The sequence below is a fragment of the Elaeis guineensis genome, chromosome 4 (assembly GCF_000442705.2).
Source record: "Elaeis guineensis isolate ETL-2024a chromosome 4, EG11, whole genome shotgun sequence".
In the NCBI taxonomy this organism is placed as follows: domain Eukaryota; kingdom Viridiplantae; phylum Streptophyta; class Magnoliopsida; order Arecales; family Arecaceae; genus Elaeis; species Elaeis guineensis.
Window position 1 is genome coordinate 42,987,116 of NC_025996.2, and position 69,461 is coordinate 43,056,576.

General features: G+C 35.9%; 1 protein-coding gene across 1 annotated transcript; it reads left to right on the top strand.

The window, feature by feature from the left end:
* The first annotated feature begins 18,961 nt into the window (after window positions 1–18,961).
* On the top strand, window positions 18,962–59,561 carry LOC105032355 (uncharacterized). The gene is made up of 15 exons (XM_073256464.1): window positions 18,962–19,292; window positions 19,384–19,518; window positions 19,851–19,937; window positions 21,195–21,266; window positions 21,922–22,132; window positions 32,657–32,775; window positions 33,019–33,423; window positions 33,539–33,673; window positions 39,627–39,764; window positions 52,875–53,030; window positions 53,175–53,408; window positions 53,762–53,925; window positions 54,021–54,135; window positions 54,404–54,484; window positions 58,574–59,561. The coding sequence occupies exons 1-15, from the start codon at window positions 19,164–19,166 to the stop codon at window positions 58,802–58,804; spliced, it is 2,412 nt and encodes an 803-aa protein (XP_073112565.1). The 5' UTR covers window positions 18,962–19,163; the 3' UTR covers window positions 58,805–59,561.
* Window positions 59,562–69,461: the final 9,900 nt, after the last annotated feature.

A 69,461-nucleotide genomic window follows, 5' to 3' on the forward strand; every position in this document is an offset into this window, starting at 1 on the left:
GAATATCTTTTAAGGATGAAAATAAGACTTCTTTTTAACTTTAGAAGGATAAAACTTGTAGATTAGATTATCTAAAAATGTAGGGCTGCTTAGCTAAGATAGGTATACCTAAACCCAACAAAACAAAAATTGGTCTTAAAATTGTAGATGCAATTTTTGTAGGATATTTCTTAGATAATAGCACTAATAGATTTTTAATAATAAATTATGAAATAACAGATATCTTTAATAACACTCTAATTGAGGCTAGAGATGCTACTTATTTTAAAAATATCTTTTCTTTTAGAAATCAAGTCCCAAATTCAATTCAATCTAATCTATCATCTAATCCTAACCTTGTTGAATTAGAGGTTCCATGTGATTCAAAAAAGAAAAAAGGTCTAATTCTGATCATGGACATTCTGAATCTAGAAGAAGCATAAGAGCTAGAAAAGAAAAAGATCTTGGTGAAGGCTTTTTTACCTTTCTAGTTGAAGGTGAACCATCCATTTTTGTAGAGGTAATGTCTTCACCCGATGTTCCTTTTTGGATGAAAACCATTAACCCTAAATTCAACATCAATAATCTAAAATCAAATCTGGATTCTTACTAATCTTCCTCCAGATAGTAAACTATTAGATTATAAGTAGGCATTTTATAGGAAGCTTAGATTGAATGGATCAATAGAAAAATATAAGGTTAGATTAGTAGCTAAGAGATATAATCAGAAAAATGATTTAGATTATTTTGATACCCATTCTTCTGTAGTTAGAATCTCTATCCTTGGAGCTCTTCTTGCCATTGCATCCATCTATAAGTTAATCATTCATCAAATGGATGTGAAGATATCTTTTCATTTGATTTTTCAATTAATGATCATGATAAGTGTGTCTATTTCAAAATCATCAACAATAATTGTGTGATCCTTTGTTTATATGTCGATGATATTTTAATCTTTGAAACTTCTCTTAAAATCATAACTATAATCAAATAATTTCTTTCAAATCACTTTGACATGAAAAATTTAAGTGAAGCTAATGTTATCCTAATAATAAAGCTAATCAAATCCCTTGAAGAGATAGCTTTCTTTCTTTCTCATTCTATCCAGAAAATGATTGAAAAATTTGAATATTCTATAGAAACCTATATCTACCCTTTATGATCCAAGTACCCATCTTAAAAAGAATTTAGGTGAATCGATTAATCAACTTAAATACTCCTAGAGTATAGATTCTCTTCTTTATGTGGCAAATAGAGCATGACCTGATATTGCCTATGCTGTAGGAAGATTAAGTAGATATATCCAAAATCCAAATCAATCTCATTGGTCTGTTGTTGAAAGGATATTCTAATATCTTAAGAAAATTCTTGATCTATCTCTTTTGTACCTGGATATCCTAAAATGGTTGAGGGTTACAGTGATGCAAATTGGATTATTGATTCTCTTAATCTTAAATCAACCATTGGATATCTTTTTCTTCTTAACGGTGTTGCCGTAGCTTGAGGATCTTCTAAGCAAACCATTATATCTTGGAGCACCATGGAGGCTGAGTTGATTACTCTAGATACCACCTGTATTGAGACAAAGTGGATTAAAAATCTTATCTCAAAGCTCCCTTTAATACCTAACCAGTTCCGGCTATATCAATTCATTGTGATAATACGGCCATAATTAAACTGACTAATCAAAAGAGTACTAATAAAAGGATTAATGACATATCCAAATTCATCATAAATTTATAAGATAACTTAAAAAGAGTAATGTCATTTTCTTGAAATTTGTAAGGTCAGAGAAAAATTTGACACATCAATTAATCAAGGGTTTATCTAGGAATGAAATCCTAGAATCATCGAGGGGATAGGACTTAAGCCCACTATGTGGTCACCGATAGTGGATACCCAACCTCTGTGATTGAAGATCCCGTGCATGAGGTTGAATGTGATAGAAATGAAGCTGATTAAGTGATCATGTCAGAGCATATAATTAGAGTGTATCTCCTTCTATCCCTATAATGAGTGCTCTTTTCAGTAATAAAGTAAATTAGAAAGATGAGCGAAGCTCTTAATGAGTTCAATATAGAAAATCTATAGGGTATTAGGTCACAACTACCCTTGGAGGACTTACCTATATGATAATTATCATATAGGCCATGGTTAGGTGTTTGGCCTAACTCTAACAAAATTCTCATAAAAATCAAGATATTAAGTGCAAGGTTTTTAAATGGCGTTGACCACATAAAGATCCACTTGATCCGTATTGTGTGTGTGATAAATTGAAGTTTGAGTTAAAAGTTCTAATTCAAGGTCTAATCCACTATAGCTCCTTTAGATGGATATTATCAACACTAAGTGAGGTTCAAGTCCAGAGGACACCTCACCTATTACCTAATATAAGATGTCCAAATATTTATTTTTATATTTTTCAAAATTTAAATTTTTATGGGGGATTGTTAGAGTTTATTTTAAAAAATAAATAAATTAAAAAGATTTAAATTTTTTATCTCATAAATTTTAGCTATTTAAAATTATCAAAAGTCTATTTTAAACTTAACATTTCTTTCTGAAAAGATACGACCTTGAAAAGAGCATTGATTTCTGAAGCAATACGATGTTTCTAAAACATCGTATCTCTTCTGAACCATGATACCTCCTCGGTAATCCAGATAGAGTCTATAAATAGGCTATGGATATGACTATTTGAAAGGCAATAAAAATTCTCAATCTCTTCTTATGTTACTATTTCTCTCAATTTCTTTTGAAGACAGAGACTATCTTTTCCTTCTATTTTTTTTGAGCATCTAAAGAAAATCTTTTTGGTCAGCCTTCTCAACAATCATGCTCGTGAGAGGAGGATCGGACTGAGTCGGATCTTGTACCTTGGGTACGAGATTGCTGAAAACCCGCATGTAGAGGGCAAATCACGTTCTTAGGGCAATATTTCATATGCCTCGATTCAGACAAATCATTTTAATTTTTTGTTTCTTTTAGTATTTTATTTTTTAATTTAAAAATTATATGAACAACAATAGCAATTTTTAGATATTTTTCATTGATTTTATCCAACAAAATGGGCTCCCAATAGTCGATGGGGGCGATTGTTGGGGAAGAGAGGAGAAGGAGCCAATGACAGATGGGGCCAGCAGGTGGGGTTTAGGGGTTGGGCAAGAGAAAAGAAGGAGCTGACGGTGGGTGGGGGCAGTAGTCCGAGAAGAGAGGAGTCAATGGAGCATGGGTTTGGGGGTTGGGAAAGATAGGAGAAAGAGCCAGCATCGGGATTTGAAATGGAGGGGGCAGAGAGAGAGGAGAAGTGGGTTCTAAAAGGGAGAGAGAGGAGGAGTGGGTTTTGTATTTTAAGAGAGAGGAGAAGAAGAAGGCGACGGGAGAGAGAGGAGAAGAAGATGGATTGGGGGGGAGTCAGCTATGGTTTTCAAAGGGAGAGAGAGGAGAAGAGAGTTTTGTTTTTTGAGAGAGAGGAGAAGAAGAAGGTGATGGGAGAGAGAGGAGGTAGGTTTTGAATGGGAGAAAGCTATGGTTTTCAAAGGGAGAGAGAGGAGAAGAGAGTTTTGTGTTTTGAGAGAGAGGAGAAGAAGAAGGTGATGGGAGAGAGAAGAGGTAGTTTTTGAAAGGGAGAGAGAAGACAAGAGATGGGAGAGAGACGAGGTGGGTTTTGAAAGGATGGAAGGGGGCGCACGTGGCCTTCTGTACATGTCTGATTGAATGCCATCTTCTTTTTTTTTTTTGCTTTAACGCACCATATCAGCCAAATGATAAAGAAATGATCTCTATTGGTTAGAAATGGATGCATCGAGATGCGCATCGATCAGACGGATGCACATGTGATTTGATTTAGATTGGGATCTGATCGATCAGAGCCCAATCTATCTCTCTCTCTGTATATGTGGGTGTGTGCGTGTGTCTATGTATACATATATACATATATATACATATATGTATACACATATAACATACTTACACACATATGCATATATATACATATATATACATACATACGTATACACACACACATATGCATGTATGTGTGTATGTATACACACACACACATATATGTATATATGCATATATGTATATAGACTACACACACATATGTATAGTCCATGTAACCTCTATAAATTCTGGACTATTCTATTTAATCTAGACAGTCTTGATTTATCTATTGGTAATTGGTTATATTCATAGCTAGTGTGATAATTTTTTTGAACTTCAAGAGAATTTTGGAAATTGCTTTTTCCTTAGCCCTAATGTCTTGTGGTGGGCTACGGTGTTAACGACTTTAGCCTTGATGACCTATGATCGATGGCAGCATCAATAGTAGAAGCTACTTCTCCCCTCTAGCCCCAATGCCTTATGCTGTGCAGCAGTGACAACAGCATTAGAGAAGGAGTGGAGGTGGTGAAGGAAAAGGGAGAGAGGAGGAATATGTATGTGTGTGTGTGTGTACACACACACATATATAGTCCTTTTAACCTCTATAAATTCCTGACTATTCTATTTAATCTGGACAGTTTTGATTTATCTGTCGGTAATTGGTATATGCATAGCTAATGTGATAATTTTTTGAACTTCAAGGAAATTTTAGAAGTCACTTTTCCCCTAGTCCTGGTGCCTTGTGGTGGGATATGGTGTTAATGACCTTTAGCCATGATGACCTATGATTATACATGGGCACTGGGCCGTGCCTGGCATGGCCCAGGCCCAGGCTCATTAGGCTAGGGTCCAAACAAGCCATGCCAGGCACGGCCCATGTAGTAAACAGATCGTGTCACACACGGCCTATTTACCCTAAACCCTGGCCTGGCACAGCCCTAAGCTCAGGTTTGGTGGGTCATGTCTGGCACGGCCCATGGCTCATAAGGCTCACGGGCTTGATGGGTGGCCCTTTTTTTTTTTTTTTTAAAATTAGTCCAAACGGATCATCTCAGGCAATCATCAATCTATTGACGGTTGTGCTCAGTTTGTAATTATATATGAATTATTCAATTATCAAAGTTATTTGACTTATTCATCACAAAGTTATCTACATCTTCTTCAATGAACTCATGTGTTGTGATGAAGTCCTTAAGATTATTTTAAATTGATAAAGGAGGATTTATCATTTACTCCTTAAACTTATTTACGACCAAATGATATGCTATTACCAGGATGATAGCTATATCAAGTGTAAATCATGGTGTATAGTATGAGTTGGTTGTTCTCTTAACTAAAGAATATGGAGATACTGATATGGCATACAGGTGAGATATAGGAGTACATCTCACTAAACGTGACCAACTGCAGAGCATTCTGCTATCAAGAGTAGCTCGCGAAGGATATGGGTATAAATATCCCTCCAATCTAAGATCATCACGGTGACTCGCAAGCAACTCACTGTGCTTTAGTACTGAACTATCTGAATTTTTAATTTAGTGATGAAAGATTTTTGGATATAGTTAAATACTTGTTAAGTCGGTGTGTGAGTCAAGATGAGATTGACTTCTCCAGATTACAGAAGTTAATACATTACTATATTTTAATTTAGTAAAATTTTGACTAGGATAATCTATGTGATGGATTTGAAAGGTTAAAATATAATATGATTGACTATTCAGGATTGATAATTAAACCCTAGATCTCCTTAAGCATTAGGGTCAAAGGGATAAATTATATGATAACCATATGCTAGTAGATTCTTGAATATTATTTTGTAATCATTCAACCTATTCGAACGTTAGGTCCTATTGCTAGATGGTTACATCAATTAGTTTAAAAATTTATTTCTGTGCTATCGGTTTAGGTTCGAACCTATGGGGTCATACTCAAAAAAAATTTCTGTCTGATCAAGTGGTTGATCGACGATTGAGAATTATTCAAAGGTATAATCATCAATACGATTGATGATTAACTTGATGCAAAAGTTGTAATGAATTAATTCGCTAATGATTAGTGAATTAAAGAAGGATTGATAAACAATTAGATTGCTAATTTAGCTCAATTTGATTGAGCAATATAAGTTGATTCAAGTTTAATTGAATTAGATTCAATTTAGTTTGATCCAATTAAGTTATGAGATGACTCAATTGCTAAGGGTGATTGATTTCTGATTTGATCAAGAATTGGTCTAGACTAAATTCTGATTTGATTAGGATTTAATCTAGTTGGTTTGATACCTAATTAGATTGGATCCAAATTATTTAATTAGGATCTAACCTAATTTGATTGGGATGGAGACCTAAGCATCCAAAGCAAGTTGGACTTCTCCCTCCCACCGACCACCCTTGTGCATGCCAATATTCCCATTGCAAATTCTGATTTGTGTGAGAAACTCCATGCCAAAAGAAAGCTCTCAACCCTTTTACACATCCTACTGGATAAGATTAGGATTGGTTCAAATTTTATTTGAATTTGAGTTCAAAGGATCTTTGATTTTGAATCAAACTAACCTATCTCCTATCCTTATCTATCCTTGCCACCAACTCTATAAAAAGGGCTGATTTTTGTGTGATAGAGATCAGGTCATTGAAAGATCATAGAGTGCATGAGTTAGGGTTTCATAAGGGGGTGTGAGGTATTGGGGTGGGAGCCCTAGTTAGCGTGTGAGATTAGAGGAGATTTTCCTCCCCTTGGGTGAGTGAAAACCTAGATATGATCTAAGATTTTGGATGAAGGAAAAATAAAAGAGAGAAGAGCATCTTTCTCCTTCCTTTTATCATTAGTTCCTCCTTATCCATCATCGCATTTCAGAGGAGTTCGTGAGATCCAAAGAAGGACATAAATCAGCCATCAAAAATCGTTGCGTGAGCTAGTACTCTCGGGGTGATCGATCAGTGCAGAACTTTGAGTAGACCAACTATAAAGATCGGACACCCTGTGCGGCTGTGAGCAACCAGTGAGACCTCAAGTCTTCGTGACACAGATGTGGTGATCTACTATCTGCACTAAGATATTGAGTTCTGAACTCAATATTTATATAGATATGATCTATATAATAGATGTGATCTATAGATGCATGTTTGATATGATCATACATATATACAGATTTAATTTTCAGATCTTATGCATGCATTATATCATATTATAGATCCTAAGATAGGATTTTTAGATATGATCTAAATTATGTTTATTAGATTCAATCATTTAATCTGATGTTTTTTGCTACTAAAATGTTTGAAATTACATGCTAGAACCCTTTCGATTTTCCAATAGTGGTATTAGAGCCTAGATTCATTATAACATGATCATATGTGCATGTTATATCTGATTTTTCTTAATTTAGATTAGATCTAAATTTTCTCATATGTGATATAATTAGATTAGATGCCTAATAGCTTAGTAATCGGATTGAACTTTCTTCGCCATCCGGTCATAAGAGAAAGTAGGGTTTAATGATCCTTTTCTCCCATTCCAGGGGGTCTCTTATGGTATGTTGGGGTGCGGTTTGTTCATGAAGATGAACTGTGAAAGAAAAAAAAATTATTTTTTCATAAAATTCTAGATCTTAAAATCCTAGATTTGTTGTATGTGATACAAAATAAAATTTGTATGAAAAGTAAAATCATCTAATCTTTTGATTAAAATTATTTTAATCATAAAAAATAAAATCATAAATCATAAAAAATGTAGATATGATCTAAAAGTTAGTTTATGATTGATTTTATTTTGAATTATACAGAATTTTTCAGATCTGAAACTCTTTGGCACGCTGACTAAGCGAACTCAGTTTTGAACTGAGCTGACTCAGTCCCCTGATTTAGTTGGCCCAGAGCTAACTGAGCCGATCCAATTATCTCAAACCAAATAGTAATAGTTACTATTCATTATCAGTTGATCGATCAAATAGCAGACTTAATCGATCTACTGAAGTGAGCCGGCTCAGTCTAGAGATGAGCCAACCTAGTTTCAGAACAAAAATTTTTGCCTAAATCGGTTGTAAATTATTTACAAAATTAAAAATTGAAATTGTTTCAAATCTAAACAGTAAACCCATGTTAATCATACGCTTAATTGGAAATTAAGGGTGAAATCAATTAGATCTAGAAGTATGAATTAAAGATCTAATAATATTCACATAAAATATGGGATTATGGGTTAGCTTGATCAAATCCTCTTAATTGGATTAGACTTAAGGTTAGAATTAAATAGACTAAATAGAAAAATTGGTTAAATCTAATCAAAAATTGAATTAGATTAAATCATAATTTTTTTAGAGCCAATACAATAATTATAGTTGGTTAAAGTCTATGTCTTTGATTAGATCAAGATGGACCTCGATCGTGGCTCAGTAGTCGAGCCCTAGTCTTTAGGCAAACTAAATTGAAACTGATGAACCAATTAGTATCTAAGATAAGTTTGACAGTTTTGATCGGTGGTTATTAATTGAGAGCTACTCACATAGATTGAGTCTTAATGATATATCCCTCCCACCGATCTCACTTATATGGCCAATGTGGTCAATCAATTTTTGATTCGATTACTTATTGATTCGTGCTAACCCATGCTGCATAGATCAATCAATATAACTGATTCAGGTACTTGGATTAGGTTCAATCTAGTCTTCTTTGATCTGACTTGATGAAGTCAGTGGGAGAACTATGATTAGCCGGTCAGTCTTTTCTTTCTCTTCAAATCATTTAATCAAATCTTTTAAAGTATTAGACCTCTAAAAATGAAATAGTTATAGTGATAACTAGATCACAGCCTCCCATTAAGTTGAGTGATAATAAGTCCATTAGCTTGATAATCATTGGAGGTCTAAAGATCTGGTGCTTATCTGCTATTGAATTATTGTTCATAATATGATGGCTTAGTTATATCTCTCTGATGGATGGTTAGGTTGGTCGATCAAAATCGGATTTGATCATTTGTTGGTTAGATGGACCGAGTATATTCATGTTAATAGTTGAACCTAATCAGACCTTTCAGTAGAAGCCAAAGCCTACAGATTAGGTTCTTGAAAAAAAATTAATTAATTTGAAGAAACAATTAGTTAAGAACCTACTAATAGATGTATATGGGTGGGCCGGTCAAAGTCGGGCTCGTGTGTAGTCTGTGCAGATTCTAGTATCTACTAAGAAATTAGTGTAATTCTTCGAATTGAAGGTAGAGGCTATCAATTTGTAAAAATAGTGGGAGAATCTTTAGACTAAAGTCCATATTTTTAAGCTTAATAATTCATATACTGATTAGATTTTTGATTTTTTTTTTATGCAGTTATGACCACCACCTTATCGCTCCAATCACTGTTGGACAATGACAAATTGATGAGATCTAATTTCGATGGCTGGTATTGAAAATTGAAGATAATCTTGGAGCACAAGTGGATCTTATACATGTTGACATATCCAATACTAGAGGAGCGGAACACATCGATATGGTACAAGATATTTATCAGAAGTGGATCAATAACCACACCATGATGTGTTGTATTATGCAGGCTACGATGAACGATGAGTTTAGTCGCAAGTTCGAGGATGCTTAGCCAGAAGAGATGTTGCAAGTGTTGAATGAACCCTTTAGTTCTCCCAATGATGTTGAGCGATACAAGACTAGTTGTGCCATCTTCAATTTGGATGAGGGAGAGGGCGTCGGTCACTAATCATATATTATACATGATCGAACAGATCAAGCACCTGAGCAAGCTTGACTTTTTCTTACACGAACAACTTGGAAAAGATGCGATTCTGAATTTTCTGTCAAAGTTCTATCTCTCCTTTCTCAGTCATTATAAAATGACGAAGCCTGTAGTTAATTATCATAATTTATTAAGATTACTGCAAACTTTTGAGAAAGATCACCAGCTCCATAAGGAAGTAGTGAATATAGTGGGAGGATCCTTGACGGGACATCATCCCTTTAAGAAAGGGAAAAAAAATAAAAATAAAAAGGTATAGTATGCTTAGGGTCAGACCAAGATGTCCAAATCCAATCAGAGTCTGGCATAGTACTTCTACTGTAAGAAGTAGAGTCATTGGAAGAGAAACTGTCCTTAATACATAGCTTCTCTTGATTCGAACAGGCCAAATAAGAAGAAGAAGTAAGCGGTTGCTGGGTAAGATAATTATATGATAATACCTTGCAACTTTTCTATTTGTGATACTATAACCTGAGTATTAGATACTGGTAGTCTTATTAATATTTACAATTCATTGCATAGGCTTCAGGTCTGTAGGAGATTTGAGGACGATGAAAAATTTCTGAATGTTGAAAATGGAAGATCAATTCTAGTTCTAGCTTTAGGAATTATCAAGTTTGTATTTAATTTTCGTATCATTATTTTTAGTGATTGTCACTTCTGTCTTTCATTTTTATTGAATATAATTTTTGTAGACCTTTTTGCCAAGAACAATTATGAAATTTTAATACAAAAAGTTCGTGTGATATTATTTTAAATGGTGTTACTGTGATCAATGGACAGTTGAATAATGATATTTATATTGTATCACGGTCGTGTAATATATACGTCAAATAAGTGCCCTAGGATAGATAATGTCTTTGATGCCTACCTTTAACATTGTAGGCTAGATCATATTAACAAGAATAAGATGAACAGGTGAATCCAAGAGAAAATCTTCGAAGTCAATGATTGTGAATCATTGTCCACCTGTGAGTCTTATCTTCTTAGGAAGATGACTAAGTCACCTTTTACTGAAAAAGGTGAACGAACCAGTGATGTTCTAGGTCTAATACATACTGATATATACGGACCTATAAATACTAGTGCTAGAGATGGATATTATTATTTCATTGCATTCATAAATGACTTATCTAGGTATGGGTATGTCTATTTGATGAAATACAAGTCTGAATCATTTGAAATATTCAAACAGTTTTGTAATGAGATAGAGAAATAAAGTGAGAAGAGTATTAAAATTCTTCGATCTGATCAAGGAGGTGAATATCTCTTTAGTGAGTTTCTGACATATCTTGGAGAAAATGAGATTCTCTCACAATGGACTCTCTAGGGATACCACAGCATAATGATATCTCAAAAAGGAAGAATCGAATCCTGCTGGATATGGTTTAGCCCATAATGGACTTTGCTGGCCTGTCGATCTTTTTTTGGGGATATTTACTTGAGTCAGCTTGCTATGTACTTAGTAGAGTTTCGAGTAAGTTTATAAGTAAAACTCCATATGAGATATGGATAGGACGTAAGTCAATTCTCTTATATCTTAGGGTTTAGAGGTGTCCGGCTTATATCAAGTATTTAATAACAGACAAACTCGGATCTAGGTCTGACAAATATTTTTTTATAGGATATCTGAAGAAAATTAAAAGGTATTACTTCTACCTAGCTGATGAACAAAAGATGTTCGTCGGTCTTAAGGCAATCTTTTTAGAAAACAAGTTCCTTAATGAAGGAACTAATGCCTCAAAGGTTGAACTTGATAAAGTTTAACAGAAGAACCAACATAATCCAGTGAACTTATAGAATCAAATTTAATTAGATCAAACTCGGAGCTCATTGTAGATGCACCATTAAGGAGATCCAATAGAGTACCGTATCAACCAGATAGATACTACGATTTTTTGATCTGAAATAGTGATCTTGTTGAACTCGATGAAAATAATGAGGATCCGATTATTTATATGAATGCAATATAGAGATCTGACTCCAATAAATGGCTTGAAGCTATGAAGTCCGAAATTGAGTCCATAAAGGTCAATGATGTGTGGACATTAGTTGACCCATCTAAAGGGATAAAATCCATAGGATGTAAGTGGATCTTCAAGAAAAAGAGGAATGCAGATAGGAAGGTGAAAACCTATAAAGTCCGTTTGGTTGTCAAGAGGTATCGTCAACATTATGGTATTGACTGTGATGAGATATTTTCTTCTGTGGTAATGTTCAAATTTATTCAGATTATACTTGTAACAGCAACACATCGGAACTATGAAATCTGACAAATAGATGTGAAAATTGCTTTCCTAAATGAAGAGCTGGAAGAAGAAGTGTGTATGATACAATCTAAAAATTTTATATCCACAGATAAGTCTGAGGTGTGCAAACTTTAAAGATCTATTTATGGATTGAAGTAGACATCCAAAAATTAAAACATGCATTTTGATAAGGTGATCAAAACATATGGCTTCATTAGGAACGGAGAAGAAATTTGCATTTACAAGTGGACAAATGATTCTATGATTGTATTTCTTATTTTATATGTGGATGATATTCTCTTAATCGAGAATGACATCCCCGCATTACAGGAAATAAAGGTTTGACTGTCGTCTCTGTTCTCCATGAAGAATTTGGGAGAAGCATGCTACACCCTAGGGATGAAGATCTATAGAGATAGATCGAAGAGGTTGCTTGGATTATCCTAATTTGCGTATATCGATACCATACTGAAACGGTTCAACATGGAGAATTTTAAAAAAGATTATCTTTCGATAAGCCATAGAATTTCTCTTTCGAAGAGTTGTCCGACAATCCCTGAAGAAAGAGAGTGTATGAGTAGAATTTCATATGCTTCAACGGTGGAATCCATTATGTATGTCATGATATGTACGAGATTGGTGTTGCCTACTTACTACAGATAGTGAGCTAGTATCAGTCTGATCCGAGAGAGAACCACTGGAAGGTTATGAAAATCATCCTTAAGTATTTGAGAAACACTAAGGACCAGTGCCTTGTCTATGGAGAATCTGACTTAAAACTTGTGGAGTTTATAGACTCTAACTTTTAGTCAGATCATGACGATAGCAAGAGCATGTTTAGATTTGTATTTATCCTGAACAGTGAAGCAGTCTGCTAGAAAAGTTCCAAGTAGCACACCATGGCTGATTCAGTTTGCGAGACGGAGTATATCACGTCATCCGATGCTGCAAAAGAAGCTATATGATTGCAAAAGTTTATCAACGAGCTCGGAGTGGCACCCTCCATCGATGGCCCGATCTTGCTATACTGCGACAGCACTGATGCTATTGCTCAAGCGAAGAAATCGAAGTCCCATCAACACACCAAGTACATACTGCACCGCTACCATCTAATTTAGAAGATCGTGGATCGAGGTGACATTGAGCTTCAGAAGATCGACGAAAAGGAGAACCTGACCAATCTATTCATTAAAGCCCTCAGTGTCAAAGAGTTCAATGATCATAATTGAAGATAGATATACGATACTGTACTGATTGGCTTGAGTCCAAGTAGAAGTTATTAAAAATTATGTTCCAAAGTCAATCGTCAGCCTGTTGATAGTTGTACTCATTTTGTAATTGTATATGAATTATTCAATAATAAAAATTATTTGACTTATTCATCATAAAGTTGTGTACATCTTCTTTAATGAACTCCTGTGTTGTGATAAAGTTCTTAGAACTATTTTAAATCAATAAAGAAGGATTTATCATTTAGTCCTTAAACTTGTTCGTGACCAAACGATATGCTATTACCAGGATGATAGCTATATCAAGTGTAGATCGTTGTGTGCCATATGAGTTGGTTATCTTTTTAATCAAGAAGTATAGAGATACTGATATAGCATACAGGTAAGATGTGAGAGTATATCTCACTGAACGTGACCAACTATGGAGCACTCTGCTGTCAAGAGTAGCTCATGAAGGGTATGAGTATAAGTGTCCCTCTGATCTGAGATCATCAGAATGACTTGCAAGCAACTTACTGTGCTTTGATGTCAGAATATCTGAATTTTTAATTCAGTGATGGAAGATTTCTGGACATACTCAAGTACTTGTTAAGTCAGTGTGTGAGTCAAGATGGGATTGATCTCTCTCAATTATAGGAGTTAATGCATCATTATATTTCAATTTAGTAAAATCTTGATCAGAGTAATCTATGTGATGGATTTAAAAGGTTGAAATACAATATGGTTGACTATCCTAGAGTTGATAGTTAAACTCTAGATCTCTTTGAGCATTAAGGTCAAAGGGATGAATTATACGATAAACATATACCAGTAGGTTCTTGAATGTTGCTTTACAATCATTCAGCCTATCTGGATGTTGGGTTTCATTGCTAGATGGTTACATCGATTAGTTCAAAAATTTATTTTGTGCTATCAGTTTAGATTCGAACCTATAGAATCACACTCAAAAGAAGTTTCTATTTGATCAAGTCGCTGATCGACGATTAAGAATCATTCAAAGGTGTAATCATCAATATGATTGATAGTTAACCTAATGCAAAAGTTGAAATGAATTAATTTGCTAGGAGTTAGTGAATTAAAGGAGGATTAATAAGCAATTAGATTACTGATTAAGCTCAACTTGATTGAGCAATATAATTTGGTTCAAGTCTAATTGAATTGAATTCAATTTGGTTTGACCTGATTAGGTTATGAGATGACCTAATTACTAAGGGTGATTGATTTCTGATTTGATCAGAAATTGAGCTTGATTAAATTTTGATTTGATTAGAATTTAATCTAGTTGGTTTGGTACCTAATTGGATTGGGTCCAAGTTATTTGATTAGGATCTAACCTAATTTGATTAGGATGGAGACCTAAGAATCCAAACCAAGTTGGACTTCTCCCTACCACCAACCACCCTTGCGCACACCAATATTCCCATCATAAATTTTGATTTCCATGAGAAACTCCATGCCAAAAGAAAGCTCTCGTCCCTTCTATATGCCCTACTGGATAAAATTAGGATTGGTTCAAATTTGATTTGAATTTGAGTTCAAAGGGTCTTTGATTTTGAATCAAACTAGCCCATCTCCTATCCTTACCTATCCTTGCCGCCAACTCTATAAAAGGAATTGATTTTTGTGCAACAAAGATCAGACCATTAAAAGATCAAAGAGTGCATGAGTTAGGGTTTCATTAGGGGGCATGAGGTATTGGGGTGGGAGCCCTAGTTGGCATGTGAGATTAAAGAAGATCTTCCTCCTCTTAGGTGAGTGAAAATCTAGATATGATCTAGGGTTTTGGGTGAAGGAAAAACAAAAGAGAGAAGAGAGTCTTCCTCCTTCCTTCCATCACCAATTCCTCCTTGTCCATCAGAAGATCATTGCACGAGCTAGCTCTCCTGGGGCGATCGATCAGTGCAAGACTTCGAGTAGACCAATTGTAGAGATCGGACACCCTGTGTGGCTGTGAGCAACCAGCGAGATCTCAAATTTTCATGATACTAATGCGGTGATCTGCTACCCTCGTCAGGGTATTGAGTTCTGAACTCGATATTTATATAGATATGATCTATATCGTAGATGTGATCTATGGATGCATGTTTGATATGATCACATATGTATGAGATTTAGTTTTTAAATCTTATACATGTATTATATCATGTTATAGATCTTAGGGTAGGATTTTTAGATATGATCTAAAGCATGTTTATTAGATTAAATCATTTAATCTGATATTTTCTGCTGCTAAAATTTTTGAAATTACATGCTAGAACTCTATCAGTTTTCCAACAGACCTATGATTATACATGGGCACACGGCCTGTTTACCTGAACCCTGGCCTGGCATGACCCTAAGCCTGGGGTCTGGTGGGCCATGCCTAGCACGGCCCATGGCCCATCAGGCCCACGGGCCTGATGGGCGGTCCTTTTTTTTTTCTTAAAAAAAAAATCAATCCAAACGGGCCATGCCAGGCACAGCCTGTTTAAACCCGTTATAGACCGTGCCAAGCACTGTCCGTTTAGCATCGTTATGGGCCGTTCCTAGCATGGCCCGTTTAATATCGTTATGGGCCAGGCCCGACCTCTAATGGCTAAATCTTTTTTTTTAGATTGATAATGACTATTTTTGGGCTTTTACCATTTTAATCTCCCCCAACAGTCATAAAACGGCTAATTTGAGGGGTATTTTGAAAAAAAATAAAAATATTGGATTCCTATAAATACCTCATCCTCTTCTATTTTCACCGTACCAAATCAACTCTCCTCTCCTTCTCTACTACTTCTTTTCTTCTTACAATATTTAGTAAGTGTTCAATATTTAGTAATTAGTAATTAGCAAGTGTTCAAGTACTATACAAAAGAAGAATTAGTTCATTTATTGGAATCTTAGAGGTCCTTGTTGAGGTCCTAAAGAGGAGTGAGGAGTACAAGAGGAAGCTCATAAGTTTAAGCCTACAGCCTACCTCTACTCAATTTTTTTGTTTGGTATATTTTTTTATTTGTATAACTCATATTTAGATATGGCATCTTTTGATGATATCTTAGTTGTGCCGATGTCCACAGTACATCAGATTCTGCATTTAGTATAGGTCAACAAGTTCTGGATGAAAAGAGGAGTACGATGACTGGTGAGACAGTTGATATACTACTTTGTTTCAAAGATTGGTTGAATGTCGAGACAATACTTCAAGATAAAGATGGACATAATACAACATTCGATGACGACACAAACACTACTGATGATCAGTAAGATTTTTAATTATTAATTTTTTATATTTATAATTTTTTAGATTTATTTTTTAATTATTAAGATGAGTCACCTCAATTTTTTCTCTCTTTCTCATTGTATTCGAAGGTCAAGCCTAACCCCCCTCCATCTCTTATACTATTTTGATTGTAATTAATAAATCGATAGAGGTTCACGTCAAACTTCCCACCATTATAAAGTGATTTTTTTATTTTTATAAAAAAAATTCCACATCTATTTTTAATTTTACTTCTTAACTCTTTTTATAATTTATAAAAAAATTTATATTTTTAAATTCAAAAAAAAGGGTCAGACCAGCATATGGGCCATGTTGGGCTATGCCGTGCCTGACCCGCAGGCCGTATCAGCGTAGGCCCTTATGGGCCATGCTGGGCCTGAGTCGCGGGTCGCAAACCCTCAGCCTAGCCTGGTCCCTTTCTAATGATACGACCTGTTTCATGCTGGGCTAAGCCGTATAATGAGCGATCCAGCCCATTGCCCATGTCTACCTATGATGGATGGTAGCGTCAATGTTAGAAGCTACTTCTCCCCTTTAGCCCCAATGCCGTTTGGTGAGTGGTGGCAACAACAGCATTGGAGAGGGAGCGGAGGTGGTGAAGGAGGAGAAAGAGAGGAGGAGGCTCATCTTGGGAAGGAGAGTAACCAAGAGCAATGCCAACTCAGCTACCATTAGGTTGGTGAAACTGTTAGATCCTACTACTACTCTTCTCTTGCACTACTGCCACCACCCATCATAGTCATCATGGTGGCTGCGGTGGTTGCGCTCCTCTTCCTCAGTGACACTGTTATTATATTGGTCCTATATTGCTGTATCGCCTATAGTAGCACCAGCTCCATGGTCCCTATCGATATCAAGCCCCCTCCACCAATTTTGCTACCACCATTGTCTCCTTATTTCCCTCTCATAAGCTCGATTGGTGGGGAGGAGGCGATTGGTCTCCAACTTCTATAGTGCCCTCCTCTTCGGCCTCCAACGAGCTTGTCTTTAGGGGGAGTGTAAATTTTAGAACAAGCTCACCCTTGCCTCCATTCATGCCACTTGCTCTCCCACTAGGTTGTTAATCCAACATCGTCCCCGAGGCCATCCTCACCCTTACCCCCCACTTGCTCTCCCCCGCCACCTCCACCTCCACCAACTCCACTCCCTCCTCCTCTCTCTCTAAAGCCGCCACCACCTACACCTCCAGGGAAGAAAAGGTTTTAAGAAAAATAAATAATCATAAAATAAAAATGGCAACTAGTTCTTATCAACCAAAAGAGAAGTATCCTAACTATCATTATCTCATGAATGATTAGAATCTTTTCTATCTTTTTATAAAAAATAATAAAACACTACTCTGGCACAACCCATGTTCTTATCATCATCATGTCAAATGATACCCGAGTTTTGAATGACTAATTTAATGAAAAATCTAACAAAATGGTGTGAGCTGGTCTTCATATTGTTTGTTGATTAAAATGTGAGTAAGTTAACATAAATTTTACAATGTATTCTTCTTGTACATCAATTGTTATTTCTCAAAAAAATCCAGCTATGTATCTTCGCTTGAGAGTAAAGATGGCAACAAGTTGGGTATAAATTGGGTCGGCCAATATCTCTCCATAATTAAAAAGCCCACATCCATACCCATGCTATGTCACCTCTAGTTGGATCAGGTAAAGTAGATGGTGTGGGTTGGATTGAGTAGATAAAATAGAATGGTTGGAGTCCGATAAAAAACTCATCGTGCAAATATTCTCAAATAATTGTAACTTTAGACTTGGAGAAAATGGTACTTCACCTCTTCATCGTATGCCCATTCGCAAGGAGCCTGCTAATTGCCTTCAAAGCCTAGCTTAACATTAGAGGCTAGCCTTCTTATTTCAGTGATTATTGGATCACTTGGAGAAGAAGAAAATTCTCAACCTCAATAAGAAGAATTGTGGATTAACTGGATGCTGTTTTATGTTGGAGGTACGGAAAGAAAGAAATACTCGAGTTTTCTTAAACAAGAGGTCATAAGTTTACTTATTTTGCAAAGAATTATATTCTCGTTTCATATGTGGAAAAATCTCTATCCCCAAAAAAATTTTGTGGAACATGCTGCCCTATGGAATTAGGATAGAAGATTATAAAGCTCAAGTCCCAACTATGCTCCGAAGCTCTAATTCTCTTAGATATGAAGTTCTAATGTCTCATCAAGTCACGGTAGAAGAGAGAGCAGACTGCAAGTTCGGGTTGCATCTTTCGCACGAAAGAATGATTGATCTTAGTTTTATAAAATCAACCGTTTGATTATGCCTTGCATAGCTCCCAAAGCACTATAATGCTTTTATCTGGCTGCATACGGCTATTAGGTGATCTAATGATGTATGTTGTAAAAGAAGGTTGAATCATTCTTCCGCAGAAAAAATATAACCTGAACCTGTAGATTGTTTTATGAATGGTTGTTTGATTTTCTCATTGCAGTGAGCTCTCTGACTGCTTGGCTCATTTGTACCTATTAATTATAGGACAGGTACGAGATATAATTTTGAAAAGATTTTTTGCCCCAAAATATTAGTGATAAATTTTCAAATTTATTATTTTTTATAAAATAAATATAAAATTATCCGTAAAAACTAAAAATAAATTGATTTGACAATTTTGGGGTGGTACCATCGGACGAACGTTTTCTTCGAAGCCTCGGCCGATTGTCTGCACCTTCTGCGCTGAGGGTTTTAGTGAGGTCTCCTCGACAAGGTTTTTAGGGAGGTGTAGTATAATCCTACATTAGAAATCCCGGATATTGGGGTTTGCTTTTCTAAAGCGGGTCTCTCCCGTGAGCACCTTAAGTAGAAAATTCGCTAATGGAGCGGCTGAAATCTCTGATTCCGAACGACCTCAAGCGGATGATCGGCGAGAGCACGACGGAAAACCTCACCAGCACTTGCTCTTCCCTTCTTGAATTCTTCCGCCCTTTGCCTCAATTTCAGCAAGTAATTCTCGTTTTCTTGAATTCTTTTTTGATACTTCAATATATTCCGAAATTTCTTTGATGCTTTGATCGATCCATTCGGGAAATTTTAGGTTATTAAGGAGCTAACTGACCCGGAAATGGCGCTGTGTCGGAAGAGCAAGGCTGCAGCTCTGGATTCGAAGCAGAAGGGAAATGAGTGCTTCTCAAAAGAGGATTATGTGAACGCTTTAAGCCATTATTCTCAGGTATTGGGATGCTGCTTATCGTTTTTGTTTCTATCTATTTTCTAGAACTGGCAGTTTTCTTTTCTCCGAGCGTTTTTTTAAGTATGCAATTATTCTTTGTGAGTTGAAGAGTAAAATATCTTGGTTACAAAAAAAGGTCATTTCTTTTGTTGTATGATTTATTGTCCTTTGAATACTTTATTGGTTTTCATCAATTTTTATTTTTTATTTTCTTTTTGATTCATAAGTAATTGCTGCAGATCCTAAAAAAAATAGGCTTCTGCCTTTGCTCCTCGTCTTCTTCTTGTCGTTTTGGCAAACGTTTATCCATATGCATTGCTCTCTTTTAACAGGCATTACGGTATGCACCGTTGAATTATGATGATATAGATGTGAACTGGGCAGCAACACTCTATGTCAACCGTGCATCCTCCATGCATGTGAGTTTTCCTATTCCAATTGTTGTACAAGTAAATAGTAATTATCTTTATATTGGTTGATTGGGACCATTTCCTTCTTTCAGAACTTTGTTTAAGAGTTTGGGAAAAGAAGAAACTGTTGAATGCTACTCTTTCCTGATCATTGAAAAGATAAACAATCTGACAAGAATTCACACTCACCTATATAATTTTGTTCAATATGTAAAACATGCTGTGCAGTTTTTTAATCTCTGGCAGACAGTTTAGAAAGTTCTGGGCTTTGCATTGTGCTTCATATATTGTCATAGGATACTTTGTTTTTTATTTATTATTCATCATTGTTGTGAACTTACCAAGTATAGTCGAGGTTTTAAAAGCCATGTAGGCCCTAACTTGTAACTAGCTGGTATGATGCTTATTATGGCATAGTTCTAGACCACCATATGGTTCAACCAGCACTATTGGTACACTATTCTGACATGAGTGGTACATGCAAACTGATATGTGCCATACTTGAATCTGTGCAGGAAACTTTGTACACTTGCATTCTGGAAATTGATGGAAGTTGCTATTGAAGTGTTACCTAGACTCTATACAGTGCCAAGTGTCTAAATGTCTCCAAGTGTTTGACACAACCTTCAAAAATCTCAACATTGAAGTTACTTCTGTAAAATACAATTTATAAAAGAGAAAAATATCTTAAAATATGTTGAAGAAGATGACTTCATTTGTTCTATGACAGCATTAAGGAAGAAAAAAAGGTGTGACACTGCACTAGGTGGTCTATGAGTTTTGGACACATTAGATGATATTGGTTAGGGAAATATAGTCAAGAATACAAGCTTCATCAGTTGAAAAAAGGCGTTTTTCGATGGAACTCCACAAAAAAATCCTAGTGCCTACACTTTAATTGGCATAAGGATGAAACTCCATCTTTAGATTGTGATGGAGTATTGCACTTTGCTATGTTTTGTCTAAGTGTCTAAAAGTTTAAACACTATAAACACCCCGATAATTAAGTGTCTAGGTCACCTGTGAACTTAAAAATGTCAAGGTAAATGTAGGAATGTTTTGATGAATCTTTTTTCTTGAATTAATAAACCAAGCTGAATGCTCTATAATTTAATATATGATGGTATAAATTTCTCAACATGTTCTTAAGATATTACTTCATGAAACCATCATATGTTTTATCAACAATCATTAAAATATTTCTGATTCATTGGCAAAAGTTATATTCCATATCATAAACTTATGATTTATTTGCTTATCTCCCAGAAATTGGGCCTTTTGGAAGAGTGTGTACGGGATTGTAACAGAGCTATTGCACTTTCTCCTGGTTATGTTAAGGTAAGCAACGAAATTTAGTAATTTTTTAAATTTAACTTTTGAATCTCTTATTTACACAACTAATTGTGAGAATACAAGGTATATAGAATATTCTTAGTGACAAATGAGAGAAATTTTAAACCAAGATATGTGTTAAGGGAAAAATACATGAGCAGACAAGATTCTTAATTGGCTTTCTCTTGCAACTTCTTAAATGAACTTTGATGAAGAAGATTAGTAGATCAGCAGAGGAAAATCTCACCACCATGTCTGATTATGAAATTTGTTTGTATTAGGAGGTTACGGTGTGGTTATGCAATGAATGGAGACCACACTATTTGCTAGGAGGTGACCTTATTTTAAATATAGAATATGTTGCATTCTCTTATATCTAGTTGGTCATTAAAATATCATGAGCTTTTCAAGAGTTATGAATATACCTGTCAATATACGGAGAGACACATTTAGATGCACAAACCCACGGACACATACAAATATATATACGTGTATGAAGGTATCACCATTTTCCTAACTGTTGTTATTTTCACTGCTTAATTGTGTATACATTAATGGTTTCTCTTGTTATATGTAATTTAGTATGATACTTTTTCACTTTTTTTGGTTCCTGTTAATCTTCAATTACATTTTTTCACTTTATTATTTCTTTTAATTGTAGGCATGGTATAGGAGAGGGAAGGCAAATGCTTCATTAAAATGCTATGAAGTTGCAATACTTGATTTAGAAGTTGCCTTTAACATGGAAAACAGTTTGCCTAGGAAGAACCATATAAAAGAAGAGCTAAAGATGGTACTGAGCGAATTAAATAGCACAAAAGGGACAGGCACCTCAACTAGTAATGACAAAAATGAGAAATTGGAAGCTTCAGGTTTGTTTTTTTTACAAAATTGAACCATTTGTTTCTTTTTATTTTTATTTTGCTTGAAAATGTTGGTGACCAACCACTTAAATTGTGTGGAATTTCTGGTCATTGTAATTTTCTTCATGGTTTATCCATAAGCACTTTAAGTGTCCCTTGTTACTCATTTTGCAAAGCCTGACATGCTGTGAATTTATTAGGGACTAAAGTGCAAGAATAGAGGGCATTTTCTCCTGTATATGCATTTATGGATATCATCCAATGAATAGGTTGCTGAACCAGGGGTGTGTGTTGTAGTTTCATAGATATTGTATACTATGCAAGGATTGAATGATTAATTTGGGTCAGATTTGGTTAAATCTCGCTCAAGTTGCAATTTTCATCTTTTGCACAGCTAATATAACAAAATAACATCCAAAAGAGCTTTCAGAATTAAGAAAAAGGAAATATTCAACATCAAGATTCCAGATCTGACTTCAACTCAGTTGAAACAGCAGTGCACTAATATATGATATCACCACCAGCCATAGATCTAATGTGGACTGTGAATAGAATTAATGACATCAATCAATTGAATGATAATTGAAGTCTTCCATCACAAAATGATAAGATTAGAACATCAAGAGAGAGGTTATGGAGAACAAGTAAAGGATAGGAGATGATTAAGATTCAGACAAGGAGAAGAATAAAAGATTGAAGCAGATGTGCGGTTGGGGGGGGGGGGGGGTGCAGCCTGTAGCTCATTGTTCTACTCAAAATAATTCACATAGATGTCTATAGCTCACCATCCAAGAGCTGCCTGCAAAGGCCTTATTGTTAATATACTAATTGATCTCGTTTCCCACCTTGACTTGGACTCCATATCCAAGAAATAAATCTCATAAAAATCTGAGACTAATAACCCTCCAGCCAGCCAACTTTTTCTTAATTCTTTTAGAACTACTAAACTAGGAAAATAAACAATGACTGATCTTGGTATTATTGGTTTGTCTGGCCACCCAATCAGTCCACTTTAATAACTTTGTATTCTTATGTCTTTTGTTGCATGCCGAATATGGTAAAAGTTCTACTTAAAAGGAAACTATACTAGCTTCTATTGCATGCTGCATTACGGGTTATTTGGATGTCCATCACATCTCAATATCAAACCTACATCATTTGAAAACTAAATGTGAACCCAAATGCGTGACTGTAAGCTCAAAATCATGACCCACAAAAGCCCTTTTGGTTGGCCTTAGCTGCACCAGGTACATGTAAATACAATTTCTATACAAAAGATTAAAGTGTGGTTCCTTGATCGCACCACATGCCCTGTATGCAGCCATCCTATGTCATCCAGCTGCATATGAGCCAAAAATTTGGTTCGCTTAGCATTCTGTAGATGCATATACAGTAGGATTATTACCATGATGCTGCCTCCGAGGCCTACTTATCGTTGTGTGATGGCATTATTGATCCGATCAGGGAGCTAGTTGAAGGAATTCTTCTTTCTCCCTGATCGGATCACGTATGTAGCCTGTTAAGCTTTGTTTGTCCTCATAAATGGCCCACTCTTATATAGATCCATGTGAATAAGACAGTTTCAATTAGATAGTTAGCTTAGATATTGATTTTAGGCGAGATGGATACAAGTATTAATTATGGTATAATTATTGGGTTATTGCTATCAAGAAAGTACTGGGTGGTAGGCACAGTTGTTAGTTTTATTATGATTAATATTGCTATTATGTTATTCCTACGAAAAATATTGCTATAGTTATTGTATTTGATATATTTTATTTATTTAATATCATTCAAAAATACTCACCATATATGCACCTGCATATGCAGCTCACATAACGGAGATGCACTATCTAGTCCCTTTATATATATATATATATATATATATATATATATATATATATATATATATATATAGATTTTAGATGTAGATACATTCTTTGAAGTCCAAGAATTAGAAATTTCTACACAGGGCTTGTTTGGATATTTCTACAGGATTGGGCTGAAAATCCTATAGGAATCGGGCCTATTGACTTTTCAGGCTTGCATTTTCTAAGAGCCTGACCAAACTCAGCGCAGGTCTTAGCCTTGGGGTTGCAGGAATTTAAAAAAATGACCTCCCACAGGATTTGGGTTGGGTAGCATTTGGTTGATATAGGGCCATGCTTAAATGGACGGCCTATTTCATGAATCCTGCAAGATTTTCAGCCCAATCCTGTGGAAATAGACCAATAGGTTGTCAATCTTATATTTTTCCTATCCTTTCAACTTGTGTGTTTTAAACAACCAAACAGCCCCAATATCTTAACTTTTTATTTAAATAATATGAATATAAAATGGGCAAATTATTGCTTTACCTTTAACATTCTTAAACGTAGAAATGCAGCTTTAAGGTACAAACACATGCAAATAAAGAATTAACAAACCTAATAATGGAAATGGATAGCATATAATGTGTGTCTCTACTAAGAATTTGCGGCAACAAGAAGGACAAACTAGACATGCAGTAAATCAATGAATATGAAAGAAGGAACTTGAGAGGTTTGCATGGGAGCCAAGGTATGAGCATGTTTGCATGAGTGGTGTTGTATGTCTATTAATCGAGGGTGCACAACCTTAGAGAAACAGCCATGAAAGAAGCATTCTGCTGTTGTAAGTGGCACGCCTCAGCAATGATAATGCAAAGCTATGAAACAAGCATTCTGCTGTCGTAATTGACATGCCTAAGCAATGATAATGCAAAGCTATGATTAGGTAACCTTGGAATCGCTCTGACATGGCAGAATTAGCAATAACATGATGTTAGAATTGAATAATTTTATTGCATTGATAGTGTCAACTGTCAAGCAGCAAAAAGGAGGCTTTCTAAGCTATGTTGTTGATGACCAAGATTCTGTTAAAAGGAAAATTGCAACAGCAGTGAAATATAAAGCAAAATTGTTTGTATTAGGTACGTAGGACATTCCTTTAACATGTATGTGTTTGTGCTAATTGCATCATTTCACAAATATGACATGACTTATAAAAGACACGCTTGATTGATATATAATGATCCTTCGCATATAGCATTACATTACAGCCTATGGAATGGGTTTACTGAATGGGTCCACAACCATTTGATGTATAGATATACATTTAAGCATAAACATTCAGATATTGACAAGATGTTCATTAAAACACATAAACATATTCGACATAATATTCATATATTTACACTAGCAATTAATAGCATCAAGGTTCTTAAATACTGCCATGGGTGATTTGTCACACAATTCTCGATTCAACCCTTTGCAACCATAGACCCCTCTCGGTTCTCTCAAAAGCAGCATGCCTGGCATCTCGAAGATTAGAAATTACTGGCAGAACAATAGTCTGCTTGACAATTGTCATCATATGACGGCTGTGCTCGTATATAATCCTAAATCTCAATACCACATCACTATAAGGTGCTATTATGTTGTGCAATCTCATCTGCTGTGCCTGTAAGATCTTTGTCCAGTTCTTTGGTAAAGAATTTTGCAAAGAGACAATTTCACCTGCTTATTGATGGCATTACCTTGGTTTACAATTCTCTTGATTAAATTATTCATGTGAACAATGTGTTCTTTCATAATGTTGGATATTGGATTTGGTTGGGCACCCATGATGGGCTGATCCAACCTGATCCATTACATAATTACAAAAAAGAGAAAGTGGGATGTTGCAGTTTTGGGAGGTTGAGTAACCATCCAAAAGTGCAGCCTACAAAATATAGAAAAACCAAAAATGTTGGTTACAATAAGAAGAAAAAGTGAAACTTCCCATACAAAAGAAAACCAAGAAAACACCCAAAAAAACTTACTATGATTTTGAGGCATTTGAGTGGTGAAAACAACTATATTTTTTGTCAAAGTGATTGCACACTGGGGCAGTTTGGATCCATGTCCATTGTATTTTGGAGAGTGTTTAAGGTAAGTTCATTACCACTACGTCTTTCTTAATTGGTGTCCGAGCTTGAAAATTGTTTCTATGGCTCTCTAGGTGATGGAGTATTACCATGAAATTCCTGGATGTGTTTATATTGGGATTATTTTTGAATTCTTAGTTTTATATGTCCATGAAACCCTATCATGGTAACTTCATGTATAGATCGTATCTCGGCGTGATTCTTGATGATGTTCTAGCTCTCGAGGAGTAGATTATGTCTGCAAAATTTGGCCATGATTGGATGAATATGCTTTGAGATATAATGAATTAAAGTTTTTGTGAACATGGTCAAGTAGGCTACTTTCGGGCTTAATAAATTCTCACACAATGAGAATTAACCTCTGAAATTTATATGGTCTCAAAGTAGACATTACGCTCTTTCCAATGCTATGTTATATGAAAATTTTGGATGAATGGTTGGAGTGATATGAAGTCTGAAAGTTGGGGATTCAACAAGTCGAATCTGGAAAAGTTAGGGCTTTTGGAGGTTGAAGATGAAGACGAATCTGAGTCTCAGGCAAGGAAAGTGTGACACATGCTACTCTAGAAGCATTTTCTAGCAAAAAAAGCTGCACATCTGGAATCGGAATGCCAACAACAGTTGATCGGTGCCGATTGGATCACGGTAGGAGGTTGGCATGTTTCCATCTGGTGGGAAACAGTTTTTCAAATGGTGAAAATCACACACCCATGCGTATAGGGAGGCGCGTGGGGCGCATGTAGGGTTTCTCGAGGTCATTTTGGTCCAAATTTTTTCTTATAGGCTCAGAATAATGTGAGGAATTTTTCTGTTATTTTTAAATTTTTTGCAAAGCAGTAAATTATTTTTTATGAGTCTTTATTCTTTGGGACTTTGAAAATTGTAGAAAAATTATTTTTGAGCAACTAAAATTCTGGAAAAATGTATTAAAGGTCTGGAATAATCTGTTTAATGGGGTTGATGATTTGAGTTTTTTGGGTATTCCTAAGTGTTCATTTTGATTTTTCCATAATAATACGTAACCTTTTAAATTTTAATATTAAAATAATATTTAAAAAAAAGAACATTTAACAGATTGATCTTGTACATTATTTCTAATGGATTAATTTGTGTTTGTTCCCTTTATTATTGCATGATTTTAGGAATTAAACAGTTGAATAATGTACAGTTGTTCTTACATGTACTATTAAGATGATTCATTTAATGAGAACTATAAAAACATTTTGGGGGGGGGTACACAAGCTATGAGATTACTTTGTCCTGTTTTGGAATGTAAAATGAACCCTAGTCATAGTATGAAAGAACATATTGTTCACATGAATGATTTATTCAAGAGAATTGTAGATCAAGGTTATACCATTGATGAGCATGTAAAATTATCTACTTTGCAAAATTCTTTACTGAAGAATTGGGTAAAGATCTTAAAGCAGTTGAGATTGTAGAACCTAATTGTCACGGCCCGATTCCCACAATTAGAAATTGAGGATGTGAATAGCCGCTGCATCGCTACAAAGAATTGACTTTGTAGACATGCAACGCACACCACCTGTCAATAACATACCAAACTAACAAGTAATAATCACAAGCTAAGATCCGTTAACCCAAATTCTAAAACAAAATATTCACAACTGCTATTCACAGATAACTTCAGTCACATAATTTACATATTTATGCAAAGGTAGTATAAAGAAGGTTCTACAAAATTTGGAAGGTTGGTTTGAGATAGCTACTAGATCCTCACTCTAATCTCACATTCCAACCTCTATCCATCCTCATCATGCTTTGGGCTCTGTAAAAACATACAAGTTACAATAATGAGCTAATAGCCCAGTAAGTAACTAAGACATAGTCAAGAAATCGAGTTGTTGAAGCGAAATATGCACTTGATATAAAAATTGATGTATTAATATGATATTTATAGATAGAGTCAAAACATACAGCTCTACAATATAGATATAATCATGCAAACCGAAGAAACTTGTATATAGATTGAGGTATGTCAAAATCCACATTGAAACCAGATGATTACCTCCAAGTTTCCGCTGATATCATAGGATCATAATTTTTTTCAAAAGCATTACATTAACTCATCAGTCTATACGATTACGGCTGCATATAATCCCTGTGATAGGGTCCTGTATACCGCATTTAACCCTTGCAGAGTAGGTGCATAGTATCACATTTGACCCCTGTAGAGTAGGTCCATAATGCCAAATTCCAGAACAATCCATATCAATTGCTAACGTACAACCCCGTGTGGCAGGATCCATAATGTAGGTAGACTGAGAGTTCAATACGTATACACAAATTCGATTCAAACAATCTTTATTTTAACATATATAAGTTGCAACATATACAATTTTGAATCAGTATATAAAATTCATAAAAATAACTAATCATCAAACTTTCAATAATCCATATGCAGTATAATTTTCCAAATCAATGTATTCACATTTGTTAACATAAAATCCAAAGACTCATACAAGTTTTTTTAGAATTCTATCAATTAAAAATCATTGTAATATACCTGTGATTACCAATTTGCAAATCACCATAAGCGTTCGAAACTTGAAATACTCATAATTCTATGATTCATGCTTGGCTCAGTATAATTAGTATAGCAAACAAATGATGTAATTTCCAAAGTATATGGTAGCAATTAAATCAATGAACATTCCCAAGTAATAGATATTTATCATTTTGTGCAATTACTTTGATTATGTAGAGGTTACTTACCTTGCAGAAATTCCCTATCAGGTTATCTAGTGCTTCACTGGTACTACTTGGAATCTAATAATCCAAAACACATACATGTAATCTGAAATTAGTATCATATCATTGCTTTGTAATCATTTATAAACTCTTTAAATTTCTAAAACCTAAATTTCTGGTTAACCAGTCCTCTTTGCATAACAGTCCCAATTCGGGATTTATTTACCCTATCAAATAGCATCCAAAAATTTTCGAACTTTGCAGATTGGTTGAGCAGTCAATTGATAATTTCTAGTTAAATTTTCAAATTAAAATACTTAACCATCACAGAATTAAAAATCCCGGACTACCACAAGCGGATTGAATCCGCCCCAATTTAGCAACTATCTTCTTTTATTACCCCAAACCATATACTAATTAAATCTAAATTGAAATCAGATTAAATGCCAAGAGAGATTAGGATTTACTCACGTTAATGGGAGAGAACCTTAGGACAGCAACCTTGCCAAAGAAGAGGAAAGAAGAAAAGAGGAAGAAGAGAAGGAAGAAGAAGAGGAAGAAGAAGATGAAGAAGATGGGGAAAGAGAGAGAGAGCACATGTGTGAGGGAAAGAAAGAGGAATGTGCGGGAGAGAGAGGGAGAAAGAAAGAAAGAGGGAGAATGCAAGGGTGGGAGGCAGTGGAATAGGGGATTTTTCCCCCTTTCGGTTTGGGGTAAAGGTGGGCACTGCCTCACAGGCGGGCCCCAAAATTGGGTTGGGTGAACCCAACTGGGTATTATAATAATAGCACCTTATGATGATGTGGTATCAAGATTTAGGATTGTATACGAGCATAGTCATTATGTGACGACAAATATTAGACGAATGGTAGTTCTATCAGTGATTCCTAATCTTAGAGATGCCAGGCATATTGCTTTTAGGAGACTTAAAAGGGGTATATCATTGCGAAAGGTTGAATTGAGAATTGTGTGACAGATCACTCATGACCAGGGTTTGCTGAATTAGTCTGATTCGGGCAATTTTGAAGTGTGTTGAACCGTATCGATGGTTAGCTGGTGTGGTTCGGACGTCCAATTCGAAAACTCCATGCGAACAGAGAGAGGGAGAAGGAAAGAGAGGAAGACAGAGAGAGGGGAGGGAAGGAGAGGGGAAGGCCGGTGGTGGCCCTTTGAGGCTGCCTGAGGGCTGAGCTTCTCGATCTTCACGGCCTCCATGAGATGCGAGAAGAGAGAGAGATCGAGAGAGAGAGGAAGGGAAAGGAGGGAGGGGAAGGCGGCAAGGAGGCTATCGGAGGGCCATTGGCGGAGGACCGTGGAGCTCCAGAGGTCTCAACAGCCCTTCGGTGGCCACCACAGGCATCTCCACGGGCCTCCTTTTCCTTCCCTCCCTCTCTTTTTTTTTTCCTCTCCGGTTCATCTTCTGTTTCTGTGTCGGTTTAGGTTTGATACAGTCTGGTACGAGGGCATACCGACTTGTACTGTCGGCTGGCTGGCATGGGGTCTAGTTCCGAGTTGGTGATCCTTGCCCATGACACTATTTGAGAACCTTGGTGCTATTAATTGCTAGTCTAAATATGTGAATATTTTGTTGAATATGTTTATGCATTTCAATTATATAAACATCTTATAAATATCTGAAAATTTATTGTAATGTGCTTTTGTGTGAATGGCATGCAATTTACATTTTTATGCGATATGATATGATTAAATATCTATTGAATCGAATTTGAATAATATGATTAAGTGGGAGTTCTGGGGTTAATAGGAATTAGAAGAATTTCTCCCCTAGAATTATATCTTGTGCAGTTAGTGTTAAATTATAATTAGATATTAGATTATGGAGGATGATTGGGAATACTGTGAACTTTCGATTATGTGACTAGTATAAAGTTATTATTGATTAATTTGTAATTTGCTGCAAGATTAACATGATATTGTGTTTGTTGCTAATTGATAGTGTGTGCATGTCTCTATATAGTTGAATTAGTCATGGCAAATGCGTCTAAGAATATTGTGAAACAATTGAACAAAGGCGAGAAATTAAACGGTAAATGATATATGGCATCGTAAGGTTCAGTAAATACTTGAGGAACAAGAGGCCAAAGAGGCTGCTTCCATACCATAGTTCAACACGAAAGGGGCACTACTGCTCACATGGGAGAGACGATAAGGTCTACCAGGATTGGAAAAAGAAGAATAGTTTTGCTTGCATTACATTGCCCAGCAGCATGGAAAATGGCATAATGTGTGACTATGAGAAGTATGAGACTATCCATGAGTTGTGGAAAGCTCTTAAGGAAGCCTTTGGAGGCACTTCAGCTTCCAAATTGAGAAGGCTGGCTGTCAAGTTAGACATCTATAAAATGCACCCAAGTGTTACAATAAGGTAGTATATGTGAGATATGTCAAACATGATCAGAGAGCTTAAGTCTGTTGGTGATGTACTCATTGATGAGTAGCAAGTGTAGGTAGTGATTCGTTCCTTACCTAAGAGCTGGAAGTACAAGGTTATCAATATGATGCACAATTACATTGTCAAGACCTTTGAGGATATTAGGCGTCATCTGGAGCTGGAGGAGGGTCACCTAGAGGTGACAAAATATTCTAACCAAGCCTATGGGGCTGAGGCTGGTCCGAGCAAAGCTCCTAGGTACAAGCCAAAGAAAGGTTGGAAGCCTTATGAGAAAGATAAGGGAGCAGGTTAGGAACCCAAGAAGGCTAAGAAGAACAAGCGCAAGAAAGGAAAATGCATTGGTAAGAAGGACAAGACAGTGATAACTTGTTTTATCTGTGGCAAGCTGGGTCATTTAGCTTGTGAGTGCGCTAACTGAAAACAGGTATTGCCTTACAATACCATTCAAATGTATGCTTATGTTTCTAACAGTTCATTTTATATTCTATGATGGGACGAAGCAACCTCATAGCTCGTGCCCCCTTCAATGCTTTTGTAGTTATCATTAAACAAACCATGTTAATAATACATGCAAGAACATCTATACATTATTCGACTGCTTAATCCCTTAACTCATGCATTAATAAAGGGAATAAACACACATTAATGCATTAAAAATAATGTACAAGGTCAATGGGTAACATGTTCATATTTTAATACTATTTTAATATTAAAAGATCACGTATTGTTATGGAAAAATCAAAATTAATACTTAGGAGTACGCAAAAACTCAAACTAAGCATCAACCTCATTAAACAGATTATTGCAGACCTTTAACATATTTTTCCAGAATTTTAGTTGCTCAAAAAATAAATTTTCTGCACTTTTCAAAGTCCTGAGAAATAAAAATTCATAAAAATATTTTATTGCTTTACAACATATTTTAAAAATCATAGAAAAATTACTCACATTATTCCGAGTCTATAGGAAAAAGGTTGGACCAAAATGACCTCCGAAAAACCCTACATGTGCCCCATGCACCTCCCTATACATGTGGGGGTGCAATTTTCACCATTTGAAAAACTGCTTCCCACTAGATGGAAGTACGTGCCAATCATAGCACGTGGCCTACACGCACCACCACTTCGACCTCCTATGGTGGTTGGATCGGCACCGATCGGTGGCATTCCGATTTCGGATATGATTTTTTTTGTTAGAAAATGCTTCTAGAGTGGTGTGTGTCACACTTTCCTCGCCTATGACTGAGATTCATCTTCATCTTCAACCTCCAAAATTCCTAATTTTCTAGATTAATGGAAGAATTTTCAAAAGATCAATGGCAGTAGGAAATGGAAATTGGCAATTTCCTTCTGCATGGCAATGCCTTTATTTTGATATCAATGACAATGTAATTTCATGTGGATATTTATAATATTTATTTGAATTTTTCAAGGAATGATATGTTATTGGACTTAAATGACAGCTGAACTGCACCCTGTTGCACTACAATGTGTCGTCACACCATCTAAAGGCAGAGGAATGACTTCTTCATGTGGCATCCCTCCTGCTTCATTGCTTCATTGGGAAGAACCTCTTGCTGCGGTATAGTTTATGGCTCCTTCAGCTGCATCATGTCATCTGATTTTTGTGTCTGTCTTCTTCTTTTTATTTATTTATCCACATTTATGTATGACAAGTAAACAATGCCAGGCGTCTCAACTGATCCTAACAATAATTCATCTTCAGGCAATCAACATCATATAATTCTAGATTTTCAGTCATATTTGAATTATGTCCTTCTGCTGAGGTTGCTGTATGTTTCTTACTTGTAGCAGTGAACTGCAGATTGTGATGAAGTCTTGCCGGGAAACTCATTGCCATTTTTGCTTCAATGAAGTTCCAGCGGACATCTTATTCTGTCATTCATGTACTATACCAATTTACTGCTCTCAGCATTGCCATGAACAAGCTGGAGGGCAACAGTTTCTAAGGAACAAAGGCAGTTTCACTGCACAGAAGAGTCTATCACCAGAACTTGAAAAACATATAATGAATGCCAGCTTGGCAAACCGAGTCAGTTGCACCACAGCAGATATGAACATAAAGCAAATTTCTGAACACAGACATGAATGTGGAGGTGTGCATTGGTCTGCTGTTTTGCCTCATGATGTTGTTTTGGCTGGACGAGTAATGTCTAAGTATATAGAAAAAAAGTCTTCTGGGAAGATTTCTAATCCCATGGAAACTTTGGTAAAGATCTTGGTTTACTTCTTTGGATATTTGCTGCTAACTGCTTTATGCTCTCAACATCTTCAGGAAAGATCTGTTGCCATGGTTAACATCACTTTTGCCATTGTTTTGGCAGGAGTTCGCCCACAATTACTGTCAGATTCCTTCCGCTAATAAATTGGAGTTGCATATATATGCAACTGTCCTTTCGTATTGTCTCCAGCATTTTTATGGTTCAGATTTCCCATCCACTAGGGCTTCTGTATCACAGGTAATCTGCAAATTATTATTATTTTTTTTTGAGAACTTTTTTAATCCTTTCCTGGGAAAGTACCTAAAAATTTAGATTTTCTTTTTAAAATGCATGAAGTGCATTTAATTCACAATAAAGTTCATTGATTGAACTGGGGTATCTCCACAAGTAGCAGTACTTCATAGGGGGGCTGTGTTAGCATATAATGCTATTAGATGTCATTTTACCTTCATTAAAAAGCTATTTTTGTGAATTAGAGATTGCTTACATTTTTCATTGAGCTTATAATACCATAAATACTGAAAGCCATTTATGGGTGAGATAACAAAATATGAACATGGAAGATGTCAAAAAACATTCCAAGCATTGGAACTGACATCAAAGAATAAATTTGTCATGCCATCCCTTGTGAATTGGATATTGCTTTGTTTCTCAATGTCATGAAGCCACATTGAGTCGAATGTTTAAATATCCAAAAGCTACGAGGTCTATGCATTTACCAGCTGCCTTCCTCTTAAATATCTGGCTAGGCTTAGGCCTCCCTTTTCTGTCAAAAGAAGTCAGCATTTGAGTATGCAGCTGTGCTCTTTACACCTCTAATGAGGATAAATGCCCACCATTTATACCAAGGATAGACTTCAAATGCAATACACACTCAATAAAATCTACATATTTGTACACAATATATGCAATTTAAATAGAACATCCCTAGCAAACGTACATTCTCCAATGGAATATCATAGATGGGCAGTTTGCCCCGTAGATTTTAAAAGAACTAAATGTTTGGGACCATGAACAATTAAATGATACCGTTAAACTGCAGCTAGTAATATGGACAGAGCCAAGGTATTTGCTTGCATGGGTGATAGCTAGAGCTAGAACATCCATAAAAAAGATTGTCAGCTAAGGTGGATTGGATCTGTGGGGCATTCTTCTAGGCAACAGTATCCAAGGAGAAAACTCTCAGTAGATTGAGAAAAATTTTGGTGTTTTTCACAAAGAAAGAGAGCCAAAGCATAAAGATGCCAATATGCTAGTGGAAATGAATGTGAACAGACGTGAAATAAGTGCTACCAAGGTTTTACATATTGTTGGAATGGGTTGGTATACCAGGGCTATACCATTCTGATAGGGTTCTATTATTGGCCCACCTCCCCATCCCTTCACACCCCCCCCCCCCACCCGAAACCCCAGCCCATCGTGGGGGGTCGGGTCACTGAAGCCGCATCTTGGTTGGGTTGGTTTGGTATTGACTGGCATAGATCCCTCCTTGGCCGGTACAATGAATGGATTGTGCATCCTGGTTGAAATGGTTGATACCGGTTGGTACCAATACAATCGATTCGAAGGGCATTCAATAGGGCTTAATATAAAAAAATTCTCATGGGAAAGAGAGGATAAGGGAGACCTCATCCTCTATGTCGGCATCAAGGGAGCAGTCTTGATGGTGTTGTTGAATTATTAGAAATCAATAGAATATAAATGTATACAAAAAAGTACCAATCCATTACAGTGTTGGACATCTGTCATGGTGGTTGGATGTTTATGTTTGCTATGAAGACACATGGGTTTGAATTTAAGCAATGACATGTTTAATTGAATGTATTCTTGTCAAAAAAAAAATGCCAATAACTTTTCATATGTCATCATTAAATTGTAATAAATATTTTTATTGTCTTGGTGAGTTATTTTCTCGATAAAATTATTATCTACTATTTGGCTGAATTTAAAATTTTTCATGTTTTCTTAATTTTTTTTTGCCATGTGGAAAAAATATTTTTGCCAATAGCTTTTTGCATGTCAGTGAAAAGTTTGTCTGGATGAGTTATTTTTGTCAATAAATTATCATTTTATTATCTAGATGGATCATAAAAATTATTTTTGTTATCGTTGCTTTGTGCGGACGAATTTTCAAGAAAGGGTGATGATAACAATTACGTATAGTTAAATTATTATTTACTAATTCCTGTATATTATATAATAATTTCATGAAACTACTCATCTCTTGAACAAAAATACTGATATATATAATAATTTAATGATATATTTAGTAATTTGTGCAGAAAATATGCATTGTAAGGATATAAATATATAATATTTATTTTATTTTTGTGCTAATGAGGATGTAAATATGTAGCATTTATATATTTTTTCTGGTCGGGGATAAAAATAATATTGCATGTAATTTGAACCAATGCACCTGTATGCATGGTTCTTCCTTTTAACCACTGAGTGCGAAGATACATTCAAAAGAGACACATATTTTACTTAAAGGACGCAAAAGAAGCAACAAACTAAAAAAGGGACTTTTGGCCATCCTGGTATGACACTTGGATGCTGCCCCATACATATCTCAGGTATTGGTTCCAAATTGGTTTGGCAAAAAACTAAGACCACCTCTAGTATGGGTTTTTAAAACCTTGAGTACTAAAATTAATAAGGTAAACAAAGATAAAATATTTCTTGTCTAAAACTATAATAACAGAGAAGGATAGTAGTTGCAAGATATGAGTATTTCCCTCTAACATGAACTCTCTTATGTTAGAATGAACATGCATCTGCTCGATCTTACTAAGAGGAGAAAAATTTTCATGAATGTTGGAACTTGGAAGGTAAACAGTTGCAAGTGTCATCAAAACAGAAAATGTTGGTGATATATAGATATTGGTCATTTGAACTTAGAAGGTATATAAAGTTTTATCAAAATCAAAAACCTTGGAGAACTTGAAGATTGGTTTTGAAATTACTTCTTTTTCAAACCTATGAAGATGAGGTAAATCATCAATGCATACATATTATGTACATCGGAAGCCAGTGAAGAGTTCAAATTATGCAACCATCCACTAGGTTCACTGTCACGTTATATTCAATGGCATTAGCTTATAAGTTGATATATTAGCAGTAGATTCTATCATGAAAAGAATACATGGAACTAATTAAATAGTAGCTAGTTTTTGTTTTTTAAAATTTTGATTCTTTTATTGTACAACGAGACCTAATTCCTGTAGCGAAACAGTCACCTTGGAATAGTTGCCTTGGCAAAGAATTAAAAACCAATTGGTTGATTTTATGTTGACAGTTGATTCGAGAATACTCTCAAAGTTTATCATGCAAATCAGGTCAAAAAGTTTATCTGCAAACTCCACCTTTTATTTGGGGTACATTAATTCATGGGATTTTCTTTGTTCTAATAGGAACATTAATTCATGGTAATTATATACAGATACTATATTTTTGGATGTAGTGGTAATTACTATAATATACGTCTAGAGAGTAAAAACAAACTTGTAGTAAGAAAAAAAGCTACCATCACGCAGATTTTATTTAATTGTTATTTTCATTTTTTTCTTCCTTTTCATGTTTACAAAACTGTAACCTTTTATCAATCTGTATATGGGATTGGATGCATAAGAATGCCAGCCATCTATGCATGGCCTTATACTAATTTGTATCTCTTTCCAACTAAGAAAACCTATGCGGCTGTACAGCATACCTGGACATGTGTAATTGGCACATGTTGAAGGACCATGAGTAGGATCCATCTGTGGACTGTGGGCCCCTACCATGTAATCCAATCATTGCATGGCACGTGGATAATAATTAAAAAATTAACATGCTATTGTTTAAATGTATAATTTTTTTTCCAATGAACATGATACACTAATTTGAAAAAAATATTATTTTATGAAGTGAATGATGAAATGATGAACAACATGCTGTTTAGATTAGCCATGGTTGAAAATAAGGGCCATTATAATGTTATTACTTATTAGGCTGTTATAACAGTTTCAGAGGGGGGTCAGCTGGGTTATACATATTAATAACAGGCATTTAAATGATAACCATTGTTTGACTTGACCAGTATCATGTTACTATTGGAAGTTATATAATGAAAATAGTGGCTGTTGTTTGTAAATCAGATGTTTCTTAATGAAATAATATTATTTAGAAAATCAAGTTTTGGCATCAACTTTCCCCGAATAAAGTCAGTGCCATCCAGGAAAAATAACATTGTTATTTTTGCCTTTGTTTTTTTTTTTTTTTTTTCCTTTTTGTTGTAACACCACCATAACAGTTATATGACCATTATAGTGGTAATTGTTTTAATATTAAATTTTTTTTTCGAGGATGGAGTCCATAAAGGCCATAATAACCATTATCATGGCCACCGCTGGTTTCTAGAGGGGTCTGCCATAATGACATGATGCCATTATTGAAACCTTGATTAAATGTATATTGCGGCAAAATAACAGCTAAATAAAAGGTCATTACTGAAAGGCCTGTTATCTATGTCAACATGCATGCATGCATCTGTATGCTCACACATATGTCAGTGTCCGTGTTTATAATGATTAAAATATTTTTCAAAGGAAACTTGTAGCTAAATCAAACTCAAGGTGGTGCTAGATCTTGTACTCTACCTTCACTGTGGTTATTTGGGTAATTTAACTTTTGGCATAAAGAAAATGTTTATTCCTAATGTATACCCATTAATCAGTGAGTATTGTCTATCAACCAGTAGGCCTCTTATCTAGTCTTGTGCAGGCATTTTTGTGGTCTTGTGCATGATGCCTACAGGAAGAACCTAGAAATGGGCCTGTTGCCACTCAAGCACTGCTTGACTTGCCATATTAATTCTTACATCATAATATTTTACAGGCCTCTTCTCCCACGTTACATTAATTCTTTATGCACTCCTTTCATGCAGATCATGATCCTGGTCTTGCATGATTAAAGAATACATGGAAAGAATACATCAACCATTGCCACTTATGCCTGGATGATATCATGCAAAAAGCAAATCAGTCAATGTAAAATAAAGAATTGCATGTTTTGTTAGTATAATGGAATCCTATCAACCTAAACTTTTATCCCTGTTGAGCTTTAAAATATTGGCCATTATAACATTATGGAAATTGTTATAATGATTTTAATGTCTCCATTATATCATATAACAGTAATAGCAAAAATTGAAATAACAACAGCTATATAATTAGTTAAAAATATTGTTGTTCAACTAAAATAATGACTGTTAGAGATACTTTCAGTACTCATCTCAATAAAATCTTCTGTATTTTTTTTGGAAATAATGCATTATAAAATAAGGTGGTGGATAATTACAAAAAATTAATGATATTGTGGTTAGGTATGTATCACGTATCGAATATTTATTGAAATCCAATGGCTAAGGAAGCAAGTTAATGTTAGTTAGTTTCTTTCTATATCATTTATTCATTTTGGATGCCAAGAGACAAATTGGACAAGTCCTCTTGTACTAAAGCATTAAATGAGAATTTGATAACATCTGTATTTGTTTGCTCACACTGGATGTGCCAATTAGCTGTGGCCTTTTCATCCAAATTATGGATAACTGAGCCAGTTAATGCTATTTTGCAACAAATTTGTACAATTTTGCCTCATATTTTAACAATCATTATTTTTTCCCATCCGTGCACAACCGTGGACTGTCTGTTAACAATAGATAATGGTTTTAGAAGCATAAGTCCTTATTTGAGAGCTTTAGCATTCTTCAAACCGTAATTTCTATGTGAATGGAGCTGTATGTGAAAATTTCCATGCAGAAGTCTTGGGTTTTGTACCAAATAAGCCCCCCTTCAGTAATAACCATAAATATATCTCAACAGTTATTGTATTTACGGACTAAAGGCTTGTGGACTCTTAGTAGCTATTGGATAGTTTCATCTTATGCTTATATTTGTGATTTTATATATGAATTCTTTCCTGATATAATAATATTAAGTGAAATATTAAAAAACATGTAAATATAACTTTTGCCTGACAGACATTGATTTGATGCTTAATCTTATTTATCAAGCTTTTTATATTTTGCATGCACCATATTGGTATTTTAATAACTTCAAGTAGAAAAATAAAATCTAAGATTTATGCAGCTTTCAGTTATGTTTACCATTTAACAAAATAGTGACATGAATTTTCACCTTTTCTGCAGTTGGTACTGCTGATTTCCCAACTCAAGGTTAATTCTATGGCAGTTGTCCATATGAAATCATTAGATGGACATGAGGCACCGAAGAAGCCAATAAAGCTTTCCACAGTAGAAAATGCTTTTACCTGTAATACAGAACAGGTTTGTTTGAGAATGATATATGTTGAGTGTCATGCTATTGTCCCATATAAACCTATTTATTTCATAGCAGCTGATAGTTCTCTGTTAAGCATTGATTCATTGAAAAAAAAAATTTCTTGAGAATATATATATTACCTTGTACTTCATATCATAAGGTTTTAAAAAATATGATTTATTGATTAAAATGGCAGCCTTTGTCTTTATCATGGAATCTATCCATATCAGAATTTATGCTACACATTTCTGAATAATATTTCATTTGGTCTATGTTTAATAAGACTGGCTGTCCAGAGAACTATTAAAAATAATGACTTTTAAAACTTAAAACAAGGAGTCAGCATTGACTGCGACGCGAATAAGAAATGTAGTGGGGCTTGGTGTTAGAAAAACATTGTCACCGTGGCTCATCCCTTCTTGCTTCCTCCACCGCTATTAGTTTCCCATTCTGTAGACAGCTGTGATTGAATATAGTGGTTACATTATTATAATTGTACATACAAGTATCCTACCATCTGCATGGTTTGGTTAAGTAGTTTTTGAGACTGTAAGTGATGGGGCTGAAGTTTGGTAATTGTCTGTTTTTCTAATAAGCATTTTCTGTTATCTTAGAAAAATTTGCTGAATTGTCGTAAGCTGGTCCAAAGGTTACCTGTATTTTTAAAGCTAATGTGGTGATGATTGCCTATGTAATCACCACATCCTTCATATGAGTGAATCTTTATGGTTGTTATATTAGGATTGCTCTAGTTTGTTTGGAAGAAGAGCAATCAGGTTAAAAGTTTCAAGCAAAGTTGTTAAAGGCGCACCTGAGGTGCAAGAGGCTCAAGGCGATGGTCCCTGCGACTCTTACCCCCTTAGGTGAGGCAAGGTGGTTGAGGCGCTGCCTTGGCGCTTGAGGTGCGTGCCTGACCTAAGCTCCAAAGGCGCACCTGAGGCGCGCTTCAGCTCCTTTAGTTAGGAGGGAAAAAAAGGACGACAGAGGCTTTTTGGGAAGTCAGACAGACCCTTTGACTTTGACACAAAGGAGAAAAAAAGAGTGAGACGACGGAAAAGAGGGCAGTCCATGGTCACCGATCAAAGATCCACGGCCATCGGAGCACCGCCCCAACCATCGGAGAAGAGAGCCCACTCATCGATTGATGCAACCGAGGACCCACGGTTGCCGATCGAGACCCACAGCCATCGGAGCACCACCTCAGCCGTCGGAGAACAAACCCACTTGTTGATTGATGCAACCAAGGACCCACAATCACCGATCGAAGATCCACAGCCGTCGATCGATGACCCCACCCATCGGAGCCACCACCAAACAGTACGATTCCATTTTTTTCTTTGTTTTCTTTCTTTCCCTTCTTTCCTCTTCTCACTGTTTTTTTTTTTTTGACGACGTTCTTTTTTTTTTTTTTTTGTCATCTCTAGTAACCTTTTTTGCACTGCTCATCATTCCCTCTTTTTTTTTTTGTTGGCGATGTTCCTTCTTTTTTTTTTCTTGTCATCTACAGTAACTTTTTTGGGCTTTTTTTTTTCGATTTTGTAACACAGCAACATTTTTTTTCGATTACATTCTCCCTTCTCTTTTTTTCTTTTTGGGCTTTTTTTTTGGGTCACATAACCAACCCATAGTGTATGTAATAGAATTTTTTTTTCGGGCTGATTTTGTTATCATTGTTTGGCACCTATTTTAGGAGGTTAAAATGAATTCCGAAAGCCATGGGTCATCTAAAAAAGATCCAATGTAGAAGTATGCACATTTGACTAACCCAACAGGCAAAAACAAAAATGATATTATTTGTAATTTTTGTGGAAAAATGATTAAATGAGGGATTTATTAGGTAAAACAGCATATAGTTAGAGGGTTTCAAAATGCCAGGGGTTGCCAAAAATGTCCACCACATATTCATGAAGAGATTAAAGATTATATGTTAAGGAAAGTGGAGGAAAAGAAACAAGGTGATTTGTTGCCTGATTTTGATGATATGGAAGATTATGGTGTTGATGAAGAAGATGAAATTTAGGTGGTTGGTCCTCGTAGTAAAAGAAATGATGGTATCAGCGAAAGTTCTATGGCTAGTAGCAAGGCACCTAGCTCAAAGAAACCAAAAGAGAAGGGTCCTATAGATTTGTATTTTACTCCTGATGCAGAAATGGTTGTTCATAGTAAAAAAGAAGACAAAGGAAAGCAAACTACTATCAATGAAGTTTGCAAAAAAGAATTAAGAGACAAGGCTTGTAGAGAGTTGGCTAAGTGGATGTATGATGTCGGCATTCCATTTAATGTTATGAATTATCCAAGCTTTGCTGCTGCAATTGAAGCAACTGGATAATTTGGTCCTGGCATGAAACTTCCAAGTTATCACGAGGTTAGGGTCCCTTTGATAAGAAAAGAAGTTGAGCATACTAGAGATTTGATGAAGGGCCACCAAGAAGAGTGGGCAAGGTATGAATGCTCGATTATGTCAGATGGTTGGAAGGATGAGATTGCAAAGAAGGATATAATCAACTTTTTAGTGAACTCTCCTAAAGGATCGGTATTCATCAAATTTGTTGATGCTTCCCATACTGTCAAGAGTGAATATCTTTATTCAAATTGCTTGATGACATGGTGGAGCAAATTGAAGAAGCAAATGTCATTTAAGTGGTGACCAATAATGCCTCTAATTATGTAGCTGCAGGTAGAATTCAATGTGAATAAATTTTTTCATCTTTAAGTTTTAAGAAATTGTATAGTACAATTATAATTTAATATTCAAATTTTTGAATTTTGAACAGGAAGATTGTTGGAGGCAAAGAGGCCAAATTTATATTGGTCACAGTGTGCTGCCCGTTGTATCGACTTGATGTTGGAGGATATTGCAGAAATTCCAGCAATTAAAAAAACATTGAAAAGAATTTTTTTTTTTGAATGGGTACATCTATAGCAAAAAGGGCATTGTGAACTTGATGAGGAGTTTCACAGGGCAAAGAGAGGTGCTTAGGCCAGCTAAAACTAGATTTGCAACTGTCTTGATCACTCTTCAATCAATACATAATCAGAAGAACAACTTGAGGAAGATGTTCAATTCTAAAGAGTGGAACTCTAAACCTTGGACAAAAAAGTTAGCTGCCAAGAGAGCAGTTAGTACTGTTTTGATGCCTATATTTTGGACTCACATTGTTTATATCCTTAAGTTGTCTGGCCCTCTTGTTCGTGTCCTTCGAAACCTCCTATGGGATATATTTATGAGGCTATAGATGGGCAAAAGAAACTATTACCAAGTCTTTTAGTGGTAGAGAAAAGAGGTACAAGGTCTTTAAAATTATTGACGCTCGGTGGGAATGTCAACTACATCGTCCTTTGTACGCAGCTGGCCATTATTTGAACCTTGAGTTCTTTTATGAAAACTCCAATATTGAGCAAGATGAAGAGATGGTGGATGGCCTATAAAAGTGTATACAAAGGCTAGTTTCAAGTGTTGAAGTGCAAGATAAGATTATAGATGAGCTGAACAAGTATAGAAATGATCAAGGCCTTTTTGGAATACCCATGGCTGTTAGGCAAAGAAAGACAAGATCATCGGATAAATAAATTTGTTTATTTTGCTTTACAGATTTAGTTGTACGCTTGTTTATATTTGTAATCTAAAAGTACTTTGACACTTGTTTAATCAATAGCTAAGTGGTGGATTGCATATGGATCTTCAACTCTAAACTTGCAAAAGTTTGCAGTGAGAGTTCTTAGCCTCACTTGTAGTGCTAGCGGTTGTGAAAGAAATTGGAGTGTGTTTTCACATATAAAGACTAAGTAACTCTATTATTATTATGTATGATAGCTTTAAGAGGTTCTAAATTGGATGTAGTTATATTATCAAATAATTTTATTTAGTATTTTATATTTTTATTCTTGTAGCTTCATAGCAAAAAGAGGAATAGACTTGCTCAACAATGCTTGAATGATTTGGTATTTGTGAAATACAATAGAGCCTTGAGGCGTCGATATAATAGGCATGATATTGTGGACCCTATTTTTTTGAAGAACATTGATGATAGTAACGAGTGGTTGGTGGGAAAAATAGATGGGGGTTTTGATGATGATGTTGAGTTGGTGTATGATGATGATGATTTGACTTGGGATGCTATTGTTAGGGCTGCTAGTGTTGATGAGCCTACCTATCGCACAAGAATTAGTGCAAATGCTTCTTCATCAAGAAGGGAGTTTTTATTCTCAAGGTCTAGAGCATCAAGATTAGAACTTGCAGATGAGGGGTTAGAGGACTCAGAAGAAAAGCAAGACATTGGAGATCACAAGTTTGATGAAGAAGAAGAAGAAGATGACCTTATTATTGATAATGATGAGGACTTTTAGGAGATTGCATCTACTGCTTGTTTATTGCGAGATTAGCTAGAACTTTTAACTAGAATTTTAGACTACTTAGTTATATACTTGTGTTAGTGGGATTTTTATTTTGTTATTGTGTGCTTATTGTGAACAATATTTTGCTTGAATGTTTGTATGCTGTATTTTGTATTGAAACTATAATGAGCATGGTTCGCTGTACCGGGCCGAACCGCCCGGTACGGGGCGTACCGAGTCGGACCGATCCCTTGCCGGTCCGGTGCGGGCCTGTTTTTTGGAAAAGGACCCCGAACCACACCGAACCGTCCGGTTCGGGCCTATACCGCCCGGTTTCGAGCGGTACGGCTCGGTTCTGGATCAATTCGGGGTGAACCGAACCGTACCGCCCAAGGGAGGGGGGAGGGGGGAAGGTGGGGGCCTTTTCACATGGTTGGAGGGGGGAGGGGGAGAAAAATGGGCGTGGCCCACTTCACATGGGGGGAGGGCCTGGTGCTTTAATAAGCACCAGGCCTTCGGTGTTCTCTGAGAGTTCTCAGAGAACACCCATGGCCGTGGACAACTTAATCGTTGAGATCTCCAAAAAATTAGAAAAGAAGGCAAAATTTCGTGAAATTGGAGGAGTGATTTGAGAAAAGGCTGACTTTGGTCGAAGGTAAGATAATCTGTTATTTTGTTAGTAAATATTTTTTTTTGTTTTTGTTATTAGAAATAGGATAAAAATGAGGTAAAATAAAAATAGCAGAAAATCATGCTAAAATCTTATGATTTTGGTATGATTTAATTATATGTGATAGATTTTTGGAAGATCTATACGATGGCACCAAAATTGTTAATTTTCGTTAATTATATATTTTTTAAATATTTTTAAATATTTATTTATTTAAAAATTAAAAAAATATAAATTTTAGGAAAAAAAATTTGAGTTTGGGAATCATGTTTAGAATGATTCAAGCTACTTAAATCTAATTTCAAACTTTTTTTCAAATATTTGAAATTAAAAAATTATTTTTTTAATTATTTAAATTAAAAAAATTTAATTATAAAATAAAAAATATATAAAAATAGTGTTATATTTTAGTTAATTTAAAAATATTATTTGAAGCATATAACATATTTATTTTGAATTTATAAGTTTTAAAATAATTATTAAAATTATTTTAAAATTATATATAATTATTTTAATTATCATTAAACTATCGTATTTTGTTATACTTGCATATATTTTAATTATATATATACTGCGGACGATCTTACACGTGGAGTAGGGTCCATGGATGTATCTGGATCATCCTTGCATTATGGATCCTATTATCTATAGCCACCTTATGATCCATATGCATATGGTGCATCCGAGGTATCATCTTCTAGTGGTTACTACTCTATGCAGCCTGGAGCATCTTACGGATCAGATTTTGCTACTGGCATATTTGGATAGGCTCCTCCACAACCGTATCATCATCTCGAGGATAATTCTCAGAGTCAGAATTTTAGCGAGAGATCTGAGATGTCTTACAATTCAGAGAGGATGCCTTATGGGATGATGAATATTCGAAAGTACGGTGCAGCTTGGCTAGAGGGTTGGACTGATATCCCTTCAGACTGTTGATGATCCAGACATCTACGAGCGTCACAGACACTCGACAAGAAATTAAATGCAGAGTACATCTTAAGGTTCGTATATCAGTTATTGCGTTTTGTACTTAAATATTTAGATACATTTTACGTATTTTATTTATTTTTTCTTTAGTTTTAAGATGACATAGTTAAACTATAATGTAAATAAATATATGTTTGAAATTTTGGATTAAGAGTTTTTGTACCGCAATCTAACTCCAAATTGAACCCAAATATGTCAATAATATGCAATATAATGCCATATTGAAGTTGTATTTATCAATTATTAACTTCAAAAATCCAAAAAAAATTGAAAATCGAAAAAAATAGTGTACCGATATCGGACCGGTATGCCTAGGCGTACCGTGTGTCGGTACGGTATGGTACCGGTACAGTACCGTACCGGTCCGGGATCGGCACGCTGTCTGGTACCGGTACAGCGAACCTTGATAATGAGTTTGCATTTTTAATATTAATGATATTTTGATTGTAGTTTGAAAATATATAATTTTACATATTATGCATATTTCATCTTATTTTTAATAAATGTGCGCCTTGCCTTGCTCAGGCATGCGCTTGCACCTTGCGCCTAGGCTCTTGGCATCCTTTGCGGCTCGGTATGCCTTGCGCCTTTAATAACTTTGCTCTAGATTTTCTTCTTTATTATAGGCGCAAGGCACATCGAGGCGCAAAGGGTGCCAAGAGCCTAAGCGCAAGGTGCAAGGTGCAAGCGCACGCCTGAGCAAGGTGAGGCACACATTTATTAAAAATAAAATGAAATATGCATGATATGTAAAATTATAAATTTTTAAATTACAATCAAAATATCATTAATATTAAAATGCAAACTCATTAAAGTTTCAACACAAAACACATAGCATACGAACATTCAAGCAAAATATTGTTCACAATAAGCACACAATAACAAAATAAAAATCACACTAATACAAGTATATAACTAAGTAGTCTAAAATCCTAGTTAAAAGTTCTAGCTAATCTTGCAATAAACAAACAGTAGATGTAATCTCCTAGCAGTCCTCATCATCATCAATAATAAGACTTGTGATCTCCAATGTTTTGCTCTTCTTCTGAGTCCTCTAATTTTTTTTGTCATACTTACATGTGAAAACACACTCTAATTTTTTTTGTAACCGCTAACACTACAAGTGAGGCTAAGAACTCTCACTGCAGACTTTTGCAAGTTTGGAGTTGAAGATTCATATGCAACCCACCACTCAGCTGTTGATTAGACAAGTCTCAAAATGCTTTTAGATTACAAATATAAACAAGCATACAACTAAATCTATAAAGCAAAATAAACTAATTTATTTACCCGGTGATTTTGTCTTCTTTTGTCTAACAACCACGGGTATTCCACAAAGGCCTTGAGCATTTTCATACTGATTCAGCTCATCTATAATCTTATCTTGCACTTCAACACTTGGAACTAGCCTTTGTATGCTCTTGTATAGGCCATCCATCACCTCTTCATCTTGCTCAATATTGGAGTTCTCATAAAAGAACTCAGGGTTTAAATAATGGCCAGTTGTGTGCAAAGGACGATGTAGTGGATATTCCCGCCAAGCATCAATAATTTTAATGACCTCCTTGTACCTCTCTTCTCTACCATTGAAAGACTTGGTAATAGTTTTTTTGCCCTATCCATAGCCTCATTGATATATCCCATAGGAGGTTTCTTCTTCCCATCCACCAATCGAAGGACACGAACAAGAGGGCCAGACAACTTAAGGATATAAACAATGTTAGTCTAAAATGTAGGCATCAAAACAGTACTAACTGCTCTCTTAGCAGCTGACTCTTTTTCCCAAAGTTTGGAGTTCCACTCTTCAGAATTGAATATCTTCCTCAAGTTGTTCTTCTGATTATGTATTGATTGAAGAGTGATGAAGGCAGTTGCAAATCTAGTTTTAGCTGACCTAAGCAGCTCTCTTTGCCCTGTGAAACTCCTCATCAAGTTCACAATGCCCGTTTTGCTATAGATGTTCCTATTTGAAAAAATTGCCCTCTTCAATGTTTTTTTAATTGCTGGAATTTTAGCACATCTTCCAACATCAAGTCAATACAATGGGCGGCACATGGTGATCAATATAAATTTGGCCTCTTTTCCTCCAATCTCCTTGTTCAAAATTCAAAAATTTGAATATTAAATTACAATTGTACTAATTTTTTGAAAATTTAAAGATGAAAAAAATTATTTAAATTGAATTCTATCTGCAATTACGTAATTAGAGACATTGTCGGTCACCACTTGAATGACAATTGCTTCTCCATTTTGCTCCACCTGTCATCAAGCAATTTGAATAAGAGATTTTCACTTTTCACAGTATGGGAAGCATCAACAGATTTGATGAATACCGATCCTTTAGGAGAGTTCACTAAAAAGTTAATTATGTCCTTTGCAATCTCATCCTTCCAACCATTTGACATAATCGAGCATCCATACCTTGCCCACTCTTCTTAGTGGCCCTTTATCAAATCTCTAGTATGCTCAACTTCTTTTCTTAATAAAGGGACCTTAACCTCATGATAACTTGGAGGTTTCATGCCAGAACCAAATTGTTCAGTTGCTTCAATTGCAGCAGCAAAGCTTGAATAATTCACGGCATTAAATAGAATGCCGGCATCATACATCCACCTAGCCAACTCTCTACAAGCTTTGTCTCTTAATTCTTTTTTGCAAATTTCATTGATAGCAGTTTGTTTTGCTTTGCCTTCTTTTTACTATGAACAACCATTTCTGCATCAGGAGTAAAATACAAAGCTATAGGATCCTTCTCTTTTGGTTTCTTTGAGCTAGGTGCCTTGCTACTAGCCATAGAACTTCCGCTTATACCACCATTTCTTTTACTACGAGGACCAACCACCTGAATTTCATCTTCTTCTTCAACACCATAATCTTCCATATCATCAAAATCAGGCAACAAATTATCTTGTTTCTTTTCCTCCGCTTTTCTTAACATATAATCTTTAATTTCTTCATGAATATGTGGTGGACATTTTTGGCAACCTCTGGTATTTCGAAACCCTCCAACTATGTGCTGTTTTGCTCGACAAATCTCTCCTTTAGTTATTTTTTCACAAAAATTACAAATAATATCATTTTTGTCTTTGCCCATTGGGTCAGCCAAATCTGCATACTTCCACGCTGGATCTTTTTAGATGACCCATGGCTTTTGGAATCCATTTTAACCTCCTAAAATAGGTGCCAAAACAATGATAACGAAATTAGCCCCCCCCCCCCCCAAATAAAAAATTCTATTACAGACACTGTGGATTGGTTATGTGACCCAAAGAAAAAAGCCCAAAAAAAAAGAGAAGGGAGAATGTAACCCCAAAAAAAAAAAGTGTTGTAGCCCTAAAAAGTTATTGTAGATGACAAAAAAAAAAAGAACATTGCCCACAAAAAAAAAGAGGGAAAGATGAGCAATGCATAAAAGGTTACCGTAGATGACAAAAAAAAAGAACATTGCCAAAAAAAAAAAAGGAATGGTGAGAAGAGGAAAGAAGAGAAAGAAAGAAAAAAAGTGGAGCCGTACTGTTTGGTGGTGGCTCTGGCGGGTGGGGTCGTCGGTCGGTGGTTGTGGGTCTTTGATCGTCGATCGTGGGTTCTCAGTTGCGTCAATCGACAAGTGGGTTCTCTTCTCCGATGGTTGAGGCGGTGCTTCGATGGCTGTGAGTGTTTGATCGGCGATCGTGGGTCCTCGGTTGCATCAATCAGCGAGTCGGCTCTCTTCTCCGGTGGCTAGGGCGGTGCCCCAATGGTAGTGGGTCTTCGATTGGTGACCCTGGACTGCCCTCTTTTCCGTCGTGTCACTCTTTTTTTTTTTTTTCCTTTGCGTCAAAGTCGAAGGGTCTGTCTGACTTCCCAAAAAGCCTCTGTCGCCCTTTTTTCCCTCCTGACTGAGGCGGTTGAAGTGCACCTCAGGTGCGCCTTTGGAGCTTAAGTCAGGTGCGCACCTCAAGCGCCTAGGTGGAGCCTCAGCCACCTTGCCTCGCTTGAGGGGGTAGGAGTTGCGGGGACCCTCACCTCGAGCCTCTTGCGCCTCAGGCCCGCCTTTAACAACTTTGGTTTGAAGGTGTCATTTAGGTGGAATAGTTTCTACTTCATCATGCTCGAACTCATTGATGGTCGTAATAAGATATTTGCAATGGCCTGCCTGCTATTTGGAAGGGTATAGTACATACAAATAGTTTGCCTGCTTAAGGACGTGATAAAGTACGACACATTTGTGTACAACACACCTTTGTGTATTAACTCAGTCTGTAGTTAATTTTTGCTCGTGCCTTAACGTAAAGAAAAAGCACGGTTCTTTAAACTTTTCCTGGATGCCTGTGTATATATCAAGAAAGTGAGCAATACATGTTGCTTAAGATTGAAATAGATAATCTCATTTTACTTGTATCATTTCACATTTGCCACTTTGTATCTGTTAAACAAATTGTCTCACCTTTTTCCTTTTCCTCCAAAGCTTTGCACTTTGCATGCATGATACTAATTGGAGCAAATATTATTTATTCATTTCTTCTGCAAAAGTTGTTGATGCTGCCTTTTTACCAGGAAACATGTTCCATCATCCAGAATAACAATAATTGGCTACTCACCTCCTCAATGCATTCTAGATCGTGACAAAGAAATCTTACTTGTATTGTGAGCTGATAAAAAGCTTAATCTAGTTGCAAAATAGGGAACTTTTGACCTAATTGAGTCTGGATATTTAGAAATTTAGATCTAGCTTGAAAATAGGGTTTAGAGAATTCTGGATAGGAGCATGCTGATTGTGTCCTAAACAAAATCATCCTATCCAGTGTTATGCATGTCTAGCAATCATCTCCGCAGATTCAATGATCCAAATTTTGCTTTTGCTCCTCAGAAGCAGCCATGTAGAAGATAAATTAAAAGCAAGGGTGGTCTAGCCTTTGAAAAGCCGAAATGTAGAATGGAATTGGGGAAGTAAAACAGAAAGTAGGTAAAGAATGAGATGAAATGGTGATCTTCATTGCAAATGTTTCTGGATGACAGAAGCATGTCTTTATATGTTGACACAGAAGATTCTTGTAACCATGGTCATCAAAACATGCAACCACTGTATCAGAGTTCTTCTTTAAGCAAAGGTAAAGTCATCATGAACTTGAACATTTTCCAGTGGATAGCCACCGATGGTCTCCCATGAAGAAAAATCAGTGGGCCTCTGGAAGAGTCCTCATGAGCTAGATTCATTGGTCAAAGCAGAAAAAAATTTGAAACTAAATGAATGCAAAAAGAAAATCAAGCTGGAATAAATAAAAAATGAAGAACAAATATTTTGTAGTGCCATTTCTTTTTGTTATTAATAGTCATGCAGCCATTCAAAATAATAATACTGTAATTTATATCTATGCTGTCACCTTTTCCATATAGAAAAACACTATATCCTATAGCTTGTATAAGATACTTATGTTCAAGAGAATGGAAATTTTTGTGAGCAGACTGCTTTTGTTAGAAACTCTGCATCCATCATGTTGGTTTTCTGTGTAGGTTTTACAGAAGAAATAAACTTCTACCTGGATTAATTCCTTTTGTTTGACTATGTTGTTTCATATTTAACTTTGTATTGACTATATCTTTTAGGCTTTCCATATTCTCTTTTGGTATAATTTCAGGATTTGGTATAATGCTTTACCATTGACTGACTTGCAAATACACTACCACATATGGACCATTTATTCAAGATAATATCAATATTATAGGTTGCATTCGTATTATCTTGTATGACAAACATTTTTGGTTGTTTGTTGCAAATACAGAATGCAGCATGCATAGCAAGTGTGCTAGTAATATGAGCTGATAAATAATGAAGGATACATGAACTTCTGTTCAGCATAAACATTTTGTCTTACAGATTCAGGATATATACTCATTATTATGATCAGCGTCAACAATAACCCCTTTTAACTAATATTATCTGTTCTATGCAAATACAGTATTAAACCTATTCTACATGTCTAGACTATTGGGATCCTTGTGGCAGTTGTTTTAATTTTATGTTGCAGTTGTGTGGCTTGTAGCCAAGTGGTGAAACTTATTTTTTGAGCACTCTTCAAAAAATTTTAGCTGTTACTCAGGTTAAAGGACAATAATCAACTATAATGCATCACATCAAGTTTTTACTACAAGTTTTCTGTTGTGTAAATTAAATACTGGCATCATAAATATGACTCGAGATGGTCCAAGAAGAAATACTAGCACAAAGCAGAGCTGCATCCACTGCAGAGAACAGCTACTAAGCACTTGTCTGGGAGAAATTGCCAAGGTTAACATGTGTTAGCAAGTTGGTGGACCACAAAATGATTTTTTTTTTTTTTTTGAGTGAAATATGGTGGTAATGCTACCTAGGTTCAAAGCTGGAATCTCTCCCAATGCTATGCTATGGAGAAGGGTGTTGGCAAAATGAATGCACACTAGATAACATTGAATGATCAAAAGGTGTAGCCCAATAAAATAATTATTTCTGTAGATATATCAAGCTTTTCCAATATTCAGATTATGTTTATTTTCTTAAAATCTCTTGCTGATGCTTTGGAACTTCCCCTTGTAATAGAACAAATTCAAGTCCGCTGCTTCTAATTAAAATTCTAAATAAAATTACAAGTCCACTGCCATTGTTCTAAAACTGGTGAAAGGGGTGGGTTATGCTGTTATCTATTGTCAGTTAGTGATCAGATTGGGTGCCAATCAGCAGACCTAATTTCCCACTTTCAACCCATGTTTTCATTTAAGCCTCCAACTTCCTACAACACCCCAGTGCTTCAAACCCCTTCTTGTGGCTAAGCAAGTGAAGCATGATCACTTAAAGTTTGAGCAGGCTCTTAATTTGTCCTAAGTTGGTGCCAGATTTCTAGCCAAGGGAACATTGGGCAAGAGGTCTATCATAATACCCAGAAAGCCATGTTATAAATGTTTATTGACTTTATTCATTACTGATATTCTGGTATATGATTTTGCTTTTATGTGAAGATGTTGGAAAATAAGTTGTGAACTAGTTGAATATATTTCTATAAATTTTTTTTACTATTAGTAATATATACGCATTTTCTTTGTTGACTTTAAATAATTAAATGTCCTTTTTATTCATCTTGTTCTTTATTGTGTGTTTGTAAAATAGGTGAGAGTAGGTCAAGCTATCTATTCAACTGGAAGGTTGTTTAATCACTCGTGCCAGCCAAATATTCATGCTTATTTTCTTGCACGGATGCTTTTAATACGTTCCACAGAATTTGTGCCAGCATGGCATCCACTTGAGCTATCTTATGGTCCCCAGGTAATTTGGCAGATATCTGCCACTAACATATCAACAACCACATGTAGTCCCTCTCTCTTTTTTCTCTGCTGTATATGAATTTGTACTGGTGGATTTAACATGCCAGCATCTATTCTGCTTCACCAGCGAAAAATTTCCTTTCAGGTTGGGCAATTGGATCTTCAGGACAGGCAGAATTTACTTGAAGAGCAATACTCATTTAAATGCCAGTGCTCAAGTTGTTCAGAGTTGAATTTTTCAGACCTAATTATAAATGCATTTCGGTGTCCTAAAGCTGACTGTCTAGGTGTGGTCTCACATGTGTCACATTACAAAAAGATTGAGGATGATCTTCTGCAAGTTTCTGGTGCATCTTATAGTTGCAGACTCTCTTTGCCTGTATGCTATGATAATCTAGGCTTACTGCTGATATTTAGATATGTTATCAAGAAGCTTTTTTACTTTAATTCAATATTATGTCATTAGCATGTATAGTTAGGGATGGCAATGCTTAATCGCTGAACCCTTTTACTTGATTCAACTCATAGTAGGTCGGGTTAGGTAATCTATTTAATAAAATAGTCAGGTTTGGGTTTGGCTTTTTGTCCTGTTTAATAAACAAGTGAAGTTTGGGTTGATAGATTTTGATCTATGTTGTATCTGACCCAATATTTATCTAGTTCGCCTTGACCCCTATGTTTAATATTGATGAATGTCATTTTGCATTCTGAAATGTCTTGCATGTTATGAAGGTTTCAAAGCATAAAATGGGCATCAGCAAGGTGGCACACATGTTGATTAAAGAAAACGGTGTCACATGTGATGTTGGTCCAGGATATTGCTTGAGTTGTGGCTGTTATCGTGATTTGGAATTCTCAGTTACAGCTTCTAACAGTGCCATGTTCAACATCCAAATGTATGTATTTTATTCTTTTAGTAATCAGACGTCTAGTATGCATTTTCTTTTTTAGTTACACTTTTTGGTGGCTGCAACAAGTTATATATTTACAGGTTAAAGGATTCTATAACTTCAAAAGGAGTTCCAGATATTTTGATCTCAGATGCCTTGGAATCCCTGAGTCACCTCAAAATGATTAGGCATCCATATAGCAAGGTTGTTGCACAGGTTGGTAATGAGTCTCAAGTGTTCAAGTCTGGTGTAACTCAAATGCCCTATCTTCTTGTCTGGTTGTAGAACAACTAAATTTTCTTTACAGGGTTTCACTGGTTTCACTATATCATTAAGTAGTTTACTGATATGATAATTTTAGAAGTTCATGATAATAGCTCCTTGTTAACAAACACAAAATAAATGAATTTAAAAAAAAAAAATTTTGACATCAATAATGGTCGGAACTAGTTTAAATTCAAAAAAATTCTTTGTAACAATGCAGGCTGAAGACAATATTGCAGAAGCCTATGTTAGGATTGGAGAGTTTGAACGCGCAATGAATCACTGCATAGCATCAATAGAGGTATTTAACTTTTCATATAGTTTAATGGAAGATTTCGTCTTTTTAGACATCTATTGGATTTGATATACTTAAAATTGCAATCAGCTGCCAATAATATCTAATATGACATCAATGTTACTACATATTGCTTTTTGTTTGCTGTATCTATATGCACATTTGAGTGTCAAAAGGCTGCACTGGTGCAGCTTGATGTGATCCCACAGCTTTAGATTTTGCTGGTTGAGGTTAATTATAGAGTTTGCTGCTTGGAATTTAACTGTTCAAATCATGTTGAAGGAAAAAATCTCCCTCGGTCAAGCTAGGATGGACTAAACTCGGTTCTGTTGTGCATGCTTAATGCAAAAATGAATGTGCATCAATAATAACAAAATTCTTAAAACCACATCCGGTAATGGCCTTTTAGCTTAATTTGTCATGTACTGCAGCCTTATAGGAGGTTTTGGCCTTATAGGAGTTTTCTTAAAGCCCTAGATTGAAGGGTTCATAGGCTTCATAATACAGTACAGGAGGTTTTGGCATATTTTCTTTTTTCTCAATATTCAGTACGGTAAGCTGGACATCATGAGAAAAGAGCCACATTCAAGCCAAAGGATTATGACTTTAGGGTCTGTTCTTTTAAGGGTAAAAAATTTATTAAGGAATCTGTATTTTCTTGGATAAATATTTTTCAGACAACATTTAGACAGGAAAATAATCTACCCATATTCTTTTATATATTGAAAAATGTCTTGGGAATTGGTTACCCATGTTCTTTTGCATTACTAGTTTCCTGGATAAGTTGCTAAGATCTATTCATATTTTTCATTAATATTCTTTATTATATAAATATTATTATATATAATATAATATTATTATTATAATATATTACACTATATTATAATAATATATTATAATATATTATATTAATATAATATAGGGTTTTGCTATGGTGCTCCAAAGGATGTTTTGGTCTTTTTACCTTTTATCTATTTTTGACCATCGGATTAAATATGGATCACTCGAATTTCAGTTTGGTGGAGTATTCATGTGCATGGCTGGTGCGGTAATTATTTCAATGATTATGGCTATTTCATGCCATAATCAAATTATTTTTTTTTCATCGTAACAATCTTCTCTTTCTCCATGGGCCACCGAAGGGACGTGAACGTGGAGAAGCCGCGGGCATTGGGGGTTGGTGGGGGCGGCAGTGTCAGCATGGAAAAGCCGTGGAGGGCCGAGGATGTGGCGGCGGCGGCAGCACGGATGGGGGGTTACAGTGCGGTGGCGGACACAGGAGGGGGGGCACGGAATCGAGAGTGGAGGAGGTTGGTGCCGTCGAGGGGGTTGGGCGAGGGTTGGTGCGGTGAAAGCACGGGCCATGGGGAGGCACGCACAGAGGAGCGGAGGAAGCTCGGGGGGGTTGGGGGGTGCAGAGGGGCGGCAGATGCTGGAGGAGGATTGCAGAACCGAGAGAGGCACGGGCCACCGGGGGTGGGGGGAGGGGGGCTTGGGGGGGCGCAGCCGGAGGTTGGGTGCAGAACCGAGAGTGGAGGCATGGGCCGTCGGTGTTGGGGGGGCGCAGAACCAAGAGCGAAGGAGGTTGGTGGCGTTGGTGGTGTGGAGGCACAGGCTGTGGGGGGTGCATGTAGAGGGGCGGAGGAGACTCGGGGGTCGGGTGGTGGCACAGAGGAGGCGTGGGGTCCTGGGGGGAAGCACGAACGAGCTACGGGTGGCATCGGGGGCTGGGGGTGGGTGCAGTAAAGCCACATGCAGAGGAAGAAGAAAGAAGAAAAAAATAATAATATTATTATTTTTTAAAAAATAATGAAATATATAAAAAATTAATGTGTAATACCTCAAATGCTATTTATAATAAAATATTATAAGGGAGCACTGTAGCAAAACCCTACAATATAATATATATTATATAATATTATTATATATAATAATATAGTATAATATATTATACAATATTAGTATATATTATTTATAAAATATATTATATTGTTATAGTATTATATTATTATAATATATTATAATAATATAGCATGTTATATTGTATTATAAAAATTTATTATAATATTATAATATAATATTCTATAATATATTATAATATATTATATAAATATTATTATATATGATATAATATAATATAATATTATATTATTATAAGGTTAAGGGTATATTCAGAATCAATTAAAAAGATTATTTTTCTGATTGATGGAAAAATGATTTAGCCATCCCTTAGGTGGATAAGATTTTCTCTCATTTTATGGATAAATGCTATCCATAAAAAAATTAATTTATCCATCTTGAAAAGCGTGAGAATATGGGTAAGTTGGTCAATGAAAAAGTTGATCAATTTTTTCATGATATTTACCTACAAAAGAATAGGCCCTTAGCGAAAACTCAGTCACTTTGATCACAGGTAAGCGAGAGTACCATAGAAGCAAATTCATAAGAAGTGTGGAAGGTGAAATTCCTTTTTGGGGTACTTAATACAACAAAAGTGAGCTTCAAGTGACAAGTGGCATGGCACCACTGTTCAGCAATGGTGAGACATGGCCTACTATAACTGAATATTATATTCAGCTTAGGTCAAAGTTAGTGATACAAAAGTCTAAAATGCAGTTGCTTTTGACTTGTAAGAAGTGACATTTGAACCTTTCGCTTAATGCTAATTTGTGCAAATTAGGAGAAGGTTGTCATTCTCATGAAATGAGCATAAGCCAGTCACCCTGCAACAGAGCATGGATGGTTTAGAGGAGGTCAAGAGTGAGCGCAAGGATCAAGATTGCCTCCCATTGGCATGCTAGCCTAGCATTGGCATGACAAATATATCTGTGCTAAGCCATTCCAATGGTTGACATGCTCTGGCACCCAGCTAAGATCATTCTAGTGCCTTGGGTTGAAGGCACTATCATGCGTGCTGTGTTGGCACTTACATCCCATGATGAGGGTTAAGGAGTAAGGACTAAGGAGGGTGGAAAAGGGAGACCCCGACTCAACAAGGGGGTTGTATATTGTTCTAAGTCTGAAGTCCTTGCTGATCATGTTGACTTAGAACTGACATGTTGAGGCTATTAAATCATTGTTCATGTTTCTGTATGATTAATTCATTGCAGTAAATCACTTTCGAGGAATTTTATGGCATAAGCAGCAGGAGGTGATTAAATTAGAACTCTAGTCTTTTTAGATCATTCTGTAATTATGCATCTCTTGCCCACCTTTTTAATATAAACTTGGAATCTGCCTTGAGAGCGGGGTTGCCTTATGTTCTTTATTCTTTGTTAATTGGAAAACATTTTGTTAACCGATAAATGACTTAGATTAGTTTGTTCCGGTTATATGCTATATGTGCACTCAATAAGATTTGGAAGCTTAAGTGCACAGCGTTCCTGCTTGCATCTATCTTTTTAAACTGGTTAAAGAAGTGACCTGCGGGGTTGAATAACAATATCCCCTAATCTTTTACATCTTTGAAGTAAGTTGCACAGGATCAGATGTGGAGGTTAGAAGCTAGCATGATGTGCATGTTTTCAGAATATTTGTAGCTACCAGCCTTAAAAGTTTGAACTATTTGTCATCGCTGTTGCATGTAAAACATTGTTTCAACTAGTTCAGGTTTTTTATTTTCTGTATTACCTTCTTTTCAATTTTGATTTTGTCCTGCCTGGGGTTCCATCTTACTGGTGATTATGAAGGCTACCATTTTCTTTTCTATAAATGTTGTGGAATGCTATTTTTCTTTTATTTCTAAGAATAGTTGCTCCTCACTTGCAATACTCAAATACCTGCAGTACTCGAATTAACTTATAGAATTTTAGAACCATATACACATATTGTTGCTTTCTTTGAACCAAGTTTTTAAATACCGGTGGGATGGTGAGACGTCCAAGTGTCCCAAGTGTCTAAATGACATAAATCAAGAAACGGACGAAAACAGGGGGCATATACAACATCTTGAGTATTAGGACTTGGGGTGCCCCCATTCCATGGAAAAACTGGATGGCCCTATCCTCTGGTATTTAAAAAAACCTTGCTTTGGACATTCTTATCAAAGAATATTTTACAAACATTTTAGTGCACTTATCTTCTTTTACCTGTCAGATTCTTGAGAAGCTTTATCATGCTGAACACATTGTAATTGGACATGAATTGATGAAGCTTGCCTCCATTCAGCTGTCCTTGGATGATCATGCTGCTGCTCTAAGCAGCATTAAACAAGTAGAAGCAATATTTTCACTTTATTATGGATCTCACATGACCAAAATATTTCCATACATAGAAGCCTTTAAGAGAGAGGCTGAAAGCCTTCTTGAAGAGACCAACTCAGTTTAAGCATTCATGCTGGTTGCATAAGAGTCAAGTCAGTGCAGCAAGACTTAAGTTATGTTGCATCAGCTCAAATGCTGAAGTGCTGGCAAATTTGAACGTGTAAAAGCCCCAGGTTGCTCATCAAGCTGCCAGTGTTGTAGAGCAGGTTTTGCTTTCATGCCTGTACTAAGTGAACCTGTTTAAGCATGGAAAATTGGCATCACAACTCCTCAAACCTGTATGCACAGTCAAATGTAAAGGGAAAAATATCTTTCATATCAAAAAAAAAAAAAGAGGGTGGCATCATGTTGGATTTTGTCACTCAACAATGGAAGTACAGTGAGTGCATGCATGGATTGTGTTCTATTTCCCAGGGCAATTGAAGAGTTTTATGGCAGAATAATCAAGAACTGAGGCAGAGTATGATACTTAGAAGTGCTCAGTTGGGATCTTACCAAAAGAGTGGCAAATTAAGAGTATGAAGCCAAAAGGCTTGGATTTGCGAAATGTCAAAATCTTCTGTTATGGTGAGAAATGCCTTCAACCTCTCAATGTTTAACTATTTGAACTGTACTATAATATTGCCAGCGAGAACTCTGGATGTCTTGGTTTCCTATGCAATTAAGGAACCGGATGAAATTTTTATGTCATGGTTGTATTTTACCAGAACATACGGGATTCGATATTTTTTGCGATCTCTGTTTTTGTAATCTTTGGTTTTATTTAAATCTGACTTTCAAATAACCATCAGAAATAATGTAAGTGGGATCTGATTTTCTTCCATGGTGAACTGATAATTTATTTGCTTGTTTCCATAAGATCTGGTGAAATGCAATAGTCAGAACCGGTGTAGACGCCACGTGGCATGTTGTCACATTGGGTGTGCATGATAGGATGGGTGAAAAGCAGAAACAGTAATGATGATTGAGAACTGAGGCTGAAGGTGTTAAGATTGCTTATATCAAAGATTATGCCCCCGCACAGCAGACTGGCTGCCGTCACGCAGCCATGCATATCAGGTTCCTCAGTCCTTTGCATTACAAAATATGGAATCAAAAGCTTGTAAATTAGCAAGGAGGTCTGTGGCCATTATTATTGAAAAATAAAGTAAAAAACAGCCTTCAGGCCATTAATCAGACCCATTTTACTTCTTTGAGTGCATAGATCTTAGTTATAGAAATGGTTAAAAAAGTGTAGAACTAAAACATTGAGAATCAGGCCTCCCTTTTTCCCATTATTTTTGAGGAATGAACACAATTAAATTTCAAAAAAAAAAAAAAAATCTACAAGTGCAAAAGAAAGATGCAAGGCTTGTACATAATTTTGTCCTACAAAACATGATACCAGCACCAATCATTGGAAGTACATGCCAGAGGGTTTGAACTGTTAGGTTTAAGTCTGCCAAGTGCTCAGATATGGCAACAGAGAGTGCTTCTTATAGTTGACTTTTTAGTGTTACGTTCTCCGCCAAAGCATTAGCTAACCCCTAGCTGACAATTTTGAATCTGAAGAGCAGCAATTGGATCGGCACAACCATAGACAGGGTCCCGGAGCCTTGCATTTGCTTCATAAACCATACTGATTACTACATCTTCTCAGAAGTTAGCTGGTGTGTCCTGTTGAACAAAAGCAAAGCCAGCCGGGGAAGGTAAAAAGGAAAAAAAAGGAAGAGAATCTGAAAGAAAGTAAAAGATCATTCATTATGTAGCAAATATGGTGCACTTTTTAGGCACTAAGAGTTTTCGGAAAAATACAACTTACCAGCAACGAGGATAGAGTAGCTACAACAAGAAGGTTCAGTTAGAAGAATCTGCGGCATCTTGCTCGCATTGCCAGCTCCTAAAACCCAGCGTGCAGCTTCAAACTTATCAGGCTCAGTTGATGGGAAGTAGGGGATCAAAATGCAGTCCTCCAAGCAATGCCTGGGAACTCACTTGCATCCTGCACAAGGTGCAGCATTAACATAACTTTGATAGTGTCACATCCCAAATCCGGAACATAACACGGCCATGTTACCAAGGGATGGAGCCCATGCTACCGAGGGATGGAGCCCACGATAACACGAAGCCAATCCATCATAATCATCTAAAATCCATCAAATAAAAAGATTCAATTCTATTATTCATCAAATAGTCGAACCAATACTGGTTCAGAGCATCTAAATCCAAAAGCAAGTACCAACCCGAATCTCAATAGTTATAAATAACTACAAATCCGTGATTATAAAATAAATTAAACTTCTGCTGCCAAATTTTCAAGCTTGCTATGCCGATCTTCAAACTTGGATTCCTTCTGTCGATCCTAACCTTATTTCTCTGTTCAAATAAAAAAAAACAAAAAGAATATGAGCTACACTAGTCCAGTAAGTAGAACTTGCGCTTCCTTATTGGATCAAATATAAGTTTTTTATGATAATGCAATATTTAAAAAATAGCAGGTAATATAAAATAAAGCATTTCATAGAGCATATAACAAAACAAGTTATAAATTCATCATGCATGCATAAATCATGTATATTTCACAATCATGAATCGTAAATTATTTTCATCATGTATTCATGTCATGTTTCAAAATATTGCTCATAGATATTCGTGCTAAGGTCACTATTATACCCGTGATTAATCGACAGAGTTCTTAATTCATGTGCCAATTTTATATCCACTGGCAGGGCCATGTTTCGTGTGGATGCTAGCTTCAGATGTCGACCTTCCCGAAGGGATTCATTCATAACCATCTGAGAGCCTTTGAAATCATTATATCTTTTTCTTAAAGCATACATATACATAGATGAAAAAAAATAATGAAATTCATGCTTCATATGTTGGGAATAGTGTCCCAAAGCCAATCGTCAGCCTGTTGACGGTTGTGCTCCTTTTATATTAGTACATGAATTATAAATAAATAAAAATTATTTTGATATTTTTTTATCACAAATGTTTCATCTTCTAATGAACTCCTGTGTTGTGGTGAAGTCCTTAGGACTATTTAGACTCGACAAAGGAGGATTTGTCACTTAGTCCTTAAACCTGTTTGCGACCAAATGATACGTTGTTACCAAGGACGACAACGTTTATCGAGCATAGGTCGTTGTGTGCCATATGTGTTGGTTGTCCTCATAACCAAGGAGTGTGGAGACACTGGTATGGCATACAGGTGAGATGTAATGGTACATCTGCACTGAACGTGACCGACTCCGGAGCTATTTCTGCTGTCAAGATTTGCTCCGATGGGATATGGGTATAACTGTCCCTCCGACCTGAGACCGCCACGGTGACTTGCAGGCAACTCACTGCACTTAGCACTGAACTACCTGAATTTCTAATTCAGTGACGGAAGGCTGCTGGGTGTAGTCAAGTACTTGACTTGTCGGTGCGTATGTCAAAATGGGATTGACCACTCCAGTTCAGGAGCTGTGTACAGTCGAGTTTCAATTTAGCAAAACCTTGGCCAGGTAGTCCTAGTGAGGAGTCACAGGACTGTTTGAGTTGAACACGACTCGGATGATCTAATCAAGGTTGACAGTTTAACCCTGAGTCATACTAAACACAGGAGTCAAAAGGGATGAATTATACAGTAACCATATTCACGTAGGTTCTGAGTGTTGCGATTGCAACTATTCAACTTATCCGATCATCGGGTACCATTGCTAGATGGTCACTTCGATTAGTACAGGAATTGGTTCCTGTGCTACCGGCTTAGGTTCGAACCTGCGGGGTCACACACATTAGAGGTTCCTTTCTGATCTGATGGCTGATTATGAGTCTTATGTGTCTGGGACTCTATGATTGAGAATTAGGATTCTCTGATCATGAGTTCCACATATTTTGGGTACCGGGGTCAAAATTTTGAATTTCAAATTTTGAATTTGAAATTTGAACTCTTTGATCAGGATTTCATATTGATGGTCTCTGATGCCTAATTGCCCATCGGATTTGGACTCAATAATTATGAGAGATTTTATTAGTGATCTGATCGCTAATTAACTCAATTTGATTGAGTAATTATTTTTGGATCAAGTCCAATTGAATTAGATTCAGTTGGGTTTGACCCGATTAGGTTAAGAGTTGACCTAATCGTCGAGATGGTTTGGTCCCTAATTTGATCAGGGGTTGAGCTTAGTCAATTTCTGATTTGATTAGAATTTTATTGAGCCTAATTAAGCCTAATTAAGTTGAATTTAATTTAGTCTAATTATGCTTAACCTATTTTGATTAGGTTGGTTCAATTAAGATCAAACCACCATTTGAATTTGAATCCCTGCACCACCTTAAATCTCTGCGCCCATTTGAATTCACGAGAAGAAACTTCTCGTGAATTTTTTCTCACGCAAGCCCTTCTCACGCCCACTCTTGTGCGCCAATATTTGGATAAAGATGATTAGTTAGCCATTCAAATTCAAAGCGTGTTTGAATTTGAATGGATAACTTATCTCTTGCGCATACATACATTATCCACTTTAGCGCCCCACATCTCACACGAGAAAGAGTTTCTCGTGAAACCTTTCCACGCACAAAGCAAACTCACATCTTCTTTTCTCACGCCCAAGTGGATAGGGATGAGTTGGTTTTAGTTTGAATTCAAATTTGATTTGAATTCAAATGTGTAACCACTTGTCTTTATCCTCTCACGCGGATAAGACACGTTTTGAACTATTTTAAAAGAGATAGGGAGCTGGGGCGTGCGTAGAAAAATTCTGAGAAAGAAAGTGGGGCGTGAGGAAGCCTTGTGCATGAGGTGAAGGTCCAAAACCTTCCGAGAGAAAAAGAAAGAAAAGAAAGAAAATTGGATGCAGGGTTTTTGGTATGTACCCTAGGGTTTCTACCTAAGGTTCGGGAAGTGAGATTGGTGTGCCACGAGTGTCGTGAGTCCACCAAATTTCAGGGAGATCCAGCCTCAACCATCGGCAGATGATTGGAGCATCCGAAGTGGCACACATCGATCGAAGGAGTTCGATCAACATCAGCCATCAAAAGGGTGAAATCACGAACTAGCATTCGTGAGGAGCCGATCAGACGGAAACTTCATGTGGACGATCCGCAGAGGCCAGACACTAGTGTGTCTGCGACGTGATGTTCAGAGCCCCCCGACGGTGATCAGATTACGGTGATCGACTACCCGCAAAAGGTGATGTGTTCTGAACACAGTACAGTAAAAATTTACTGTTTCAAATTTGAATTTCAAATTTAAATGCATGCTGTTGTATCATATTTAGATCCTAGTGTAAGATTAATTAGTATTAATTAATGAGATTAATTAATAATTTACTATAAAATAATAATTTTGAAAAAGTTTTAAAATTACCATTTTGCCCCTGCACTGAATTTTCGCTTCATCATAATCATGCTATTTTCATAAGACATATTCATGAAATCAATGCTCATAATAAAATATATTTTTTTTTCATATCACATATGTCGATCCTTATTTTATAAAAAATTATGATTTCATCAAAATAACAATTCTTTGCATAAAAACATGATCATTTAAAAATAAATAAGGAGCATAAGATCTACTTACCTCATTCATCTTAGATCTTCAGACTTCATTAGAAGAATCAGCTAATCCTATTTAAAATATCAAATAATTATCAAATTCTATTCCATAAATATAACAAGATTAAATCATAAGGAAAGAGGACTGTTGATCGGATGTGTCGGACCATCCAGATACCAGGACAATTCAGGATCTCTGATCTGAGGGTCAGATTCAAGTGACTTAATCAAGAAATTGTGAAGCACAGATTAGATCAAGATCAATCAATAGAGTTCTTTAATAATGAATTTGAAAGATCCTTGATATGATCAAATGTGGTTGACATACAGCACAGATATCAAAGTAACTTTGGATCATGTTATTAGAGTCAATATGAGCCTCTAAAAGATGAAGGCATGACTCGATACAGGATTCATAGATCTTCTTAGAGAGAAAGTCGGTCATGAGAGAGAAAGTAGAGAGAGAAAGTGGAAAGAGAATCTTCGTATCCTTCAAAAGTGGCAATCATGGTTGAGATCATCAGAGGTTATATCAGGGTGACTTAATATGGATTAACTATGATCGATATTATCAATTTCGAATAAGGATCGGATCGGGATCCAATCTACTACACGAATTTAGAGCAGTCTCAGATCATCATATTTTCATCTCAAGTTTATCCTAGGGTCTGTGATACAATCAGAGAGAGAGAATGACCCTAGAGAGATAAAATTCATAAAAAAGGATAAAAAGTCTATAGAGAGAAAATAAGAAGAAAATCTAGAGAGAGAAAGTAGAGAGAGAATTTAGAGAGAGGAAGTCCAATTTTAGAGGAGAAAGACTTAAGAGAGAGATGAGAGAAACTTTCTCTCACATGCATTTTTATTATTATTTTTTTTTTTTTTTTCTTTTCTTTTTCTTTTTTTTTCTTTCTTTTTCTTTTTCTTTTCTTTTCCTTCTTCTTCCTTCTTCTTCTTTTCTTCTTCCGCTTCCTTGGCCGACAGGGATCTCATCCCTCTTAGAGTTCGACCGGCACAGCCGGCATGGACGTCGTCGGCAAGGGGGGGGACCCAGCGGCAAAAGGAAGGCCAAGCCGGTGGCCGGCGGCGGCCACCGACCCAAACATTCAAAAGGGACCGAATCTCTTTCTCAAAGAAATCCGGCGACTCCGGTCGCCGGCGATCGTGCACACGGGCACGGAGAGAAAGGAGGAGAAGAGAGGAAGGGGAGGAGGCTTACCTTCAACGCCGGCGAGGCTTTTCCGGCGAGCAAAAAGGATGGCACAGGGACGGTCTCCGCGGTGGTTTTCCGACGATTGCCGCCGACTGGGTCTCGGGTCTTTGGTGAGAGGGAGAGAGGAGGGTTCTCCTCCTTAAATAGAGCAGGAGAGGAGCTCTTTCCGACTCCGGTTGGGAGCCGGTGAGAGGAGGAAGAAGACTCCCTTTGGGAGTCTTCTCCTCTGTTTTCTTTTTTTTTTTTTTGGGCTTGGTCTGGTTTTGGGCCAATTGGGCGGGTTATCACATTCTACCCCCCTTAAAAAAAATTTCATCCTCGAAATTTAACATACCTTCATTTTCAAATAAGTGTGGATATCTCATTTTCATATCATCTTCAAGCTCCCATGTGGCCTCTCTCTCTTCATGATTACTCCAGTGAATCTTCATATACGGAATGATGCGCCGTCTTAGAACTTGCTCTTTTCGATCAATAATTCGAAGGAAAAATTTTTTATAGGTCAAGTCTTCGTGAACTTGCAATGGCTCATACTTTATCATGTTATTTGGATCAGGTACAAATTTTCTTAGTGGTGAAATATGAAAGACATTGTGCACTTTAGATAATTCTGGTGGTAAAGCTAGTTCGTAAGCAACATCTCCTACTCGGTTCAAAATTTCAAAAGGTCCAATATATCGTGGACTCAGCTTGCCATGTCTCCCAAACCTCATGACACTTTTTGTAGGTGATGCTTTTAGAAAAATATGATCATCGAAGTGAAATTTTAATTTTCTTTTTTTCTATCTGCCCAACTCTTCTGTCTATCTTGTGTGCTTTGAGTCTTTCCTTGATCAGATAGATTTTTCTCTCTAGCATCCATTTATTATCAGTAAGATCCTTCCTTATTTACAACTAATATATTTCATAATATCTTTTGATTTAAAGGACTAATATTTCAAATCAATTCAGACCATCACGCTTTTGCTGCGCACTCTGATCTCAACTTATCAATTTATCTAAATCTATCAAAAATAAAAATATCTTTGTATATTAAATCAATCAAGATAGATCCAACTTTCAGATTTTATATAAAATTTAGGATAAACTTTAAGGTTTCCTTGTCATTACTATCTCTTAGGCATAGCACATCAAAATTAAATCTTCATTCACCTTCTATGTTTGAACTTATTACATAAGCTTCACCACTCCTCAAGAATCCAATATATCTAGAATTAATTTGAGTTAACCTTCGATTTACCTTACAATCATTTAGACAACTTCCAAACTCACTTTTCTTTGCAAAGAAATTAACATCAAAATCAGCAAAATTATCACGTCCTTTATCCATATAGGTTTAGCATTCCAATGTCATCAAATATACCTAACATAATATATCCATACCTCTCACTTCATTCTAGGGTCAACACTTCTCATACTCAGGTCAACCTTACTAATTGAAATCTAAGATATAACTCGTCAATTCTATTATAGACATCATATGCCACTTATGCATAAATTTTATTATAATATCTATTGATTCAAAATCAAATTATTGAATTCTTTCTTTTATATCTATCATGTTCTCATGATCTTAGCCTCAAGTTCAAATATCACTAAAGTCACAATCTCGAATAATGATAACCTTAGGTTCAAATACCACTTAAGTCATATTCTCTAGTGATCATAACCTAAACTTTATATCATTCTATCACGTCCTTAATAATCATAATCTTAAGCTCTGATATTATCCATTATATTCCACTCAGTCACATCCTATTGATCATACATAAAATTTTGATATCACTTTATAATTTCAATGATTTTAAACCTAAGTTCTGATATTATTCTATCATATCCTAATCATTTATATCATTTATATCATAATTCCCAATGATTATAACCTAAGCTCTGATACCATAAAATGTCATGCCCCAAATTCGGGATATAAAATGGCCATGCTATCGAGAGATGGAGCCCACGATAACACGAAGCCAATCCATCATAATCATCTAAAATTCGTCAAATAAAAAGATTCAATTCTATTATTCATCAAATAGTCGAACCAATACTGGTTCAGAGCATCTAAATCCAAAAGCAAGTACCAACCCGAATCTCAATAGTTATAAATAACTATAAATCCATGATTATAAAATAAATTAAATTTTACTGCCAAATTTTCAAGCTTGCTATGTCGATCTTCAAACTTGGATTCCTTTTGCCGATCCTAACCTTATTTCTCTATTCAAACAAAAAGAAAACAAAAAGAATATGAGCTACACTAGCCCAGTAAGTAGAACTTGCGCTTCCTTATCGGATCAAACATAAGTTTTTTATGATAATGTAATATTTAAAAAATAGCAGGTAATATAAAATAAAGTATTTCATAGAGCATATAATAAAACAAGTTATAAACTCATTATGCATGCATAAATCATGTATATTTCACAATCATGAATCGTAAATTATTTTCATCATGTATTCATGTCATGTTTCAAAATATTACTCACAGATATTCGTGCTAAGATCACTATTATACCCGTGACAGGGCCATGTTTCTTAATCGACAGAGTTCTTAATTCATGTGCCAATTTTATACCCACTGGCAGGGCCATGTTTCGTGTGGATGCTAGCTCCGGATGTCGACCTTCCCGAAGTGATTCATTCATAGCCATCTGAGAGCTTTGAAATCATTATATCTTTTTCTTAAAGCATACATATACATAGATGAAAAAAAATAATGAAATTCATGCTTCATAATCATGCTATTTTCATAAAACATATTCATGAAATCAATGCTCATAATAAAATATTTTTTTTTTCATATCACATATGCCGATCTTTATTTTATAAAAATTATGATTTCATCAAAATAGTAATTCTTTGTATAAAAATATGATCATTTAAAAATAAATAAGGAGCATAAGATCTACTTACCTCATTCATCTTAGATCTTCAGACTTCATTAGAAGAATCAGCTAATCCTATTTAAAATATCAAATTATTATCAAATTCTATTCCATAAATATAACAAGATTAAATCATAAGGAAAGAGGACTGTTGATCGGATGTGTCGGACCATCCAGATACCAGGATAATTCAGGATCTCTGATCTGAGGGTCAGATTCAAGTGACTTAATCAAGAAATTGTGAAGCACAGATTAGATCAAGATCAATCAATAGAGTTCTTTAATAATGAATTTGAAAGATCCTTGATATGATCAAATGTGGTTGACATACAGCACAGATATCAAAGTAACTTTGGATCATGTTATTAGAGTCAATATGAGCCTCTAAAAGATGAAGGCATGACTCGATACAGGATTCATAGATCTTCTTAGAGAGAAAGTCGGTCATGAGAGAGAAAGTAGAGAGAGAAAGTAGAAAGAGAATCTTCGTATCCTTCAAAAGTGGCAATCATGGTTGAGATCATCAGAGGTTATATCAGGGTGACTTAATATGGATTAACCATGATCGATGTTATCAATTTCGAATAAGGATCGGATCGGGATCCAATCTACTGCACGAATTTCGGAGCAGTCTCAGATCATCATATTTTCATCTCAAGTTTATCCTAGGGTCTGTGATACAATCAGAGAGAGAGAATGACCCTAGAGAGATAAAATTTATAAAAAGGGATAAAAAGTCTAAAGAGAGAAATAAGAAAAAAATTTAGAGAGAGAAAGTAGAGAGAATTTAGAGAGAGGAAGTTCAATTTTGAGAGAGAAAGACTTAAGAGAGAGAGAGATGAGAGAAACTTTCTCTTACATACATTTTTTATTATTATTATTTTTCTTTTCTTTTTTTTTCTTTTCTTCTTCTTCCTTCTTCTTTTCTTTTCTTCTTCCGGGCTTCCTTTGGGCCGAAACAGGGGATCTCAAATCCCCTCGTTAGAGTTTCGACCGACGGCGCAGCCGGCATGGGCGGCCGTCGGCAGGAGGGGGCGACCCAGCGGCAAGAGGAAGGCCAAGCCGGTGGCCGGCGGCGGCCACCGACG

What these genes read in the sequence shown, in the direction of transcription:
- LOC105032355 (XM_073256464.1), top strand. Translation starts at nt 19,164, where the DNA reads ATGGAGCGGCTGAAATCTCTGATTCCGAACGACCTCAAGCGGATGATC. An exon ending in CTTTAAGCCATTATTCTCAG is followed by an intron (nt 19,519 to 19,850) that starts GTATTGGGATGC and finishes CTCTTTTAACAG; the next exon opens with GCATTACGGTATGCACCGTT. An exon ending in GGGAAGAACCTCTTGCTGCG is followed by an intron (nt 32,776 to 33,018) that starts GTATAGTTTATG and finishes AGTGAACTGCAG; the next exon opens with ATTGTGATGAAGTCTTGCCG.